A 69,765-nucleotide genomic window follows, 5' to 3' on the forward strand; every position below is an offset into this window, starting at 1 on the left:
TTCTTTATTGATTAAGGTATTACATATGTGTCCTCATCCCTCCATTACCTTCCCAATCCACCCCCCCTCATTCGTGCCCTCACCCCCCTGTTGTCTGTGTCCATTGGTTAGGCTTATAGGCATGCAAGTCCTTTGGTTGATCTCTCCCCCTTACCACCACCCTCCCCTTTCAAGTAGCTTTCATTACCCACGTTTTACCGAAGAGGAAAATGGGGCTGGAAAACTTCAGAGACTGGTGTGGGGCCACGGGGATGGGAAGCAGTGAGCGAGTCTGGCCAGCTCCAGCTCTAGAGCCCACACGCTGAGCCACCGAGCGCCAGCCCAGGTCCAGGCGTGGGCATCATGGGGGTCTCCCAACATCATGGGTCCAATCCCTTGTTTTACTAATGAGGAGGCTGAGTTTCTGGAGGGGGGGAGCAGTTTCCCTCCAAATTATGTCGAAAGTGCTGGCAGAAAATGCTGGAAACCTTGTCGTTATCCTCTTTCCCAGGACCGCAGTGGGGCTTGTACCCTGAAGGCTGGTACTGGAGGCTGCCGCCCGGGAAGACTTGCCAGGGTCTGTGGGAGTCCACTTTCACCCGTCCGAGGAGAGCCCCTTCCCTGCCGCTTTTCTCTGTGGTTCTGTGGGGTGCCCTTCTGTGGGCTGGCTCCCTCCCCAATCTGGCCTGGGGGGTGGGGACGTTTACCCTGGGGGTGCTGGGTCCCTGGGACTGTGACCCCATCTTTGCCCAGGCTCTCCCCAGAGTGGCCGCCCAGCTGGCTGTGGACCGGGCCAACCAGGACGCCTCACTGATGCTGGGCCGGCGGCTGGCTTCCGTGGTCCTCCCCACGGGCTGTGACACCCCTCGCGCCCTGGCCACGTTTCTGGCCCACCAGAACACCGGAGCTGCTTTCGTGGGCCCTGTCAACCCCGGTTACTGCCCAGCGGCAGCCCTGCTGGCCCAAGGCTGGGGCAAGACCCTCTTCTCCTGGGCATGCGAGGCCCCTCCGGGAGGAGGTGAGCTGGTGCCCACGTTGCCGTCGGCCGCCCACGTGCTGCTGTCCGTCATGAAACACTTTGGCTGGGCTCGTGTGGCCATCGTGTCCTCCCGCCAGGACGTCTGGGCGGCCACAGCCCGGCAGGTGGCCGCGACTCTCAGGGCACACGGGTTGCCCGTGGTGCTGGTGACGTCTCTGGGACCCGGGGAGCAGGAGGCCACAGAGGTGCTGAGGCAGCTGCGCGGCGTGGGCGGCCTGAAAGGTAAGTGTACGCGGTGCCTCCCTCCCGTGGGCGGCCTGGACTCCACGTGGCCGCTGACGGGGAGTTTCCTCCACATCAGACCTGGGCTGAGCGCTTGGCCCCGCGTTCAACCTCCCAGAAGCCCTGTGAGCTAGTCCTGCTGAGGCCTGCACTTTGCAGCTCAGAGGAGGGCAGTAACACGCCCCAGTCACACGGCTGGCAAGGAGTGTGGCGGAGTTTGAGTTCTAATTCAAACATCAGCGGTGGAGCGGGAGCCCAGGGCTGTCTTAGCCCTTGCCTGGTATAGAGAAGGGGATGAGAGCAAAGGAAGGGAGCCCCAGGGAGGGAGGGAGAGCCAGTCTTTGTTTCTTGGAATTAGACTCAGAACTTTCATGGATTCATTGATTAATTGATCGATCGATTGATTGATAGCTTCCTAAATTTATGAAGCCCCTGCTGTGCTGGGTGCTGAGTTGCATGGGTGCTGAACAGGCAGGTGCTTATGACAGAGAGGTCAAGGTCATCCCAAGAAGCAGAGGCCGGGAGGATCAGAGGGGGCATGGGGCTGGGCCCTGGAGGATCAGAGGAGGCTTCTTGGAGGGGGTGACACTTGACCTGTCTTTAAGGAAGTAGTTAGCCAGGGAGATGCCTGGCAGAACGGGCTATAGGGAGAGTTGTCACCTGGAAGGCAGAAGGGACCTTAGAGTTCATCTAGACTGGGGGTTTTCACACTGGGCCATTTGGGTCCATAAACTAGCTTAGTGGATCAGACCAGCATTACAACAATAAGAAAGAGAATGCAATCGAAAGCGACAGAGAAGAATGAAACAGAATGGAATAAAATAAAATGGAATAAAAGTAGTGAGGGTGAGAGTGCATTGCAGATAGCAGGATGAAGTCTCGCTCTTGGGAACCTCTCAGTTTTGTGAGTGTACTCCAGTTTTATATGCTCAGGTTAAGAGCACACAATGTAAAATGTATGTCTTACCATTGGGCACAGTTTGGAAACCACTGGGACCAACCGCCAAGTTCTAGATCTGGGGGCACTGAGGCCAGTTCCAGGGAGGAGGGGCGGGCTGGCAGCCCCGAGCTCGCGTGGCTGGGTAGTGACTTAGAGCAGAGAGGAGCAAGGGACCTGGCCCAGGTGTTTCCGGTTTTCAGCAAGTGAAAGGAGAATGAGGAAACCACCTCCAAGGAGCAGATGTATGGAAACAGTACTTTGTAAACATTCAACCAAGCGTCACTGAGCGCGGCTCTGCCCCTGCCCCTGGCTCAGAGCCCCTGACCCTGGCTCGGCTCTGGGGATGGGGGAGGAACTGACTGGGCCCCAGCGGTTTGGAGCTGGAGTCTGGCAGGAGACAGAGGTGTATTTAGACAACAGAGGAGCCCATAGGCTGGGGGAGCTGATCTACCTGGGGGTGGGCAGGGCTTCACAGAGGAGGTGACATTAGGGCAGAGCCTGAAAGTGAGAAGTTGATGGCAGGAGGGGGTGAGGGGGAAGGCATTCCAACCAGAGGGGTCAGCTAGTGCAAAGCAATGGAGGCAGTGTGCTAACGGGACTGGGAGAATGAGCAGTTCACCTCTGTGCGGCTGGAACATGGTGGCAGTCGGTGGGGGAAAACTCATCAGACTCCCTCTCCGACACTTGGCGTTCCAGCCACTGTGCTGACTTTCAGGAGCCAGGATGCAGAGTGGTTAGGGGCACATTCTCTGGGCTCAGATAGCCAGGATCCCACACTTGACCCACTTCCTACCAGCTGTGTGACCTCAGGCAAGTCACTAAACCTCTCTGTGCTGTAATTTCCTCATCAGTGGTATGAACCTGATAAAAGTCCTTACTTCATGGGTTGTGAAGAGGAGATAAAGAGAGCACTGCTCACAATCAATGTAGGCTTTTACCCATGAACCTCCCCAGTTTTGTGCATTAGCTCCCTCGTGTGGCCAACTCTGAGTAAGAGAGAGGGGAGGTTTGGTGGGAAGTGGGACGGAAGCCAGGCAGAGGAAAAGGGTTTACAAAGGAAGCCCTGGTTCTGTTTCCCTTCAGTCTTGGTGGGTCTCTCTCCGAGGACCTTTCTTACTATTCTGAGGCCACGATGGGGTGGCTCCTGCCCATGTCCCCATAGCATGGCCACCCAGGGCTCACCAGAGAGAGGCTGGGCTTCAGGCTCTGACTTCCACATGACAGGGGTCCCCAGGCCCCAGCAAGGAGGCCATCGACCTTCCTTGGTGGCTCCATACTCCTGGATTTTTTGGAGAAAGGGATTGCAACAGGAACCTGGGGCCATTCCTTAACCTTTCCGGGCCTTGGTTTCCTATCAGAAAGTAGAGATAATGATAAACATACTTCTTAGTACCGTTGTAATATCAAATGACTAAATGTTTGCAAAAGTACTTCAGGCTAACACAGAGCAAGCTGTCAGTATACATTAGCGATTGTCAGAGACAGCAGGGCACAGGGAGGGTGGGAAGTGGGTCATGATGATTGGGTGTTCAGGCTAGAAGGGAGCTATTCTCAGGTGAGATTGGGTGGTCCTGGAGTTATGGTTACAGAGGGAGCAGATAGAAGGGATCTTTCTCCTTCCCCCAGACTGATGGGGAGGGGGGGGGGACTCTTGGCAGTGGCAGCAGAGGGTGGGGGTGGACCTAAGAGCTCTGGGCCACTGACTTCTGGGCTTTAGGGAAGGCCTGCAAAAGTGAGCCTGCCACGTCTGCCTCCAGTCGTGGTGCTGTGCATGCACTCGGCGCTCCTGGGAGGCTCTGAGCAGACGGCCCTTCTGAGACAAGCGTGGGCCCAGGGCCTGGCAGATGGGCGGCTGGTCTTCCTGCCCTACGACACCATGCTCTTCGCCTTGCCCTACCGAAACCGCTCCTACCCAGCGCTCGGCCAGGGTGGGCCCCTGCGGGAGGTCTATGATGCAGTGCTCAGCGTCACCCTGGAGTCTGGCCCCGTGGACAAGGTCGTCAAAGCTGCCGGGGCCAGTGAAGAGGGAGCCGCCCACCCGGATCCAGAGCAGGTAGGTCAGTGCAGACCCTCACCAGGTTCAGAGCACGGGGCCAGGGGCAGGTGTGCACGCGCTCCTCCCCCATGCAGGCCTTCCTGGCCTTGGCCAGCTGCCCACCTGGCCTATCAGTCCCGCCTCCTCTGTGGGCACAGGACCCATCCCTTATTTGACAAAGGGTCTTTGTCTGGTCCCTGGAATACTCTCTTTCTTTCAGAGGGTGTGTGTGTGTGTGTGTGTGTGTGTGTGTGTGTGTGTGCTTTCTCATATTATTCACTCTTTTGGCCTGCTGGGTCACTTCTCCTCTTGAGTCTCTTTTGCTTCTGTTTTTTAAATCTCTGACTCTATTCCTCTATTTGTCATTTCTGGCCCAGCTGCTCTTTCTCTTGCAGACGTTCTTCCTCTCCTTTCTCTGTATCTCTCTAGCAAGTTGTGCCGGTGAGGAGGAGAGAGTGTTGGCAGTGTGGGAGAGTGGGGAGGTTTTCTGGAGTCACCACGGTGAATCTGAGGAGTATTGGGTGGGGGATGTGGCTGTGGCTCGGCTTGGGCTCATAGGACTCAGGTGGCTCTGCTTTTTGATACAAGAACACAGTGGTGTCTAGAGGTGGTGACAGAGATTCTGATGATGATGAAGGGGCATTGAACCAGTGATTCATCTGACAAAAGTGAAGTGAGTCCTTCTCATGTGCCACTGTGCCAGGTGGCAGGGACACAATGATGGACAAGACAGATCTGGCTTTCAAGCAGCTTCCATTCTGTTGGTGTGAGATGGACAATAACCGAGCAACCCGATAACAAAATGTTATAGTGATAATGTTGCCAATAAGATAAAACAGGGTAAAGTGACACAGAGTGGCTGGCATGGATAGTGGGCAACAAGAGATAGGAAGGGCAGGGAAGCCTGCTGAGAAGGTGCCACTTGAGCTGAGGGCTGAGTGATAAGGAGGCAGCCAGGTGAAGCTCTGGATGAAGAGCAGCCAGGTAGGGGAAAACAGCAAGTGCAAAGGCCCTGGGGCAGCGTGCACTTCAAAGCCAGAGGAGCAGGTAGAAGGAGTGGCTGGACTGTCCTGAGTGATGGGGAGAGGGATCCGAGATGAGCTTGGGCCTCATCATGAGGGTCATTCTAGGCCAGGGTTAAGAGCCTGAACTTAACATAAAAGAAACCATTAGTAGGCTTTAAGTAAGAAATTATTTGATTTATCTTTTTAAAAATCACTTTGGTTGCTTTATGGAAAATGGCCGGAAGAGGGCTAAAAAGCAAGGAGGCCCTTGGGAAGCTCCTGTGTGGTCCAGGTGAGCAGTGAGGGTAACACAGACCCAGGTGGCAGTCAGTTGAGTTCGGAATAAATTCTGAAATAAAGCCAAAAAGATGGGATGATGAACTGGAAGCGAGAAAGAGAGGAGTTGGGAATCAAGCTGAGGTTTGAGACACTAGGCAGGTGGCAGTTCCATTTCCTAAAACAAGTGGGGGGAGGGGCGGGGGATGGGTTTGGTGTGGTAGAACCAGGCAGGACCTTGCAGGACCGGGAGTTCTGTTTGGGGCTTATTAGGTAGATTTGAGATGCCTGTGAGACATCAGAGCTGGTGGTGTTGGTGGCCATGATGGTGGCAGTCATGGGGATTGTGAGGCTGCTGAGTGGGGACTGAGGTGATGGTGGGATCAAAGAGAGGAGTATGTTGGGGGGTGATGGTTAGGGGGTGATAATCCTAGCGATGGCTGCTGGCAGGAGGGCCAGGGCTCAGACATTTCTGGGAGCCTGTGCCAGGGGTAATGGGGTTGAGGGACCTTCTCTTCCACAGGTGTCCCCGCTCTTTGGGACCATCTATGATGCTGTGGTCCTGCTGGCCCATGCCCTGAACCGCTCTGGGAGCCATGGGGCAGGGCCCTCGGGCCACCTAGGGGCCCACACAGGGGCTCTGGATGTGGCCGGCTTTAGCCAGAGGATCCGGACGGACGAGAAGGGCAGGAGGCTGGCTCAGTACGTCATTTTGGACACAGATGGTCAGGAGAGCCAGTTGGTCCCCACCCACATCCTGGACACAGGCACGTGGCAGGTGCAGCCCCTGGGCAGGGCCATCCACTTTCCAGGAGGGGCCCCTCCGGCACGTGACTCCAGCTGCTGGTTTGACCCCAATGCACTCTGCATCAGAGGTAATTCACCCATCCATCCATCCATCCATCCATCCATCCACCCACCCATCCATCCATCCATCCATCCATCCATCCATCCATCCATCCATCCATCCATCCATCCATCCATCCATCCTTCCATCCATCCATCCATCCATCCGTCACTCATTAAGGCTCTCCATGTGGACAGTCAAGTCAGTCTCATGAGGTGCAGGAACAGGTACAAAGAAGAGACTTGGCACTCTGTTGAGAAGATTGAACCACCAGGGTCAGGTGCTATGGAACGGTGCTGGGCTTGAGGGTAAGAGGCAGGGGAGGCTCCGAGTTGTGAGTTACAGGGAAGGTTAACAAGGCCTCCCCTCCGCTCTGCTGAGCAGGGCTAAAACAGTCCCAGAGCACGTGGTCCCAGGCAGCCGCTTCTCATTCGACTCCTGACACCAAGGCTCGAGATTCGGATTCAGTGTAAGGAGGACTCTTCTGACAGTCAACGTGAATGACAATGGCGCTGACCGCCAGAACAAGTAGTGACGGCCCATTGTGAAGGGCATGTAAGGAGAAGTAGGATAACAATGGACAGGGAGACACAGTTTTAATCCAGCACCTGCCGTGTCCAGGCCCTGTGTTAGCAGCCAGGGAACGCTGAGATGACTGAGACACAGGCCCTGCTGTCCAGCTGCTCTCAGTCCAGTGAAAAGAGACCTGAATCTGGCAGACAAAAGGCCATAGTGTGATCAGGACTCTGATGGGGTCTGAGCAGGGTCCTCCTGGCCAAGGCAGGGAGCCTGAGGTGAGAACCCAGACAGCAGTACTGGAATCAATATCTGTGTGAGATGATCTGGCCAGATAGGAATTTCCTAATTGGGGGCCATTCTGAACCTCACCCCTGGGAGGGGGTGGGCAGAGGTTGGTGTCCCCATTTCCCAGAGGGGACCAAGAAGCAGGTGCAGGGCTGAGTGGGGAGCTGTACTCCTTGTGCGGTCGTTATTGTTAGGACTCACGTCTGCCCTCACCTCCCCCCAGGTACGCAGCCCCCGGGCAGCTTCCTCGCTCTGGTCCTGGCCTGTGTCGTGGTCCTAGCAGGCGGGGCCCTCACTTGCCTCATCAGGTGAGACTGTGTGCCTGAGTGGGCATGCCCCTCTGCACCCCTAGCCCCTCAGGGCCTCTCTCCTGCGGGCAGAGTCCTGGCAATCTGCAGGGGGCTTTCCCGTCGTCTGTTCCCAGGACGGTCCTGCCCTCCTGTCCATCCTAGAGCCTCTGTCAGACTCTGTGAGGCCGGGGTGTCCCCTAAGGAGGCCCGTGGGAGACTTGGGGAAGAAGCCTGGGCCTCACACGAGACCCCGTCCTCCCCGAGTTTCAGCCAAGCATCCGTGCAGTGGGCTTGGCCAGGGCGGCCTTCAGCTTTGGAAACAGTTCTTTCTGGGTCTCAAGACGCCTGTTCCCTGAGCCTCAGCCACACCCAGGAAGGGGCAGCCCTCCTCTCCCAGGCCTCACCCCAGGCTCTGGCTGCCCCTGAGGCCTCCAGGCGACATGGGAACACTGAGGCTGAGACCAGCAGGCACATCAGGCTGGGAGTCCAGCTCTGAGGCGGGCTGAGGGCCTCTGAGGTGGGCACTGCTTGGTGGGACTGCCGGGGAGGCAGGAAAGGAAATGGAGAGAGGATAGGTGAGGGCTCAGGGTCAGAGGCAGGTTAAAGGGGCCAGGGTGACGTTTGTGCCAGCCCCTCTGCCCTGCACTTTCTCTCCCCTCCAGACTGGGCGTCCGGCAGCTGCAGCTGGTGCGGGGGCCTCAGCGGATCCTGCTGACAGCCCAGGAGCTCGCCTTCATCCACCCACCACTGAGCAGTCAGGTGGGTGGGCCAGGCGTGGGCTGGGGGCGCAAGCAGGGGACCGAGGCCCCGCCTAAGCTTTTGACGGTGCCTGCCCCCTCCAGAGGCTGCATACGGATAGGGAGAGTGCGAGTGAATCAAGAAGTGCGGCAGATGGTGGGAGCCTGAGGTCGGTGGCCCAGGGGTCAGCAAGGAGCCCCCAGGAGCCTACCAACGTGGCCCTGTACCAGGTGGGAGCCTCTGCCATTGCCCCTGCCCTGGAGTCCCTGGGTCACACTTCCAGGGTTCGGGGTGTCTGAGGCCCTGCAGAGTAAAACTGACCTTGGGGCCAGGAGCTAACGCCTTGATAGCCACCATCTTGTCAGCCTTGCATGGGGGTGGGCATCAGAATTGAAACGTGAAGCTCAGGGATCGGAAGTCACCTGCCCAAGGTCACAGAACTTGAAAGTGGTGGAGTTAGGACGGGAACTTGAGTCTGTCCGCCACGCCGGGCCCCTGGCTCTTTCCCAGGGCCACAGCCCGAGTCCAACTTTTGTGTCCCCTGGCCTGGGAGCACACAGAGAGAACTCATTTATGGGGAAAAGCTGAGGCTGAGAGAGGCTGAGGGTCCGCCCGGGGTCACACAGCTGGGAACCGGCCGCAGCTGAACTCTTGTTCCTCCTTGAGCAGGGGGAGTGGGTGCGGCTGAAGACGTTGGAAGCTGGCACAGCCCCGGAGCTGCGGCCCAGCTGCCTCCGCCTCCTGAGACAGGTAGGGCTGCAGAGGGCCTGGAGGGTGGGCTGGGGCGGGGTGCCATCAGGAGGCCCTGTTGGTCTGGATTGGTCCCTACTCAATGTGGCAGCTTCTCGCCTCAGGAAGGAAGTCCTCCTATTAGCACGATCGCCACCACCTGGCCACCACGTCCATCGCAGTTACACACCCTCACTGTCACCATCACACACCAGCATCCCAAAGTCATGTCACCACCTTAATGTGATCGTCACCATGACCACCAGAGCCACATTCCCATCAGTCTCACCACCTGTGTGTATTCAGCACCATCCAAGGGCCTCATCCTGCACCTGCCGTCCCTCCACCCACCCACCCATTTATTCACTACTTACTGAGCACCCACTCTGCCAAGCTGTGTTCTGGGTTTGGAGGATACAGCCATGGAGAAGAGACAGGATCCCTTCCAGTCACTTATCACTAATCATGTAAGTCCCTTCACCCCTGAGATTGTCACCATCCTGAGAGGCTGGGGGATGGAGGAGGAGCCCAGGATCTGAGTCGGGAAGGTCCCAGGTGGAATCCTGCCCTCACAGGACACTTAGCTTTCTTGTAGAATGGAGCTAGTAAAACCACCCCAGGGGAACTCTGAGGATGGGAGAGAATATATGGAAAAACCTAGCCATATCCTGCCAAGTGGTACAGCTTTGATAAATTGTGAATTTTATTATTATTCCCAACATCTGAAATTAGGTTTGTAGAGATTAAGTGGCTGGAGGTTAGGCATTTCGGTGGGCCTCTTGTAACCAATGTGCATAGATGTTTCCTAGAAGAAAAGGCTCGGTTGTGGTCAAATGAGTTTGGAAATTGCTTGGGTTAGCGATAGGACTTCTCAGGATTTTTAACATGCTGTTCTTGCTATCTTTGCCTGGGGAACAATTTAGCCCCAAATTTACTGGTTTAAAGCAACAACTAAAATACTCCTCCAGATTATTTTATAATACCTTACAATTTTGTGGGTAGGGAATTTGGGCAGGGCTTGGCTAAACAATTTTCCTAGGGCCTCTCCATGTGGTCTCTCTTGCATGGTGTCTCTGGGTAGAGGGACTTCTTGTGGTCATTCAGGGCTCCCACAGACAGGAAATAGAAGCTGTCAGTCTTCTAAGACCCAGACCTGAAACTCTCCGGACCACTTCCACCATGTCCTATTGGTCACAGTGTCACAGAGCCCGCTCAGACTCAAGGGGAGGGCACAGAGGCCCCACCTCTTGACAGCAGGGGTGTCAAAGGATCTGAGGCCATTCTTACCTCCCCATATCTATAATAATCTATAATAATAAAAGCATAATATGCTAATTAGACTGACAATCGAACCACCTTCTGGACGAAGTCGCGGGTGCAAGTGCTGAGCCCCTTGCATGAATTTCGTGCGTCGGGCCTCTAGCATGTTAATACGCCTGTGAACCTCTAAGGGGGAGAGTGTTCAGCGCTCCGTCTCTTAGTTGACCCCTGAACTGTTTTTGTGAAGAGGGCCTTCCTAGGCAAGGGTTCCACCTTTTTTGCTTGAGCAAATGCTAGCATCGCAGGTTGGACTGTTGGGCAGCCATCAGGGAGGCTGCTTTCTGCTTGGCCCTGATCCCTTCTGCACCTCTTCTCCTCCTTTATCGGCCACTGAGTCTTGGGGTTTTCAGGATCATGGTGCCACTTAGGTTGGGAAACAGGCTTAGATCCCTGTACCATGGAACTGGTTACAGCTCATTCACTTATTCATCTATTGTGTTTTCACTCACTTACTCATCCATCCATCCATCCATCCATCCATCCCCATCCATCCACCCATCCATTTATCCTCCGCTTACCATGCATCCATCATCCATCTACCCATCCAACATGTCTGATGCCTCTCTATGCTCAGCCCTGTGCCGATGTGCTGAGAGTTGTGGATTTCACCTGGTCCAACCCCTGGGGGCCCCACGATGCTCATTGCCCTGGCAGATGCGAGAGCTGCGGCATGAGAACGTTGCCACCTGCCTGGGGCTCTTCGTGGCCCCTGGGGTGAGGGCCCTGGTGCTGGAGCACTGTGCCCGGGGCAGCCTGGAGGACCTGCTGCAGAATGAGGCTCTGCGGCTGGACTGGACCTTCCAGGCCTCCCTGCTGCTGGATTTGATTCGTGTGAGAACCTCCCCTGGGCCTGGAACTGGGGGGTTGGATGGGGTCATGGGGAGGGGAGGGAGACAAGATGCTCAGATTTCCCAGGCCCAGGCTCTCTTCACTTTGTCTGAGACAAGTCTGAATAGTGTGGCAAAGGGTGAGGGAGGCAGGAAGGGTTTCTGGGGTGCGTGGGAATTCTGAGAGGACCAGGGTCCCCTTCACTCACCGCAGGCCTAAAGGACCCCCATTATGTCCACCCCAGGGCGTGCGGTATCTGCACCATCAACATTTCCCGCACGGCCGCCTCAAGTCCCGAAACTGCGTGGTGGACGAGCGCTTTGTGCTGAAGGTCACTGACCACGGCTATGCAGGGCTCCTGGGTGCTCGGCGGGCTCCCTGCCCGTGGCCCGCCCCGGAAGGTCAGCTCAGGGGTGGGCAGTGGTTCTGAGGCCTCTGTTGAAATCGGGTGCTTGTGAGGCAGGGGAGAGGGCGAGCTCTCCAGTCCTCCAGCACTCGTGTCGGGTGACCTGGCGGCTGTCCTCCCTGAGCCTCGGGGCCCTCACGGTGAATGGGGAGGAACCAGCTCCTCCTGTGGCTGACGGGAGAAGGTGGTGACACCACGTGTGGGAAACGGCTGCCCAGCTCGGCCCAGCGTGGGTGGTTAGAGGGCGACATGGTGTGGCCTGTCCCTGTGATTGCAGACCTGCTGTGGACAGCTCCGGAGCTGCTGCGGGGGCCCGGGGGGCCCGGGCGGGGCACCCTCAAAGGAGACGTCTTCAGCCTTGGCATTATCCTGCAGGAGGTTCTGACTCGAGGCCCACCCTACGGCTCCTCGGGGCTCTCGGCGGAAGGTACAGCATCCTCCTCCCCACGTGGTCAGGGAGCTCCGTGACATCACGAAATTCGGGCCTGAAAGTAACCACACGGACACACTTGCCTGTTTGACCGCAAGCTGTTGGGTTTCTTTGGCTTAAGCCGGGCAGCCTTCAGCAACTCTGCCAAGATGGCAGCTGAGCAGTTCCAGGGCGAAAGACACTGGTTTCTGGGGAAAGCCCCAACCCTCCCAGCCTCTCCCAGGGTCATTGCCGAGTGTGCAGATGCTCAGGCGGAGCACCCCGCTGCTCAGCACACACGTTGTGTCCATGCAGACATCGGCTCTTCCCCAGCTGTGGCATGTCCTTCCTGTGTGACCTGACACAGATCACTCACCCTCTCTGAGCCTCAGCTTTCTCCCCTTTAGAACGGGAATCAAACTTAGGATGTGCCAGACATCCGGCCCATGTCCCATGTGGCCAGGCTGCTCGGTCTTGGGGGCTTGGTTCTCTGCTGGGTGGGGCTCCTTCCAGAGCATCTCTGTGCCCACACTTTGGGGTGTCCAGGAGAATCGTCACACCTTTCCCACTGCCGCCCGGTCTTAGACATTTCCTCACCTCTGACCCCAGTGCCAGGGCCCAACTTCAGAAATGTTTCCTCTCCTTCCGTGTTCTCTGTCAGGGCTTCCCGGGCTCCAGGCTGCTCTTTCCACCCCGACCCAGGGCCTGTCCCCACAGGGACCCTGGCATCTCAGCCTGACGTGCAGGGCAGTGGTGGAGCCGAGCCCACCATCCCGTCCCCTCCTTCCCCCCTCCTCCACCCCCCAGTGGATAATCTGTGACTCACAAGGAGGCCGGCCCACTTCCTTTCTCCACCAAAGCGCTGCTCAGTGAATAATGAGCATTCCAGGCCCCAAATTTATGAGGTGGAGGAGTGGGAAGGAGGGGGGTTCATCGGGCCATTTGTTCAACATTCCTCAGCTGTCCCCCCTCCCCCGCCCCATCTGCACTGATAGAGGGAAGACCAACCAGATGGGACCCCCAAGCCATGCTGCCAGTGCAGGACCCTTCAGGCCGGGGCTCTGTCTGCCGTAGGTGCAGGGACCAGGCTTGGAACCCCATGGCCACCCTTGGGTTGGGCTGTGAGACCAGGGTCTGCTACTTCCTGGGGTGCTTTTCCTGATCATAGGGAGTAAAATGTTAAGAGCACAGGCATAAAATGTTAGGGGTCACCCACCTACGCCCAGCTCCACACCAACTCTCCTCATGACTTTGAGTAAATCCCTTTCAGACTCTGAGCCTCAGTTTCCTCCTCTGTAAAATGGGACCGTCATGCCTGCCTCCCAGAGTAGTTGTGAGGATTCCGTGAAATACTTTAGACAAAGTGCCTGGCTCCCTGTGGGCTCCCGGTAAAAATCTGCCTGGGCAGTTTTAGGGCTGTGCTAATGAGGCTCTCAGGTTCTCTCCTGATTCTCCCGCTTGGACACAGTCCCTGTTAGAAATAGCATCTTTTTAAGATCCTGTCTGTGTGGGGCACTTGGGAGGTGGGTAAGTGCACTCTTTTCAGAGAGAATTAAGTGAGGCTCAGAGAGGAGGCTCCTCAGTGGAAAGCAGTGGGTCTGGGATTTGAGCAAAAGTTCCCTGACCCACGCTCAGTGCTTTTGCCCTGAAATCTCGCCGTGCCATCCACGGAGCATCTCCCCACGGAGCTGGATGTGCAGCAGGGCCCATCAGTCCTGGTGACGCATGGGGTGGGGACAGCGGGCCCGGCCTGGGCCAGTGGTTCCCAGCAGTTTCACCTAGGACAGTGATGGGCAACCTTTTGAGCTTGGTGTGTCAAACTTTGCCAAAAAACTGAGCATAAATTGGGTAGTGTGTCACTTTCAGGAAAAAACATTATTTTGCAGATGTTTCATCCTCGGCATGCGGCCGCCTCAGCGGCTGCGTGTCATCAGAAATGGCTATGCGTGTCAGTGCTGACACGCGTGTCATAGGTTCGCCATCACTGACCTAGGAGGACTCCGTTCCAAGGTCAGGAAAGGCTGGAGCCTCACATGCTCCTATTGGGCTTTTAATATCCGCCGCCCGAGAGCATACCCAAAGACAAAATCTGCTCTGAACTCGGCGACCCTTTGAACTGGATTTGTATGTTAGTCATCGCAGCACCAGCTGAGTACTTTTGAAAACGTGTTGTACGTGTGCGCGCGTGATGTATGATGGGTTCCATCTGCTCACACCCCTTTGTGAGCACATCCAGCTTCCAGACCCTTCCCTCAGCGGCCCTCGGGTCTGGGCCGCAGGCTGGGAACCTCTGGGCGGATGGAGGAAATCGCCCAGGTCCGGAGGAGATCCGGCCCAGTTCTGGAGTCTACTTTTTCACGGCCCTGTGGCTGTGGGCGACTTAGGAACCTCAGTTTCCCTGTCTGTAAAATGGGACAGTGATGCAGGCACTCCCCCCAACAAGGAGGCCAACAAAGAGATGGGAAGGGGAGTGAAATCCAGAAAGACGCTTCTCCTCCCTGGCTCCCAGGATGCCCTCCTCCCACCAGGGGAGGAGGGTCTCCTCAGAGGTGACCAGAGCTTCCTGCAAACAGCCCTAGCAGGTCTGTGCTGTTATTCTGCCCCGTTTACCAGTGAGGAAACCGAGGCTCAGAGAGGTGATGTAACTTGTAGAGAATGTAAACAGATAATGTCGAGGTTCCCTCCTGACCCGCTGAAAGCCTGACCGTCAGCCCCTCTCCCTCCCAGCGTCCTTGAATTTCTCAGCTCCCCGGGCTCCCCAGCAGCTTCCGGAGGTTCTTTCCATCCATTGTCAGGTGGAGAAACCAAGGCACAGAGTGATGCCAAGGGGCAGAGCCAGAGATAGAACACCGACCCATCTGACCTCAACTTAGTCTGGCGGCCTTATCACATGGAGGGGGGGCAGGAAGGTCCACGGCAGGGTCGTCTTGGGGAAATGATGATGATGACGGTGGTGATGATGATGAAGATACGGTTTTGCTTTGCACTTGTGGGGAGTTGGCACCGGAGAGTCTCCAGGAGGCAGGGCTGGTGAAAAGAGCCGGTGGCCATCACTGGCAACAGAGCAGCAGCACTTGATTCAGCATCTGGGGGTGGGGAGAGCCTGCTGGGTGCCCGGCACCTAACCTCTACCATCTCCTCCCTCAGCACCCCTCTCAAGAGGGCAGTTTATTACCCTCATTTCACAGATGGGGAGACGGAGGCTCAGACACGTCACTGCCCTGTCCACCATCTCACAGACAGGTGGTGGCAGACCAAGAATTTAAAGCCCCCCCTGAAGCAGGCCCTTTCTCTGAGACCCTTTCCCTCCCCACACCCGGGGCGGGCCCAGGGAAGCACGAGTCCTGGGTCCACCGACCACCAGGCCTCGGGGCCCGGAGCAGGGGCCAAGGAGCACCTTCAAGGCCCCATTCACATCCCCGCACAGGCCCACCCTGCTCTCCCGCTCAGGCCCCAGGCCCCGCCCGCAGCCCTCCTGGGGACCTCGGGGCCACCACCTCATGGTGTTTGTTGCAGAAATCATCAGAAAGGTGGCATCGCCCCCTCCCCTGTGCCGGCCACGGGTGTGCCCTGACCACGGGCCGCCCGAGTGCATCCAGCTGATGGAGCAGTGCTGGGCGGAGGCTCCGGAGGACAGACCCAGCCTGGACCAGATCTACACGCAGGTCGGTGCTCCCGGGAGGAGCCGAGTGCTCACGAGAAATGGCTGATCAATGCACCTCACTTTGCCCAGTGGGAACCCCACAGTATCCCTGGGGCCCTGAAAGGGGGGCAACAGGCCAGCACGTAACTCTGAGGGGGGCCTGAGGTACAGCCTCTGAGTGCCTTCCTGAGCCCCACGCTGTGCTCCGCTTACTTCATTTAATCCTCATTATTATCTGGGCTTTCCAGAGAGAAACTGAGGCACAGAGAGGTGAGGGGACTTGCCCAAGGTAACTGAGGGAGTGAAAGGCGGGGCTGGAGGCCAAGCCCAGGTTCTCTGTCTGCAGAACTGGCTCTGGGAACCCCGACCTATCCTGGGCCTCCTGGCACCGGGGCAGAGAGGCTGTTTGTGGCTGGGGTGGCAGCACCGGCTCCCTGCGGAGTGAGTGGGGGATGTGAGGGGCACTGGGGCCCCCAGGCCTGCCCTGGGGACTGCAGAAGGAGGGGTGAGGCAAGTCTGTAGGAGCCTGTGGGGCAGTGGCGTGTGTGGGCCTGCCTGAACCGGCTAATGGCTCCCACGGGGCCAACCCATCAAGCCTGAGGTGATATCTTCGTGCCTCCCCTTCCCGGCCCCCACGCCCCAGCCACAGCAGAACGCTGTCAAGGAGAGGCTGTGAGGTTGCTGACCGAACAGTTTGTAACCACACAGGAGACCTCAGGGAGGCACTGCTCTCTGCTCAGGGCCAGCAGTAGGCGCGTTTCTCTTGAGAAACTAGTTTAATGCCCCATTGTCTCCTGGACTCCGCGGGTCACGTCATCTGTATTTCCCTCTTTGCCTTGTTGCTAGGAAGCTCGTATCTAAACTTGGGACCAAATTCTAGCGCGCATTTTGCACACGGACCTCAATGCTAAATAGCTTAAAAAAAAAAAAAACTTCATTCTTCATTGTTCCCAGTATCCTTATATATTTATTATTTTATTTTGTGGCATGGCTTTATTTTTCTTAGTACTTAAAATTTTTTGGAGGATAGAGAGAAATCGAGAGGTAGAAACAGGTTATTATACAAATAAGCTACATATATCCTTTCTACCTATCTATCTACCCATGTATTTATCCACTTATCCATCCAAACAGCATATCTACCTATCCATCTAGTACCCATCCATCCATCCATCCATCCATCCATCCATCCGTCATCCAACTTTGAGAAGAACAAAGAGTGCCTTTTCCACAGGGTTGTTGTAAGGACCAATGCAGCAGGGCCAGGGATTGTTAACGGTAACGCTGTGCTGAGCCTGGGCTCCTTCGCAAAGTGCTTTCTGCCCACCTCACACAGAACTAAGCCAGCGCCTCCCGGCCGTCTGTGTTTTCCCTCAGCAGAGCTGCCACCCCCTGTCTATTCCATATCTGGTCCCCACCAGTCCATTTCCTCCAGGCAGGCACTATGTCTGGCTCATTCCTGTGAACCAGACTGTGAACAAGCTGCGGGCTGAGTGTGCTGACCTTCATGGATGAATTGGGAATTTTATTCCAACTTCAGTTCAAAAGCATCAACCAAGGCAAGAAGACCAGCGTTGCCGAGTCTATGCTGCGGAGGTTGGAGAAGTATTCCCAGAACCTGGAGGACCTGGTCCAGGCGCGGACTGAGGAGCTGGAGCTGGAGAGGCAGAAGACGGAACGGCTGCTCTCTCAGATGCTCCCTCCGTGAGTGGCCCCTGAGGACCTGGTTGTGCTTGTAGCCTCGGTGGCTCTGAGCATGGGACTGGAACATAGGAGGTGCTCAGTAAATCTGGGTCCCATGAATTCATTCAATTCACTCATTGTTTACCATGTATTTACCCAACATATGTTCTTAGAGCCCTTACATGAGCTAGGCACTGTGCTGGGCACCCGGGTTTGGGATTTCTGCTACCTCACTCTCTTGGGAGCCAAGGAGAGGGTATAATGTCCCCTGACTCACGTTAGAGAAAGTGGTGTCCAGAGAGGGACAGGCATTTGCTGGAGGGCAGCCAGAACATCAGCAGACCTGTCCCAGATCTCCTAACATTCAACCAGGATTTCCTCCAGAAGGGGATCCTTCTACCTTGTGATCCATCCCATCCCTCCAGGTCTGTGGCCGAAGCTCTGAAAACTGGCGCGACCGTGGAGCCGGAGTACTTTGACCACGTCACCATATACTTCAGTGACATTGTGGGTTTCACCACCATCTCGGCCCTGAGTGAGCCCATGGAGGTGGTGGGCCTGCTCAATGACCTCTACACGCTGTTCGATGCCGTTCTGGGCAGCCATGATGTGTACAAGGTGAGAGTACCAGGAGGCTGGTGTTCCATCTCTCCTTCCTTTACCACTATGTTGATGTCACACATTTGCTTCCAGCCATTTCTTCATGTGTTTTTATCAGGTTGCTAATGCTGTGTCACAACCCCCAAACCTAGGTGTGTGAAACGATAAGTATTGATTACTAGAGGCCCGATGCATGAAGATTCGTACAAGAATGAGCCTTCCTTCCCTTGGCTGCTGGCACTGCCTTCACTCTGGCCGGGGCCGCCTTTCTGCCTTCCCACACTGTCCAGAGGCCCAGAGCAGCTGGGGCGGTGCAGAACACCTGCGTCATCGCCATGGCAATGATGCAAGTGTCCTGTCCCACCCACCCCCCCAGCTGCTCGGGGCCTGCGCATGCAAATTAACCTGCCATTTTGTTGGTTGATTTGCATACTCACTCCTGATTGGCTGGTGGGTGTCATGAAGGTACGGTCAATTAGCATGTTATTCTTTTACTAGGTAGATTGCTCGCAAGCCTATAGGTGAGCTGGAAAGTTCTCTGGACTCAGCTAGACTCAGTCATACATCTGTGGTCAGCTGTGGATGAGACAGGAAGCTCTGCTGATCTTGGTTGGGCTCTCTCACATCTCTGGAGCCTTGGCTGGGCCAACTTGATTCTGGTCCCCATGGCCTCTCAGCCTCCATCAGGCTAGCTGGGCACGGGCAGACGAGGAGTGAGCTCCCGTGCCTGCCTTCAGGGAGCACTTGGTGCTGTAGGTAAACGATGAAGGCAACCCAACCCACAGGGAAAGTGATGATCGGGGAGGCAGTGAAGGCCGGGAAGGTTTCCAGCCAGCCAGGGGTAGACATGCAGAATAAAGAGCAAGAAAGGCTTCGTGGAGGAAGTGCTGTCTTCCTACCTTCGCTCACTCTGGTGTGGTGGCTCCCCGTCAGCAGTGGGGGAATGTGTACTGCAGCGTGAGGCTTGAGAGAGTGGGCCTGGTGAGCGTGAAGGACGCTGACTGGGTTGTGATGGCTGGACACGAAGGGGGTCTGTGGTGGGAGTACGTGGATGGGTGGGGGCCCTGGGGAGGGCAGCGGGGGCCTTAGCAGACCTGTCAAGACCCTTCATGATCTGTGCACCCCTTGATCCTGGCTTCACATCCCAGCCTGGCCCCCAGCTTCATGTGGCTTTGGGCAAATGGCTTCCCTTCTCTGGGCCTCTGCTCTTTATCTATAAAACAGAAATAATGACTCCAGTCCCAGAAAGGGGGGCGGGGGCAGGGGTTCCCAGATAATGGTTGGATCCTACCGCCCTGTAGAAGGGCTCTGTAAACTGGGGATAGCTTCCTGCCCCTCTGGGCCTGCTGGGGGGACTTTCCCACCCCAACCCTGCCCTTTGTTCTGATCCTGTTGCTGGGGGTCATGGATCAGCTTCAGACACGGTGGAGGAGGTGGGGAGGGAGGTCCCAGGAAAGGGCCATACTCAAGCTCCACGGGCCTTAGCCTTCGTTTGTGACTCCCCAGCCCCCTTCCAGCCGTAGCTCTCCCAGGACACAGGGCCGGGGCAGGCGGGCCTTGGGGCTGAAGCCAGAGAGGAAAGGCTGCTTGGACAGGAAGCTTCAGGGGAGAGAACTAAGTGCTTGGGGTGCCAGGCAGTCTGCTGACAGCATCATGTACAGTATCCCAGACAACAATGACCAGTAATTATTGAGTGCTCACTGTATACTGGACACTATTCTAAGTACTTTATATGTATTAATCCACTTGACCGTCATAATAATCTGTGAGGTAGGTACTGGTACCCCTATTTTACAAATGAGGAAAATGAGATGATTGAATGGCTTGTCTAGTTACCTATTCCCAGTGGGATATGATGCTGAAATTTGAGCTTGGGTATTCTAGTCCCCAAACCCCCTTTTAGTGGGGCTCCCCCCCCCTGTGAAATGGATGTTCCTGGTGGCCCACAAGGTCCTCCGGGAGCCGATCCGCCTACCTCCCCGGCTGCATCTCTGGTCACTCCACCTCCACAGCCCTCTGTATTCCTCACGCATGCTTTGCTGTCTCTAGCCACAAGGCCTTTGCACATGCTGTTCCCTCGCCCTGGAACGCTGCTCTCCCTCCTCTTTGCCTGGCTCCCTCTGGTCATCCTGGTCTCGGGTTAGCTTCCTTGTCATTCCAGACGTGGTTAGGAGCTCCTGTGTGACGCTCTCGTAACTACCCTTGTACAACAGCCATATTTCATGGTTCCAACCTAAACCCCTCTGTCCCCAGTGCCTGGCAATGTCCAGCAGGTGCTAGGCCCTCAGGAAATAGGTGTTAGCTGGATGAGTTGCTCACTGAGGCCTGGAGTAGAAGTGACTTGCCCGAGGTCACGCAGCTGGTAGGTGGCAGAGCCAGAACAGGAATCACCACCACCACCACCACCATCACCTGGCCCTGTCCACTGCGCCACACTGCCCAACCTGGATGTGGAGACCTGAGCCATGGACATTCCGAAGATGCAGCTTCCCTCCTGTTCCCTGTTCAGGACCTCACACTCACGCTCCGGCCCCAGTTGTGATGCTGAGGTGTCATCTCCTGTGCTGGCTGAATTCCCCTCTTGCCTCCAGAGCTGCCCTGGCCCACGGCCCCAGGGAAAGATTCCTCATCTCATCTCGTCTGGCCTTGCTGAGCCCTGCAGCTTTGATCTGCCCTGAGTCACCCCGGCCTGTCTCTTCCTCCCCTGCTAATCTCATCTCACACATGTGTCCCTCCCAGCTCTGAATCATGCCTTCTGATCTACTCTGAACTCTGGCCAAGAGGTCTGCATCTTTCTGGCAGAGTGAAATGACATAAAACAAGGCCCGCACACCCCTCCAGATGTGGGGGAACAGGAGGCCCATTCCTCACGATGAACGAGCCCGTCTCTCATCACTCACGCCATCTGCCTTGGTTTCCCCTCACCCCTCCCGCCCCCCAGCAGGATCTGGTTACTGCTCTTTAATCCGGTCTGGGTTGGGAGGCAGCCAGGCAATCATTTCCTGGTTCCATGGGGGTCTGTGATTCCCGCCCCGCACGCGCTGAGTGAGCACTTTTATGGACAGAACTCCAGAGCAGAGCCCACGTGGGCTGCCCCAGGGGGTGAGTCTGGCCCCAGCCATACTGCCTGCCGAGTGACCCTGGACAAATCACTTCACCACTCTGAACCTCAAGGTCCCATTTATAAACAGACGTGAAAGTGTCTATGGTTTACAATTGTTCTGAGGACTAAGTTATGTCATTCATTCACCAACACATGTAGCCTGTAGCGCTGGAGGTGCAGCCACGAGGCCTCTCCCTGAAAGCATAGCCTGGGAACAGGGGCACTGGCACTAGCTAAGCATCTACAGAGGGCTGGCCCTGCCTAGGGACTGTCACAGGGCCTCTCATTTAATCCTCGCAGTGCTCCTCGGAGGGACGGATCCTCCTCCCTACTGTACAGATGAGAACACAGGCTCAGAGAGGCAAGTGACTTGCCCAAGGTCCCTCAGCAAGCCAGGGGTGGAGTTAGCATTCACATCTGTTCGTCAGTATGGAAACTTTTGCTCTCATCTCTCCCCCGGCTGTGTTCCGCCATCTTTAAAAGGACCACAACTAGGTGCTCAGGGCCCTCCCTTGCATCCATGACCTAAGATCTAACCAAGTCTTCGCGAGATCATCTTTATGAGTCTGAGTTCCTAGAGAGCGAGCCTGTGCCTGGTCATCGTTCTGTCGCCGGGGCTGTAGGGTGATTGCTGATTACACCACACTCTCCCTTCTGGTCAGCCACAGGCAGGTGGAGGGCAGGAGGTCAGCTTTAGCAGTTTGGAGAATGTGGTCTGGATGTGTGGCCAACATGGGGCTTTCTACTGCTCCTCTTCCCCAGTCAGGGCCTTGGGTCACCCCTCTGAGGCCATGCTGGGTCCCCAGAGCAGGTGCACTGTCTCTGAATCGCAGCTGCACACCTGGAGGGCTGGTGGGGGACGGGGGGCATCAAGCAGCAGGTCTCCCGGGCTGCCTATGGGAGACAGGACTCAGCCCAGACACATGAGCTAACCAGGTGCAGGGCAGGACCAGAGGGAAATGCCACACAGCAGGCAATGCCTCACTCCTCAGAAGAATCGGTAGACTTTAAAATCCCTCCCAATTCCAAGATTCTGTGATTCTATCTTCTCCAAACTCATTAGCCAAGGAGATGATGATGATGATGATGATGATGATGATGATGGAGACCGAAGTCTCCATTATTGAGCGTCCTTGATGAGCCTGATTCTTGGAATACTTTATCGTTAATATGCATTCCACACGAGAGGACACAGGCTCACAGAGGTGAAGGGGTCTGCCCAAGGTAAATAGCAGGACCAGGGTTTGAACCCACATCTATCTGATTCCAAAATCGACATCTTCTTCAGTACATGTTGGAAGGCCGATGGGGTTTGGAAAATAGGGTAATATTCAATGTACACCTGCTCTTCTCCAGACCAAGCCCCGATCTGCCACTGTGGCACTCTGCAGAGGGGCACCCAGCTCTGCCACCGAGGGGCCCATGGCCTGGAGTCAGGGGAGATGGGACAGGCCCGGGGTCCTGCAATTCAGACAAAGGCGATCTGAAACATGCAGACCCAAGCAGTGCTAGAGTGTCTGGAAGGAGAGGCAGGCAGAGAGATGGCCCCGAGGGCCACAGACCAGAGGGGTCGTCATGGGCTCCCACGAGGCAGCCTGGTGTGGGATGTGGGCAGACCGGGGAGAGCGTGTTCTCAGGCTGGAGTGTGAAGGCTGTGATTTCTAGGTAGAGACCATCGGGGACGCCTACATGGTAGCATCGGGGCTACCCCGGCGCAACGGGAGCCGGCACGCGGCTGAGATCGCCAACATGGCCCTGGACATCCTCAGCTCTGTGGGCGGCTTCCGGATGAGGCATGCGCCCGACGTGCCCATTTGCATCAGGGCGGGCCTACACTCAGGTATGGGCTGGGGGCCGTGGGGGGATGGGCCAGACCGTCTCTCAACCCTGCCTGGGGTACTGGCTGAGGCAACAACCCCAATGAGGTGCTTCTGGAATTCAGAGATTCTAAAACTCTATAATCGAGAAATTTTACATTTCTCTTTTCCCTTCTACTATTTTAAGGTTCTAGAATGTTATAAATCACAGAATCCATGTTTAGATTCACACATCTTTTGTGTGTGTGTGTGTCTCAGCATCTGTCAAGAGCACCTAAGTCCATGCTGAGGAGCTGACAGTCTGATGGAAGAGGCAGGACAGACACCTTCTGTGGTCATGCAAACAACTAAACGTTTGCTGGGATGGGTCTGGGAGAGACCTCAGCGTCTCTGACATCTCCTTCTCATGCCCCATTCCTTCCTCCTTGGCACCTGCTGCTCCCTGCTGACTCATTCTCTCATCCCTCAAGACAGCTCGTGCACCACCTCCTCTAGGAAGTCCTCTGGCCTAGCTCAGCGTTCCCGCTCTGGGTTGGCAGTCCTGGTGCTTCCTTTTCACAGCATTGATCCCCGTTCACACATCTCCCCACACCGAGCTGGGAGCTCCCCGAGCGCAGAGTCTGGCTTCCATGTATCTGTGTCCCCCTGTCCCCACCCCAGAGCTTGGCACAGATGTCATCTCCTCTCCGGAGAGCTTCATCCTCCCCCGGCTGGAGTCCAGAATGTAGGGTGGGGAGGACAGCCGAGGGAGGGAAGGGAAAGACTGTCGGAGGGACTTCTCTGTGGCCCAGGCCCTGCTGGAGCTCACTGCGTGCATTTGGTTTCAGGGCCCTGTGTAGCGGGGGTCGTGGGTCTCACCATGCCGCGGTACTGCCTCTTTGGGGACACCGTTAACACTGCATCTCGGATGGAGTCCACGGGGCTACGTGAGTGTCCCCTATTTCTATCCTGCCAAGCAAGGACTCTGTCTCAGTGACCGCTGCAGCCGGGCTGTTGGGAACAGTGCTTAGTAACCAGATCACCACCTGGTGGCAGCGTACCCTCGATGTTTGTAAAGCCACTGGAAGGGGATGAGGCAGGTCTCTGGTTCTTTTCATTTTCCACGAGGTTTTTGTGATGACCTCATGAGAAAATTAGCAGATAAAACAACGACTGAAGAGGCAGGAAACCTAGGCCCTAGCCCTGACTGCAACGGGTTTGCTTCGGGCCCTTGAGCAAAAGGCTCTTCCTCTGGGTCTTGGTTTCCCCATTTTTACCATGAGGAGACCCCTTCTCGTTGTTAAAATGCCATTTCAGGTTCTTGCTGGCAGCAGGAGGCACCCTGCGGTTTGGTTAGAGCAGCCCTGGCCTCTGCTTCTGGCCATGCAGCCTGTGTGCTCCGTAGGACCACTCAGTGCCCATCCTGCATAACCAGACGAGGCGGCCCCACTGCGGAGTCCTGATTTTGAAAGAAAAACAAAAAAACAAAAAACAACTGCTTATATGCTCTGCCTCCGCTTCACAGACTTCCCTACCTGTGGAAATGATGTTCTTAGAGGTTCTGACTGCATCTTGGGTTCCTCTTAACACTCAATCTATGTAATGTGCTTTGCTTCGAGGCCTCTATTTTAGGGACCAATTACCCAGTAAAGAGACAAAAGAGCCAGGCGAAGGGTATCGCAGGAATCAGAATTGTGGGTGTTACTGGCTAGAACAGGCACGCAATGATTTCACCGGACACTAGGTGTGCTGCCACCAGGTGGTGACATGGATTCCTACCTTTCCTCTCAGCTTACAGAATTCATGTCAGCGGAAGCACCGTCCAGACACTGCTCAGCCTGGACGAAGGCTACAAAATTGACATCAGAGGCCAGACCGAGCTGAAGGTAAGAAACTATTTCCACGTATTGGTGAGGATCGTTCCCAACGGCCCCGTTTCTGTGGGCAGCAGGGGGCCGGGGGGTGTCTCATCTGACTGATGTGGCTGAAGGAAATGCCTGCCTGGTGCTGGGATGGGGCTGATCACCTTCACATGTTCTCTCCACTCCCCAAATTCTAAGGAAACATTTCTTCCTTGAGCCACTCCCTCATTTGTCTCCTCATGAGAAGGACTAGAGCAAAGACGTTACTTCTATAGATGATCTACCTGAAAGCATGCTGGTGCACAACATACATTTACATATTATTGCTCACAGCAGTGATGAAAGGGGGATCAATGTCCCCATTTTGTAGTTGAGGAAATTAAATTAGAGAGCCAAAGTGACTTGTCCAAAGTCTCATAGCTTGGATCCCAGGTCTGGTGGCTCAAAGCCAGTGCTTTCTCCATAGCACTGTTGGGCTCCTACTCATCCCTCAGAACCCTAACATAGACATCACCTCTCACTGAAGCCCGGCCTGATCCAGGAACGCTCTTCTTCCTTTCCCCCAGCAGGAACTATCAGGCCTTGCCTGTGCACCCACCAGTCTAAAGACCAGGCCTCTGCTGTTGTAGGTGTGATATTGAGTTGACCTTGCCCATGAGCACCTCAAAGGCAGAGACAACTCTGTAACCTCTGCATTCTTTTTTAATGTTAATGTTCATGAAATGGTACAGCATTCCTATGGGTGATTTTTCTTCCTACCCCACCTCCTCTCTTTTCCCCAATTCCTTGGCTATAGTCAGGCCTGGTGGGGTGACTAGAGCAGTCTAGGCATTTAAACCCCCGGGGCTGCAGCTAGGCCTCAGAAATGGGGTCCTCCGGGGGAGTCAGTGCATTATGCTGTGGAATGTTAGAGTAGGAGGGTGCAGCTCAGAGAGGCGCAGTGACTTGTCCATGGTCACACAGCCTGAGAGGGCTGACTATGTGGAACCCTTTGCCCTGGAAGCTGAGGTGATGGGAGAGTGAGCTGGAGTAAGTCGGGGCAGGTGTGTCCTGTTTGGCGGAATGGACACTGCATGTCCTGAGGAATAGAGGCGCTGATGATAGAAGGGGATGCTGAGAGGGAATATGGAGGGCAGCAAGCCACCCTCGGGTTCTTCAGGCTGGCCTGGGGGCTCCTAGGGGCAATATCCTTCTCTGTGCCAGGGTGGGGTATGGAACCTCTAGACCAGCTAGCCCTGACCCCAGTGCCCCTCATGTCCCCCCTCCTAACCTCTGGATAGCGGCATCCCCATCCCAGGGGAGGCCACCAGGTCCTTCAGTAGTTGGGGGAGAATCCCAGGTCATAGAAGCCTGGTATCTTAGCATTCCAGATCTGCTGGGTCATAGAATTCACGACTTACCATTTACTTTTCTGACAGATAAATATTAACTCATTCCATCCACACAGCAACTTTATGAGGTGTTAGGGCAACCGAGGCACAGAGAGGTGAAGTAAGTCGGCCAAAGTCACACAGCTAGCAAGTGAAAGAGCCAGGATTTGGACCCAGACAGTCTGCCTCCAGGCTCCAGGCTGCCCTCCACCAATCGGCTGGGAGTGGGAGCCCCTCTCCGCCTTGCTCTCCGCTGGGGGAGGTGGCTCAGCACTCTTTCCGGTCTCCTCCAGGGCAAGGGCGTGGAGGAGACCTATTGGCTGGCGGGGAAGGCAGGCTTCCCCAGACCCCTCCCCACACCGCTGGACATCAAACCTGAGTGAGTAAGAGGAATTTCCCCAGAAGTTTGTGTGCGAGATTTGGTATTTCTTACTTTTCTGATTACCAAGGTCTTACCTGCGTAGTGTGTGGAACTTGGAAAATACAGAATTCTTTAACGATTGCATAGTCGCCGTCTTCCACTCCTGCGAGACAGCGCTGCTAGCACGTTGGCACAGTCCTGCTGCCTGGACCTGAGGCGCTTGTGGCCGATGAGCTCCCGCGGCCTCGATGACTCCTCACTCGGATCTGTGCCGTCAGCTCACGCCCCCCGGTCCTCTGTGTGGTTCAGAGCGCGGTACAAACACACTCGTAGTGACAGCGGCGGGACTGCCGCACGTGGGAGCGCCACGACCAGCTCAACCTTTCTCTTGTCGCTGAGCAGGTAGAATCTTCCCGTTCTGAGCTGGGCACGGGCAATGGCAATGCGTCGGGCACTCATCGCCATTCAGATGATTTCTGCGGAGACTGGAGGGCAAGCGTCACAGGGGTTGCCAATTACTGAGAATTACAGGTTCCTGTAAATAAGAAGGTCCCCTGTGGGCCCACAGGTCATCCCGCCAGTGGGGCGGCTGAGCCTGGGGACGGGCAGGGCCTGCCAGGGTCCCCAGCATGACCTCATCACAGCTCCCCGACCAGAGTTTTTCCTTTGTCAGCACTTCCCGCTGGCGCCTCAGCTCTCCCAGGCTGCCCCCTTCCATCTCTGAGGTGAGAAATGTGTGGGACACACCTGGGCTTCCGGAAAGGACCAGCACTCGAGCAGCCCAGGCTGGGTGTCCTGCAAGCGGGCGGATGGATGTGGACGGGGTGACCGGCAGGGAGCCGGTTGCAGCGGCCATTTCCTTTCCACCCTGCCGTCAGGGCGCCCCCCGGCCTCAGGACCCCCAGGAACCAGAGGACGGGAACTGACCCCATCCAACCCCGAGCACCCTCCCCAGTGGGGTCCAGGGAGGCAGGGCGGGGGCAGCGCGTGGATGGACACACACTGACCTACGCAGAAGCTGGCAGGTGTACAGAGCATCGATGTGCCCACTTTACAAGGGCACGGCAGCCTCCTGCGAGCAGAGCCAGCTGACGTTCACAGAAAGGCCTCGCCCGGGCCGTCAGGTCTGCAGGCGGTCTCTGTGGGGACGGCTGGCTGGGGCGGCAGCGTGGTGTGAGGATGGGTCCGGGACTGCACTGTTGGTGTGGCCCTGGGTGGGTCTTTGTCCTCGCTGTGCCTTCCCATGTGCCGCAGCAGCCGTGGCTCGCCCACCCCCAGGAGCGCGGCGTGGCCCTGTGCGCCCTTTGCCCACCATCTAGGTCCTCCGTTCCCACTCACCTCTCTGCCCCTCGAAGGGCAAGCCGTCCTCTGACCTCACAGGCCTCCGTTCCCCGCCCCACTTCTCGCCTCCACTCGGAGCTGCACTTCTCAGAAGGCCTGTCTGCTGATGCCGACCTCACTTCCTCGCCTCCCACTCCCCGCCCAGCCCCCGCAGTCTGACTTCCACCCCCCGCCCGCCAGGAGCTCTGTGAAGGTCACCTCCACCGATGTCACTAGATCTGTGGGCAGTTTTAGTTCTCACTGACATTTCCCCTTTGCCCTCCCGCTTCCTAGAAATGGCTCCCGCCTCCTCCGCACTCCGCTGTGCTCCGTCCTCTGCACCTCATCCTCCCGGCCCTGCACCCCTCCCCAACCCTTCAATGCCGGGGTGCACAGGTGCTTCCCTGGGGCTGTCTGTCCCATCCAGATGATGGGGATAATAGTCCTCATGGCCTCGGGTCCCAGCACCCCTCTGAGCTCCAGGACCAGGCAGCTCACTGCCCCTTGTTGATTCCTTCCAGAGCCCTCATGGCCTCTCAGACCTCGGGGTCCACCTGGCAGCTGGGCCCTCCTCCAGAATTCTCTTCTCTGGACGGCCCTGCCATCCCCCCTCAGCAAGCCGGGCGAGGTCCCGCTGTCCGGAGTCCTCAGCAACCCACAGCTCTGCCTCCATCACACCCCCCACTGCCAGCTCCCCACTCCACGCCTCTCTTCTGGCCACTGCAGGGCTCCTCGCCATTTCCCCTCATCCACCGGCCCCTCCATCCGTCTGCCCAGAGTGATCTTTTAAAGAGAAAGCAAATACGATCGATATGAGAGTTCCCTGCTTAACCCTCTGGAGCCTCCTACGCCTCTGAGGCTCCAACCCAGGAAGCTCCACTCCCTGTGGCCTGTGTCTCCCTCCCCTTGGCCTCATCTCACTGACCACCTGCTGCTGCCAAGCCACCTGCTCGGGGTTTTCTCCCTGTTCCTTAAGCAACCCTGAGCTCTTCCCGCCCCAGGACAGCTCTCACTGTCTCCTGTCCTCGAACGCCCTGGCCTGGTCCCTTCCCATCCTGCAGGTCTCGGCTCTGACGCTGCCCCTGCCTGAGCCAGCTCTCGTCATACGGCACACAGATCCCTGCTGTCACCCTCTCCCCCATCTCCCAGCATTGCATCCCGTAGCACTCGGTACTCCCTGGTTGGTATTTCCTGTTGACACGTTTATGGAACTTTCCCCTGCATGGACCAGCCCGGATAGCCTGCCCCCATGTGCCGGCACAGCCTCCAGTGCCCGGCGCCCAGCTCTACAGCTCCGGCCTTTCCCCTGGTCCCGCAGGCTGGGCAGCCCGCTCCCAGCCCTCCCCGGCCCACCCTGACCAGGAGTGGGAACCGGCAGGTCTGGCAGCCACTTGTCATTCCGAGCTCCCCCAGCTGATGGCTTTTCCATTCCCAGACAGAAACTTTAGAAAGTGCCAGAAACGTTTCCATCTCCTTGGCTCCGGGAAGGAGGAGAGTAGAGATTCTCCCAGGCCTCCCGGCGGGCAGGGGAGAATGCCACACCAACCTGGGCCCACGGGCTCACACCCAGCACGTGGGCACACAGGAGACTGCGCACGCATGCACACACACAAGTGCACACACATGTGCACACACACAGGACACTCATTGTGGGCATCAGGCACATACACACATAGGAACACCACCGCATGCCCATCGGCCTGCTTGGAGATGAGATTGCAGACAGACGCACAGACACGGAATCTCTACAGGAAGGGCTAGGATGCCAGTTGGATGGGAACTTGTCTTAAGAGTTGCATTTAGAAGGCAGTTACCAAATTGTACTTGAACTGCGTGCTATAGCTTGATTTTTTTAAAGTCAAATTTTCTAAAGGTGCTTTTATCTTCACTTTCTGTATTTGTCATATCTGCATACGTCATTCATCCTTCTATTTGGGGGTGTTTGGGAGACTGGTGGGGATTAGCGGAAGGGGGTGGAATGCCCCTCCACGTCTTGGTGTAGCCACGCCCCAGGGCCCGCAAACTTGCCTGACGTCACGTGTCACAGAAACGGTCCGTACAGTGGCCCCTTCGCTCCCCTCCGCTCCTGCTAACCAGGCTCAAAAGCGTCCCCTGCCAGGTTGCTGTGAGTCACTCAGAGCCTTGCTCACTCTCTGTGCAAAGATAATAACCCCTCTCTACCCTCCTGTAGGCACCTGCGGGAAGTGAACGAGAAAATGAGTGTGTGTGGGGTGGGGGTCCTGTGTCCCTATCTGGACTCGCATAATACCCAGCGAGTCACAGAGCCCCTCACCCTCTGGCCTCCCAAGGTCATGTCCCTACGTAAGGGTCAGAGCTGCGGCTGGCTCCCCGTCTCCTGGGAGACCTCTGGACTGAAGCCACACGTGCAGATGAGCCAGCAGCACTGCCCCTCGCTGAGCCTTGGTCCCCTAAAGGTCCAATGGGGAGGGCACTGGTAAGCCACGGCCGGGCCAGTGCAGGGCCCAGGCGACCCCAAGGAAGGGAAAGGGGCTCCTTGGAAGCAATGTGGGCGCTTATTCCCTCACTGTTGTTCTGGGCTTTTCTTATTCGTGTTTCTCCTCTTTCCGCAGGGATCCCTGGAAGGACCTCATAAACCAAGAAATCAGGGCGGCTTTTGCCAAAGTCCGCCAGTGCTCAGCTGGACCTTCGAGCTCAGGGAAGACCTAGGCCGGGCCCCGAGGAGAGGGACAGCGTGGGACAGGGGCCTGCACCAGCCTAGACACCTCCAACCCCTCTCTTCGCTTCACTCCCCTCAAAGAATTCCCTTGCTGAGCCCCCCTAGCAGCCAACTGAGTATTCATTAGTAAGTGCCCTAGAGCGATATTAATTGATGTGTTCCAGTGTGAATCCTACGGGTAAACTTGCCTCTTGACACAAAAGCAATAAAAATAGACATATTCCCTTCCTTTCAGGCAGGGCTTTGTTCCCGACAAATGGTTTTGAGTCTGAGAGCTCGTTATTACAGAGCTCATTATCCCTCACACCAGGAACGCTGCCCCACGGGGGGCACACAGGGAGGCGGTGGTTTCCCCAGTGGCATGAGCGGAAGCAAGACAGGTGCCAGGGACTGGCGCCGGGCAGATGAGGCTCCAGGTTCAGCAGGGCCACCTACTCACATTGCATCTCCTCTCGGAGCCTCTGTTTTGTCATCTCTCAAACGAGAGTTGACAGGGCCCACACGAGCCTTGTTCCCAATGCAGGTCTCGGCCCATAGCAAATGCTCCACAAATGCTGCCTCCTTCCCTGCCGGTCTTCCCTGAGCTGGTCTAATCCTTAGGTCATCTGTGAGCACTGTGCTGGGAGGAAGGGGGGGTGATAATGCCTTGATTCTTAGGAAAGTGAGACTTCTGTCTCACAGAAAAAAACAAACAAACCCACAGCCAACTCATTAAACTGGCTTCCGACATCAAAGAGTGTTCACCAAAACCCTCAGGCAGACCAGGCACATGTGGAATTCATTTCCCCGGCCGGGGGGGGGGGGAGAGGGCAGGGGGCCAGGGGCCAGGTTCAGCCCTAAACAAACTGGTCCTTCTTCAAAAGACCCCTTGGGAGTTGTTGGGAAAATGTTCTGCCCACAGGCTGGGCTCACAGAGACCAGGCTGTGTGTGTGTGTGTGTGTGTGTGTGTGTGTGTGTGTGTGTGTGTAAGAGAACGGCAATGGGAAAGGGATGTGGATGATGTGTTTGGAGCCATGCGTGTGAAAGTGCTGGGCTTGGTTATGGGAGATGCCACTGCCCGTCCCTACCTGCAAAACTTTGCTGTTGTTAATCTTCACGAGAGAGACACATTGACCGGTTGTCTCCGGCATGCGCCTCTACCTGCGTGAAGGGGTCGGGGACGGAGCCTGCAACCCAGGCACATGCCCTTGACAGGAATCGAACCTGTGACCCTACAGTCCATGGGCCAATGCCCTAACCACTGAGCAAATTGGCTAGGGCTGGACCTAACCTTTTCATGCCTCAGTTTTCTCAAGTGCCAAACGAGGCCCGTCACCCTTAGCTTCCATGCCACCGTGAGAATTAACGCAGAGGACCACGGGAACACCCGGGGGTCTGGTCCCGAGCGAGCCTGTGGGAGCGCTGAGAAGGGAGGGTCTGCACCTGCGGGCTGCGGGACACGCACACAGCCGTGTCTGTGCGTGGGCTGCGGCCATGGGGTGGGGAACAGAAGCATGACCCCGGTTCCTCCACTGACCTCCGTGTGGCACGCTTCAGGCTTGTCGATTTTCTCTCGGACCTCGGTCTCTCCATCAGTAAAAGGAGCGGCTGCTCTGGGTGACTGTGAGGCCCCTCTGGGCGTGAGGGTCCACAGCACACTTTGGGTAATGGAGGCCCAGCCTGGTGGGCAGACACAGGAGGCCAGAATGCAAACCAAGACCCAGCTGTCCTACCATGAGCCGGTCTGTGGGCCTCTCTAAGACCTCAGCTCCTCACTGCACAAGGACCAGACCTTGCTCTGCCTGCCTCCTGTGCTGCGGTTACATTGAAGGCAGCAACAGCTGTGCATGCGTGCTTCCAACTGAGGAGTGTGCTGCAGCCGCGACTTACGGTGCATATACACTGAGTGGCCAGATTATTATGATCTCTGAACACATAATAATCTGGCCACTCAGTGTATATCCTATATAATAAAAGGCTAATATGCAAATTGTCCTCTCGACCAGGAGTTTGACCAGTAGGCAGGCAGGCCAACCGCCCATGTCCCCTCCCCCTGGCCAGGCTGGCCGGACCCCATCCATGCACGAATTCATGCACCAGGCCTCTAATATATATATACATACACACATATACATACACACACTGAGTGGCCAGATTATTATGTGTTCAGAGATCATAATAATCCAACCACTCAGTGTATATGTGACAACGTGTGTGAAGGACGTGTGGATGTCAGAGCTCAAAGTGCCCTGAGCAACATGTGACAGTGTACCTGTGCATAGCTGTGAATGTCTGTGTGCATGCTGTCCGTCTGTGTATATGTGCATTTATGTGTCTGTGTGAGTCGTGTATATGCACTTGTGCATCTATGGGCTTTGGTGTGTCTGCACGTGTGCTGCTCTAGCTGTGTGTGTGTCAGTTATGTCTGGGCACCATTCCGGGAGCAGAGGTGGGTCTCCTTATCTTGGTGTCTGTGCACACCGTGTGTGTCTGCATGTGTGGTGTGTATCCAAGTGCATGCTTTGTCTGTGTGTGGGTTATATGTCGTGTGTCTGCATCCAGCCAAGGGTCTCCTTACTCTTGTGCCCTCTGAGAAGGACGGAGGCAGCTCTGTTCTCAGATGCCCCTGCTCAGGCCCCCAGGGAAGAACTTGGGCTCGGGGAGGGAGCTCTGGCTCCAAAGCTGACACACTGAATGTGAATAGACCACCACACACCAGGGCCCTCGCCTCTCCCCAACCTTCTATCAGCTGCGAACAAGTTCTCCGGAGAGCAAGGCCCGCCTGGCTCCTGTGTTGTACCCTTGCCAGGGGCGGGGCTGGTTTCCTCTGTCCTGGGAGGCTTTCGGCTCATTGACTGGTATTCCACATTACCCCCCTGCCTGCTGTGGGACAGGCCCTGCCTGGAGCTTCCACTCATATTACCTCAACCACAGCACCCTCTGAGACAGGAGCTATTGGCCCACTTTCTAGACGAGGAAACGGAGGCTCAGAGAGGGAAGGGACTGGTCCGTGCCGGCCTCTCTCTGCCTCCTGCCCTGAGGGGGCTGCCCCGTGCTACACAGCCCAGAGAGATGGCAGCGGTCTCTGGAGGCTCCCAGAGGGTATGGCCTCAGGGGCACACAGCTTTCTCTTCTGCAAACCGGGGTGAGGACAGGTGAGGCTGAGGGGCTCTCACAGCTGGTTCGTCTCATGAGGAGCCAGCTCAGTATTTGCATGGGGCTTCCGGGCACATGCCCAGGTGGAACCCCAGAGATGGGGCCCTCATGTCATGACTTTCATGATGAGTCAGTGCCAGCTGGTCCCTATGAAGTCCCCCTGTCTTCCCCTGCCAGCCTGAGATCACCCCCCTGTCCCTTTGGGATGGTTCCCAGCAACGGAACACTCCTGGCATCTCGAGGGGACGGTGTTCTTGTAATGACAGAGCGGGCCACGGGGCTCCTGAAGGTCCTCCCCGAGCCAGGTGATCGGGACTTGCTTGATCCGTGGTTCTTCAGGCAGGCACCATTGGGGATGGACTCCTTAGGAAAGTCCAAATACTTGAACTTGGCATTCCAAGCCCTACACACACTGCCCTCACCTCACCTGCCCCCTGCACAGCCAGCTCTCTGGCCAGGACAGACTGCACACTCTTCCCCAGGCCCCTCGTGGTGCCACACCTGGCTCTTGCTGTTTTCCCTACCTAGATGACCATATCCCTTTTTCAAGATTTGGTAAACTCCTACACATCCTTCAAAGTCCACCCAAAAAGGCACCTCCTTCCGAAACCCCTTTCCAACGGCCCCATTGTATGTACTTGGTTGCCACACTTGGCTCTCCGTTGATGGCAGCGGCCTTATCTAGTTCATTGCTTCATTCCCATGCCCGTGAAGAAGTGAGCTTTGGGAGGGTGGATGGATGAATGAACAAGCTAATGAACTAGTTAGCCCAAAGGCTTTTAACGAGCCATCTCTGCCCCTGAGGTCTCCCGCCTAGTTTCTCCTCTGCTGTTCTCTGCATCTGGGCTGGCTTAATCTAATGCTTAGTTGGGATCCTGTCAGCTTGTGGCTTTCCCGGCTGCTCTTTCTCTCCCTGCTGGCGCCCTCCGGTGCTATGGACACTCTACCGCCAACCCCCAACCCCTAAACCAGCCTGGGCGCTCTTCCCCACCCCCTGTGCTTCCCACCCCTTCTGGCTAACTTCCCCTCACCCTACAGACCTCTGCTCCTTTGCTGCCTCCTCCAGGAGGCCTTCCTCGAAACCCTCCCTTCCTCTCCCAAGTGCTATGGGAGGGGCACCTCCCTGTCTGGCTCCTCAGCCTCCTGGCCACCCTGTGTAGCAGACTTGGGCTTACCTGAGGGCCGGCCTGGGTGATCCTGGTGGGAGAAGAAATAAAACCAGGCAGGGGAGGTGAAGAGGCCACTGTGGTGGCAGGTGAACCTCACTTTAAGGAAATTCACCGACACGAATGCATGAAAGCTCAGTTTTGCTCGCAGACCGTTAGAGCTACATCTTCACTCTCACGGGGAAGGGGAAGTGACACAGAGCAGGAGGAAAGGCCACGCATGTACTGAGCACGCTGCCTGTTCGTTGTCTCAGGGAGCCGTCCGCACAGCCCTAGGAAGTGGTGTCTCATCCCATGGCTACTGAGTTTCTGGGGCACATGCCCAGGTGGAACCCCAGAGATGGGGCCCTCATGTCATGACTTTCATGATGAGTCAGTGCCAGCTGGTCCCTATGAAGTCCCCCTGTCTTAGGACACCAAAGCCCCAGTTCTTTCCCAAGGGCTTGCCAAGCTGCCTCTTGTCGCTGCTCTTCCCCTGGATTTGCCTGCGCAGCACTCCTGCCCTGGGTTCCCATGAGTCTTCGAGACTCTTCAGAAGTCCACTAGGGGGCAGACAAGCTGTTCCAGAGAGAACCCGAAGCCCTTGGCAACCTTGAGATTCCTGGCCCCTCCCCAGACCTGGGGCTCCCCGTGTCCCACTAGAGAGGGAGGATGGTTCCGCAGCCCACAGAGCAGTCTTGCTTGGGAATACCCCCAATGACTGACGGACTAAGGACAGCAGGTCTCAGTGCCCTGTCCCCATCCGCAAGGCCTGGCCCAGGTCGGATGTGTCCGAGGTTTGTGCAGGCTCCAGCAATTTGCATTTCTGATTAAACAGCACTGAGGTGACACTCTGTCTTATTCAGCGCTCTCCTGGACCTTAGCTCCCATGGCCTACCACACCGCCTCCTAGGAGGCAGGTGTAACAGTCCCCGGGCACAGCCAGGAAAATGAGGCTCTTGCTGGCACTTCTCCTCCATTGCTCACTTAGACCTTCCTTCTGGGCTCCAGGCTCAGCATCTGGCTGCCTGCCAAGCACCTCCCCAGTGAGCCACTGCTTACCTGACTGAACTCTGCCCTGTCCTGGCCAGAACCAGGAGTGATCACCCTCACTTCCCTGTCCTTCCCACGACCCTCTCCCCCACCCCAATCAACCCCCATGTCCATCCCACCCACCACCACAGTCTCTGCCTTTGTCCAGGCCCCACCGCCGGGTGCTCAGTGACAGTGCGGGCCTGGCCTCCGTGCTGCTCTCCTGCCTCCATTCCCCAACTGGCTCATGCCATCCTGCCTACCTGCGGCGCAGACCTCACCACGTCACTTTTCTACCGAGCACGCTTTCAAGTGCTGGTGGCCAGGGCCCTTCGTCATGATGCTCCTGCCAACAGACCTTCCATCCCCCATATCCCTGACATCCAGCCCTTTCCCACCCCCAGGTCTAGCCCCATTTTGTCCTCTCAAATTGCTCAGACCCCCGGTATGAAAATATACCTATTAGCAGTTATAATAACCCCCTCCCGCCCCCACCCCTACCCCAAGACCTAGAACCAGTGACCTGGAGACTGTATAACCTTCCCCTGTCACCATAGGGAGCAGGTGCAGAATCTTTTCAGCTGGAGGAAAATTGTAATATCCACTTAGCTCATTTCAGGAATTGTCATTATGTTCATGGCCTGGAGGAAGCTAAGCAGTGGGGCCAGTCTTTGTTCCCCGTGTGTCCACCTTGAGCCCACAAACCAGACCCAACTTCCCAGTGGATCTATGAGACATGGAGAGTTTGCTGGAGCTTTCCTGGGAACCAGAGAAGAGAGTATAGCCAAGCTTCATGGACTCCTCCAAACCCCCCAGTCCTCCCTCACAGTCCCCTCCCTGGCAGCCCCCCTTCTCTTCCTCACCACTTGCTTACCTCCCAACTCCCTGTTTTCCCAAACCAATCAGACCCAGTCTCAGCTTCCTACTTCATTGAGAGTTACCCAAAGAGCAACTACAAGATCAAGTTAAGGCTCAGGGGCCTTTTAAAGGCCAATTCAGGCTTTCCCATGCTATTGTCTCCAAGGCTTCCCCTGCAGGCAACCCATGGAAGGGCTTTTAATACATTGAAAAGAGGGAACTGATGGATGGATGGATGGATGAATTATCTGAACTTTCATCCTCACCACACGCATATGGGGTAGACATTATTCTCTCATATTTTCAATGAAGCTACTGAGACTCAGTCCAAAGTTACCCAGCAAGCCAGTGGCAGAACTGGATCTTCACTCCCAAGCCCCTACCACGTGCCACCCTGGCTGCCTTGTGGGCCACAGCCACATACTACATGGAAATAGGTGATGCAGATGCAGCAACAGACTCAGGCACCAGACACAGGGTGGGACCAGACAAAGGAAATGGGGTGAGTTCTAGGGTGAGGTCCGGAGGAACAGGCAGGGGAGGTGGCGCCGGGGGAAAGACAAGGCCAACGGCCAGGTGTCCAGCTGGCGGATGGAGGAGCTGAATGGAGCAGACCTCAGAGTGTGTTGTGAACAGAGGTCAAGGTCATAACTTGCAGTGAAAGTAGGGCAGTGGGAGAGCAGGGAAGCCAATTAACTCCGGCCATCCAGGGCCTTTCAAAGAGCTTGATGCAAGTCTTTTAGGCACTGGACAGGATGCCTTTAAGGGTACCTCTGTAGGGAGCCCAGGAGAGGGTGGTTTTTCTCAATCTTGTGGCCACAATCTCCCCTATGGGAGTCTCATCAATTATTTCCTACAGCCCTCACCTCTAGCAACTCTAAACGAAGAGAGAGACAGAGACAAAGAGAATGAGAGAGGAGAGGGAGTTTGACAGAGATAACTGAGCACAGTTGGGAGAGAGCAGGAAGGAGAGAGGGATGATGGAGGATGTATGTGGGTGCATGATATGGAGTCTGGCCCCCCTGAGTAGTGAAATAGACAGGAAAACGGGAAATGTGACATATGCTTGGACCCCCAGGGCCATCAAAGCGTTTTAAGCAGGGGAGTGACCTAGTCGAATCTGTTTGGAGAGAGTCCATCTGGCCGCCATGTGGAAGATGAATGACTGGATGGATGAACAGGAAAGGGAGACCCTGGGGCAGGAAGTTCTCCTGGGGGAGGGGGAGGAGAGAAAGAAGCCAAAGCCAAGGGGGGAGGGAGAGCTTCTACATCAAAGATCAGGTGGAGAAAGAGGAGGAAGCGGGGGGCGGGAGGAGCACAAGGATCCAGGAGGAAATGCTGGAGAGATGGGAAGTGAACCAGGAGAGAGTATTACAGGTACCAAGAGAAGAAGACAATTCAGGAAGGAGGGAGTGAGCAGCTGTGAAGAATGCAGCCAAGTGACCAAGGCAGCTGGGGTTGGGAGAGTGTCTATCCATTGTTGTTCCAGACACACAGGCCAGGGATGAGCTGGTTGAATGATGGCGCTGGAGACAAGTGGAAGAAGAAGTGAGGAGAGTGGAGGGGAATAGAGACAGAAGAGTAGGTGACAACTTTGACAGGTCTGGCTAGGAGAAGATAAGAGGGCAGGGCAATAGCTGGCTAGGGACCTGGGAGGCCTGGAAGGAGTATGTAAAATGGGAGTGTCCATGCTGATAGGAGAGCTCGTAGGGAGAGGGGCTGCCCAGAAGCTTTCCCAAGAGGCAGCCTCTCCAGCAGGAAGCAAGCCCAACCCCAGGCCTGGTGGGCTCTGATGCAGGCAGAGGTGAAGTTGGGTTTTGGGGTCTGGTTCAGGCCTCAAACCTAGGTCTCCTGCACACAGAGGGGAAGGAAGGCAAGCAGGCAGAAGCCACCCAGTCCGGAAGAGGCCAGAGAGCAGCAGTCTGGAAGGCTGAATGCCCATTCCCAAGCTTCCAGATGTAGAGACAGGGGCTGGCTATGGGGACACAGCTGGGCACCCAATGCTCAGGAGACACGATCCAGCCCTCTGCACCCTGGGGCTCCTGCCCAGCCTCCAGGCTCCTGGGATTCTGAGCTCACAGCATCCCATCAGGATTAATCATGGGATCCCTGGGAGGCACAGTGGTCTGTCCAACCCTTCCCCCTTCTCCCCTTTCACACCCCAGGAAATCAGCCCTAGTGAAAGTCTCCCGACTCATGTGTATGGTCTGCTTCTGAGAAAGTTAAAGTCACGAGCAATGCAAGATCACAGCCTAGCTCCCATGGGCAAGCGCACGTGTGCATGTGTGTCTGTGCATGTACACGTCCACACACACAGCACACGGGTCTGTGCACTATGTCTGATGTGTGTGTGCTGGGTTTGGGAGCCTGAACTTTTAAGTTGTTGCTGTATATATACGATATGATGTGTTTGTCATGTGTGTGGAGTGTTTGTGACTATGGTGTTTGGTGGGATATAAAAATCGACCAAATGGCAGATCGACCAGTTGCTATGATGCGCACTGACCACCAGGGGGCATACACTCAACACAGGAGCTGCCCCCTGGTGATCAGCGCACTCCCACAGGGGGAGTGCTACTCAGCCAGAAGCCGAAGCCAGGCTCATGGCTGGAGAGCGCAGCAGCGGTGGTGGGAGTCTCTCCTGCCTCCACAGCAGCGCTAAGGATGTCCGACTGCAGGGAGGGCCTAAGCCGGCAGTCAGACATCCCCCAAGGGCTCCCGGACTGTAAGAGGGTGCAGGCTGGACTGAGGGGACCCCCCTCAAGTGCATGAATTACGTGCACCGGGCCTCTAGGGTGTGTGTGTATAATGTGTGTGTGTGTATACACACACACACACACACACACACACACACACACACACACATATATATATATATATATATATATATATATATATATGTACCTTATGGTGCCCAAATAAAATGTATACACACTTTAACAGCTGATAGCTCAATTGGAACTGGAATTAATAATTATTCAAAGTGTGTATACATTTTTTGGGACATCACATATATATATTCTGTGTGCACGTGTATGTTCAATGTGCATGCTGTGTTCTGTGCTGCATATATGAGAGTTGAATTTGTGAGGGCATGTGCATCTGTGTGTGGCCACTTTGAGGGTGTCTCTGAGATGTTTGAAATGCTTGTGGATAGCATGTGTGCCTGTGTGAAATTTTTGTGTGAGGTTGATGCATGCTTGTTTTCATGAACTGTGCCCCTGTGTGGCCTGTGCTGTCTGAGGATATATATGAAGGGTGTGTGCATGTGTGTGTGTCTCCGGGGGAGCACACTGTTGCAGGTGTATTGTGTCCATGGGGGAAGCGCCTGTGTGTAGGGACATCACGGGGGAGGCATGACAGCCTAACACAGCAGAGAGGGGCAGAGTTGCAGCTCCCACTTGGACATTTGGCTGTGTGACCTGAGCTAGCTCCTGCCCCACTTAATTCCCCCAAAGGCCAGTATCTGACATTTTCTAGGAAGGCCCCAGGCCAGGAGGAGGAAGGCAATATGAGTGGGACATTGGGTCACAGTGGCCAGTGCTAAAGAGGATGGTCCCAGTTAAGCTGGGTGTGCCTGGGCCTCTGCCCCCTCATCTATCCTCTGGGGGCCCCACCTGTCCCCCTGCAGAATGGGAATGCTGCCCACTCTCACTGCCCTTGAAAGGCAGTCACAGCAGGTCCCCTCCCCACATCCCCTGAGCACAGCCAGGGGGAGCTTCACAAACCACCTTCCCCCCTCCCTGAACTAAATCAGTACGAAGAAGATAGAGCTGCTGCCAAAAATGCAAACAATAACCCCGCCAGGAATCACAAACCCTGCCACCCGACTGGGTGAATGCCATGTGCGGGCGGGCGGGCGGGCAGGCACTTGACACAGAAGCTCACTCTTCAAGCAGCCCTAATCGTCCATCATTGCGCCACTTGACAGAGACAGAATGGGTTCGGAGAGGCCAGGCCACCAACTCAAAGCCACACAGCAGTGGGCAGTACAGAGAGGATGGGAGCCCGGGTAGGTCCCTCTCTGAAACCTGGGCTGCTTGTCTCCATTGACTCTGCCCTCCTCAGCCCACTCAACAAGGACGAAAATACAACTCCCAGCAGGCAGTCTGTTTCAACGCCCTTGGGGTTCTGATACTCTCCAAAGCTGGAGAGGACCTGAGCTAGAACCCGAAGGAGCTTGCTGTGTGAGGCAAGTGAGAGAAAGTAGGGGGAGGGGATCCTCTGACACTTTAAGGGGTGACCATTGTCTGTGGGGATCACCTGGGCACACATGGGTCTGTTCCTGGAAGCTCTGCCAGCCCTCGGGGCTTTGACCACCCAGATGAAGGCAGGAGCCCATGGCTGGCTAGGAGCGCCGCACAGCAAAGAACCCGAAGTTTGGAAAGGTTAGGAAGTTGGGAATGGACCTCCAGGGAACCTCCGGAGGCAAGGTAACCCCACCATGGGATGGCCTATCGGGACCACAACCGTTCCCCGCAAGGACCCCAGGACCCACCTCTGCTCTGGGACCACTGAGCCTGCAGTGACAGAGTCCCTCCAACTCAGCCCCCTCTCAGTCATTGTCTCCCATCCCTGAGTGCTCCTTCTGTCCCTGCAGTCAAGCCACCTTCCACGTGAGGACGACGCTATCAATACTCATACTGACCCAACCCCTATCCATTCAGGTCTCCAGTGTCATCATCTCAAAACCCCCTTGAAGTGGCAAAATGACTGCCCAGTTTTACAGATGAGAAACCGAGCCTGCCAGCCTGAGGAAAATGACTGGTGCAAGGCCACCAGCTCCCTTCCTCTAATGAGTGCTGACTTCAACCAGGGGCACGCACACGTCTGCTGCTACCACGCCCTGGGCTTGTCTCTGTAGCTGTTGTGAACACGAAGATGACACTTTATGACATCATGGGCCTAACCAAAGCCCATCCCAACAACTCTGAACCATCAAGAAAAGGGTACGTCGGGTTTAACCTTCAAATGGTTAAAACGGAGGACTCACAGAGACAAACCCTCAGGTTCCCAGCAGCTGGGCGCTGCAGAGAGCTGTGGTTTCACGGTGCATGACACGGCATACTTAAAGTGTGGAGACGCTTCTGATCCTGCCTGCCTGCTTCCCCCAGTCTCGGGTTTTCTCACCTAACATCCCCTCTCTCCCCTGGGGCCTCTGGGAGCCTCCAGGCCCTCGGCCTCCGTTCTCACTGACCAGACTCAGAGCCGAAAGCCTCTGATGTGGCCGCTGGGGCGCATGGGGCCTCACCAGCACCTGCTTCCCCTGCACTGGTCGCCCCGAGTGCCACAGGGAGGGGGTGACCTGTACCCCCAGTGAGAACAGAGCACCAGCCAAGCCAGTTGCTGGCCATGCCTGAGGGCCTTGGAGCCTGAGGACTTGGGTGGGCATGGCTGCTGCGTCCTGTCCTTCCCCATCTGGTAGCTGAGTGACTGTGCACAAGTCACCGTCCCTCCGAGCCTCAGCCCCTCTTCTATAAAAGACAGGCCCTCAGAGTCCCCTCTCTGTGGATGGCCGCAAGAAGGAGATAATTCAAGTAAAGTACCTGGCACCAGGCCCGGTCCTGGAAAGCCCTCATTAATCCCATTTAACACTCCAGCTATTCTTCAGAGCAAGGGACGCACCACCTGCCCCCTTATGTTTGTTTCCCAAGCGCCCAATGTTGGCTTTTGGCCCACAAACTCCCCACAGCTGATGCCCAGCATCTTTTTCTCTCCTTTCCTATGGTCCCTCCAGGAGGTGGCCCATCGCTGGTATGGCCTGAGCCCAGTTTCCCTAGGGAGCAAGGGCGGGTGGGCAGAAGAACTGGGGAACCCAGGGTTTTTGCCCCAAAAGGCAGGGCCGCAATAGGGGCTGATGAGGGAACTTCCTGACTCCTGGGGGCCCACAGAGGTGCTGGCAGGGGCAAGGCGCGAGGACAGCCACATCCTTGCACTGAGATCTGGACTGGGAGTCTGGAGACTTGGGTTCAATTCCTGGTTCCAAAGCTGGGTGGCTTGGACCAGTTACCTAGCTTCTCTGAGCCTCCGTTTCTTAATAATTGAGAATAAAGGCACCTAACTGGAATGCTGTCTCTGGCTGTCTTTACCCTGCTTTCCCGCAGGAGATGAAGGACTGGCCCACGATGGGTATTCAGCAGCGAGTACTGGAAACTAAATTGGGGCCTGGGGTGCCACCATCCTTCTCACTCCAGTTCTACAGTTAGCACCGTGTCCAAGGCCACACAGGATACGCACGTCATTGCCTGCCCGGCCACCCGATCCCACCTGGGACCCTTCTGTTTCATTCTGACCTGAGGTGAAACCCTCCCAGGAGGCTTTGCACCTGACTTGGTGCCTGAAGGGGTTTTCTCTCCTCGGGATGGTACTCCTAAGGACACAGGGAAAGATGTGTCTCCTATTTGCACCGATAGATGCATATGGGCCTGGGAACATATCTACAAAAATACCAACACGGTGAAGGCTGAGCTGCCCACTGGTGGGCAGTCCAGCAGAACTCCCTGTTCTGGAGGCGTGTGAGTAGGAGCTAAGTAGGCAACATTGGACGGAAGGCTGGCCTTGGTGGCGTTTAAAGAAAGCTACCTTTCTCACGGCTGCCAGGCAAATCCCGTCTGCTCAGTTCCAACTTCTCTTCCTTCAGATCAAGCTCCGACTCCCACACTTGGCCTTCGAGGCCTCCATCATCCTATGTCCTCCTCTGCCTCCCATCTGGACGGGGCGCTCCACAGGGTAAGTCCACCAGCTCCCTGGGACAAGCCCGAGGAAGGACCATGGGCCAGGCCCTCAGTGAACCACTTTACACACGTTGTTGCGTTTGATCTTCACAGCAAGCCAGGACGCCGGGTGCTAATATTAGTGTCACTTTGCAGAGCAGCGAACGGAGGTCAGAAAGAGCAGGCAACCTGCCAAAAATCACACAGCAACATGACTGTGGAAAGTGAAGAGGCGAAGGAAGGGGTGCTGAGCACGTGGGGTTCCCAGCCTTTAGCTCCCCCTGGTCCCAAGGGGCATCTGCAGCAGGTGGGCACACTTGGTTGCCCATCTGTGTCTAACTCTTGGGGAGCCCCATCTGGACACTGAGTGAGGTAGAAACCGGTGAACTAACCACAACCGCAGCCTTTGGGGGGGGGTGTGGGGAGGCAGGCTGCTCTCCCCAGCCGGCCATGGCTCCAGCCCTGCCCTACGCCGGCCCCATCAGAGTTTGTGCCAGCCCAGCATCTGCTGCTTGGCAGCAGCTCAGGAAAGGGTGCGGCAGTGCTCGGCTGGCCTGGGGTCGGGGGGGTGGGGAGTGGGGTTCAGGCCAGGTGGAAGAGCCAGGAACTGCCTGAATCCAACTCAGCCATGTTCTGCCCACATTGGAGAACTGCTAGCAATCACTTCCTGGGCATTGGCTGGCCTCTCGGATAAGGACCTGGAAAAGGAAGCCTGCAGGGTATAGCAGAGATATCACCAATCACCACCAAGACAGTGAGAAGTTACCCAACGCCCACCCCAGGCTGGGTCCACCACACTTAGTGCTGGCACCAACCCAGAGGGGTAGCTACTGTCTTCCCCGCTTTACAGACAGGGAAACGGAGCTTCCATTTGACCAGGTGAGCACTAGAACCCAGAGAAAGAGTTGGGATCACCGGCTGGGACCTCCATGAGCAAAAATCTGAGGCCTCAGGTGGCTGGGAGGGAAGGTGGAGGTCTGGACACCCTGCCCACAGCCTGCAACCTTCCCTACCCATGTCTTCATTGCAGCTCAGTTCCCGCCTTCGGAAACGTTCCCCATCTCCTCCTCGGAGGCTAGGGTAGGCCCTGGGCCACCAGCTGTCATTGTCATAGCTCGTCTCCTCTGGGCTGTCCCCCTTCTGCCCAGGCCCATCCCCACAGTGAGCCAGGTGGGAGAACGGGAAGGCAGCAGCCATCCAGCATGCAGGGAACCCAGCTCCAAGCCCAGCGTTACCCTGATTTCCCACAAACGATGGGTGGCCGCTTTTCCCATCTGTAAAATGGGCACCCTGTGCCACTCTATCAGGAAAGAGAAACAGCCAGGGGTCCTCAAACTTTTAACACAGGGGGCCAGTTCACTGTCCCTCAGAGAGAAGGAGGGGAGTCGGAGAGTACGGCGCACATTCCACACATGCGCACTGCGGGCCTAGGATGAGTCGGCTGCTAAGCAGGACAGGCAGCGGCAGCAAAAACACCCCGCGGGCCGGATAAATGTCCTCAGCGGGCCGCATGTGGCCCACGGGCCGTAGTTTGAGGACCCCCTGGAAACAGCGGAAGAGGAATTCCCTTCTACCCTGGGAAACCAGACTCTAAGGAAAGCCCTGACCCTCCTCCCTCAACACCCTCATCCCGGAGTCCACCCCCAGCCGGGCACCACCATCCCTCTGACTTGGTAGGGTCAAGGCATCTAGAAGAGGGGTGGCTCAGGGGAAGGTTTGCCTCAGTCTCTGATGTAAAGGTCAGTGATACCACCATGCTACTTTGCACAGCATTTTAACCTGAGCAAAACGGTGCCTGCCTGCGGAGGGGCACTCAGCTCGGCCCGGCTTTACCTTTGTGGACACAGCGGGCTCACACCCCTGCCTCTTGTAGGCTGCAGGATTTTGGATGTGCCATTTAACCTTTCTGAGACTCCGTTTCCCCAAATATAAATGGGCTCTTAGCAAACGCAGACCACTGGTTCTTATTTATATTCGCTGTCCCCATCCCTAACCTCAGTCTCACAATCTGAAAGCTGGACACTTGGATGGGACCGGTTCCCAGGGCTGCTGAAGGGTCGGTGACAGGTCTGGATACCAGACCACATCCAGAGGGGGAAGTGACTTGCCTGGACTGTCCAGAGGAGATAGCCGCGGTGGGGGAATCCCCTCGGTGGCCGCCCCAGGGCCAGCGAAGGGTCATTTCCTTCCGCGTTCAAACCCGCGGTCACTTCTCCTGTTCGCCCCCTGCCCCCCCCCCGCCCCCCCCCCATCCCGCCCCATCCTAAGTGCCGCGGCGCCGGCAGCGGGGAACTCGGGACCAGGCAGGATTTCCTCTGCGGACCTGCGGCTCCCAGAGCCGCCCGCCCCTCCAGACCCCACGGGGCCACGAACTGCACGCGCGGCGGCCCAGGGCTGGCCTCGCTGGCCCTGGGCTTCCTCGGCGACCCCTCTCCCTCCGGCCCCTGTCATCCCGCCCCTACAGCCCGCCGCTTCCAGGTTGGGGTGTCAGCATCCAGAAGATGCTTCACTCCCTCTTGGGAACACCGGCCGGCGCTAGGACCCCGCGGCTGGCCCGAAAGGAGGCGTGGTGGGGCGGGAGGGGTATTTAAATTGGAGCCCGAGCCGCCCCCTCGCGGGTTCGGCTCCCGTGGGGCAGTGGATCTGCCGGGCGCCTCCTCGGGCCGTGACCCCGGGGTCTGGCGCGGGGTGGGACCGGGGAGCTGGTTTGCGCAAAATGCGCCGGGGCTGCGCGGGAGAGGAGCGGCGGCCGCGCTGAGCCAGGTAGGAGCCTCCGGGCGAGCGGGGCCGGCCCGCCCTCTGGGGAGCCGCCTGTCCCGCGCCCCTCGAGAGCCGAGGACCTGGAGCTGGGCTGGGTCCTCCTCCCCGACCGCCGTCCTCCACCTCACACGTGGAGCCAGGGTTGACCCTCCTGGGGGTCTCCCAGGCTGCTAACCCGACAGATCTTTCCCGCAAAAGAGTGAGACCTGTTCCCATTTGACAGATGGGAAGACAAGGGCAGAAAGGCCAGCACGTGGCGGGAACGTACAGTTAGTTAAGGGCAGACTAGGATTTGAATCCAGATCTCCTGCCACCCTCTGCTCTGGGCTGGGCGGCTGGGCGTGGGGCTTCCCACCCCACCCCACCAGATAGCCTGCCTACCTGAGGTGAGGGGAGAAGGGGGACACTCCCCTCTCTTCAAGGGTCTCTGACGCAGCCTTCTTCATGGGTGGTAAGATGTGAGGGACCCCTACCCCCACCCTGAGCTGAGCTGCCTGGAATTCCGTCATCACAGCCACATTCCTTTGGGTTAAGGTCTAATTCCTCCGTGGGATGCACATGTCTGCCCTTAATGATTCACTGCTGGGCAGGGGCTCCCACAGCAGCTCCCTCAGGACCCCACTCTGCCTGTGATCCCTGATGAGCAGAGAAGGGGGAGTCGCCGGGACCAGCACTGTGACCCTGTCACCTTGTGGATGTTGGGGGGAAGCTGTCATTAGAGGGGGACAGAGAGGGAGATCTTGGCCTGGTGCAGTGGACCATTAGCTTTGGAAGCAGACAGACTGGATTCTCATCCTGACTCTATTAACTGACTGTGTGACTTTGGGTAAGTCACCTCTCTGAGCCGCGTTTTCCTCATAGGCAAATTGAGGACAGTTATAAAGGGGCCAGGCAGTTCAGCACCTGCTGGGAAAAAAAACAACACAGCATTCGGGTCATGTAGACCTGGGATAAATCCCAAAATACTGATGAGCTGGGTAACTATTGGGTAAATCATTTCATATTTCTGAGCCTCAGTTTTCTCATCTGTAAAATGGAAATTATAGTAACTACTGGTTTGTTGTGAGAATTAAGTGAGATAATATAGGTCAGGTACTTAGAAGAATGTCTAACATCCTTAAATGGTATGGATAAGCTTATTTATGATAATAGGCATTGTCCCACCTCATTCCCCCCACCCTCTCTCTTTCTCCACACACACACACACACACACACACACACACACACACACACACACACACTCTTTAACATTTCCCCTCCTGGTCAGAATCCTAAGATATCTCTTGCCTCCTCTTGCCTAGGCCTCTAAGTCTGCAAGCTTGAGGTCTCCATTCTCAGCATACCTCGCCTAGGCTGTTGAGCTCTGCCGCTCATTGTCCCAGCTGAAAAGACAAGCTGTCCAGGACATTATCACAGGCGTTATCAGCTTGCTCATCACGTTAGTTGGAGCGGCCAGCGGTAGAATAGGAACCAGGCTACTGGCCCTACTGATGGGACACGGAGGCACTGAAGGGTTAAGGGACTTGCCCCAGAACAGGCTGGGGAGCAGTCGTCTAGAGGTCAGCCTGGGTCTAAGTGACCCCAGCCTTCCCTCTTGAGAGTGAGTTGCCCTCAAATTCTACACACTTCGTTCTGGGCACTGCTGAGGGACGCCCACTGCTGAGGGGCCCCCCTTCTGTCAGGTGCCAGGCCCGAGTTCCGCTGGTACAGGATTGTCCCTGCTGGATGCTCTGATGCCCACCTTGGGGGCAGGGTGAGATTTGGCAGGCAGAGGAGGGGAAAATGAGGGCCCCTTTGGGCATCAGTGCCTTCCAGTTCTGTACTGAGCCAGGCCCTTCCTGGTCCTCACCTCACACTTACCCCTCAGCCCATTTCCGTAGAGCTTCCACCCCTCCCTCTGCCATTTGTTCAATAGATGGTTGGTTAGCACCACTTGATAGACTCCTGTCCTCATAGAATAAAACATTAATGATCAGGAAATGATCAATGTGATGAAAGCAATAAGCCATGGGAGGGTCTGGGGAAGAGCCTTCCAGGTGGAGGGAGCAGCAGGGCAAAGGCCCTGGGGTAGGAATGCACTTGCGGTATTTGAGGAATGGTGAGAAGAATGGCGAACACTAGGATTTGGTGACAGAAGGGCAAATGGTAGATGGAGTCAGAGAGGAGAGGTATAAAGCCTGGATGATACTGCAGGTTTTTAGGCAGCGAGATTCATGATCTGATCTATGACTTAACGACACCTCTCTGGCCGCTATGTGTAGGACAGACTGAAAGGGGTCAGGGTGTTGCTGTGGTGGAGGTCCAGGGTCATGGTGGTGACTCTGTTTGTGGCAATGATGGAGGAGGGAGGTGGGCAGGTCTGGGGGTTTCCTCAGAGAACAGACAGAACCCACTGACAGGGAGAAGGCGTGTGGCAGGGAGGTGAAGGGAGAGTCAAGGAGAGCAACTGCTCTCACCAGTGTCCCATTGTCGCCATGTCACAGAGACTCCTCCTGCCAGTTCTCAGTGCCTTCCCTGGCCTGGCCTGTGAGCCCCCTCTGCCCCAGGGGCACTTCCCTTAGGAATGTGTGGGAGGGGGTAGTCCTAGAGGGCCCGGTGCTGTGCTCACTGGAAGCTCAGGGGCTGTGGGAACCCGGAGGAAGAGCCGAACACATAGCCCAGACTTGGGAAACCAGAGAAGGCTCCTTGGAGGAGGTGACATCTAAGCTGAGAACCAAAGGATGAGGAGGTATTCAGCACAAGAGAGGAGGGAGTGAAGGTTTGGAGCAGTGAAAGGGGCTCTGAGACCTGAAGGAAATAGGAGGCTTCCAGAACCCAGAGTGGAAGAGGGGACGGTGAGAAATGAGGTTGGAGGGAAGAGCTGGCCACAAGGCATACTCCCCGAGGGCCTCAAAGGCCCCCTGAGGGGTTTCCACTCAATTCTGCGCATACCAGCTTTCGGATGGGTGGTGATGTTCTGCTTTTTAAACAGCAGAACAAAATTTCCTGTAAAAGCCTGACCCATAATGCAGGTGAGAAGAGCGAGCATTTGTGGGGGCAGAGGCCCATGGCCTAGGGGAACCCAGGGAACAGGTTTTAAAAGACCACATTTGAACAATAAAGGAACTCAGGGCAGCCACCTTCATTTAAAATTCATTGTAAGAACGCTAATTGGGTCTAATAGTAAAGACCCAGCCCTCAAAGGTCCTATAAATGCATCTTCTCCTAAAGCACCCTCAGAGTCTACAACTCAGCACCCACTTATTGAGGCCTTTTTGGAGACCATATAGTGTAGAGGTTAAGAGCACAGACCTAGGAGCCAGACTTGTTATCTGTGAGACCTTGAATATGTTACTTAATCTCTCTGGGCCTCAGTTTTCCTGTCTGTAAAATGGGACTGCTAATCATGGAGCCAAGTCATTTAGTTATGGTGAGGATTAAATGAGTTAATACATGTGAAGTGTGGAGAAGCGTGCCTGGTACATAATAAGGGCTCCCTAAGTAGAATATATATCATTCGATCTTTAAGAAAACTTGGTGAAGTCAGCATTAACCCCAGGAAAGGAAACTGAGACTCAGAGAGGTGAAATGATTTGCACAAGGTCACACAGCAGGTTAGTGGAGGAATCAGAGGGAACAGTTGGATATGGGTGACTCTGAGTCCAGTGCTCTTGGAGGACTTTATGCATCCCTCCTTCTTAATGCTCTGTATGTATTATGGCCACTTCTGTGCGTTTATTTGTGTTCCCAGTTCCCAGCACAGAGCTAGATGTGAGGAGGCATTCAATAAAAGTGTGAATGAATGAATGAATGAATGAATGAATGAATGAAATTGAGAGATTGAGCTGTGTACTCCTAGCCCCTGACCCAGGTTTCAGTGAGTGAGCTCCTAGAAGCACTGAGATTCCACCCTGCTGAGGGCACCCTGGCTGCTCATAAAGGGAGGGGCAGGTCCAACAGGCCTGCGTGTCCCCCTGCCCTGGCACGGGTGGTGGCTTCAGTGAAAGTAAAGGGCCTGGCAGGCCGCTCCTGGGGAAGTTCACAGCCACAATGCCGGGGCCAGGGCAAGCCTCCGGTGGGGCTTCCTGTCAAGGCTCCAGGCCCAGCCATCAAACAATGGCAGGGGCTCAAGAATCAGAAAATCAAAAGAAAAAGAGCAAAATGAAGGTCCGTGTGTGTGTGTGTGTGTGTGTGTGTGTGTGATTCCATTTGGGGTCTGAGGAGCTACGAAGGGGTGACCTGCTTGTGGCTTGGGTAGAAAGGGAGTCAGAGGCCCAGCTCCCCACCTCACCTCACCCCAGCCCTGAGGTTGGCCCAGGACAGCCCCTAGGGTCCCTCTGCCTCCTGCTCACCTCTCCAGATTGTCTTCCACCAGGTGGAGTCTTTTGAAACCCAAATCCGACCATGTCGCCCACTGTTTAAAAACTTTTTCTGGGAGCATGGCCTAGCTCCTTGGCGTAGCATTGGGCTAGGCTACAGAGGGCTACACCTTAATGTCAGATACAGCTGTGGTCTGGGGTTCCCTGAGGGCAGGGTGGGAGGGTGTGGGCCGGCCGTGGGAAGGAGCCTGGGTTTTACAATGTCCCCTTTCCTCCCTGCCCTATGCAGAGCCATGAGCCACCAGATCCTGCTGCTCCTGGCCGTGCTGACCCTGGGCCTGGCTACCTCCCAACAGGGCGACAAGGTACCCTGTAAGAAGGTAAGAAGCCCTGCAAAGGAATTCACTTTGTTCCGTTTTCCTGCCCCTTGCCAGGAGACTAGGCCCTGAAGTTATTGTCACCCTGTGTGGTGTAGGGAAAAGAGATCACCCAGGTCCGCTTGTAAAGCTGGGCAGTCACTGAGCTCAAGGCAGGAGCTTGCCCTGGGGAAGGGAGAGGCCCTGTGGCACCCCCACTGGGACCTGGGACCGGAAGCTTATGACACCGAATGGCCACCTGCTCCTGGAGGCCGCAGGTGCTGGCAGCCAGGCCCGGCAGCCCTTCCCTGGGTTGCAGCGTCCTGCTGCGGTCGCCTTACTTCTTGCTCTTTAGAGCCCTTCTGAGGTTCCCAGAACCCAGAGTCATAGGCAGAGAAGGCCTCAGATGTCACCAAACGCAGCCCCACATTCTGCCTGGGGAGACAGGCTCAGAGAAGGGAAGGCCCTGGCCACCCAGCAGGAAGCGGAACTGGGTGAGCTTTGGATTGGGGAGAGATGACATAATAGGCAGAAAGGTGCTTTCTGGACTACCATAGGAGGAGTCATGATGATTTTTAAGATAATAAAAATTTTTTTTTTAAATTTTCACATGCCGAGGGCTCGCAAGGTGCCTGCTGCATACTGAGGACCCTCTCTCCCTTTCTCCGGCCCAGATTCCTCTTTCAGCAGAGAAAACCGAGGCCGAGAGAAGAGCTGTGACTGCCAGGGTTATGCAGATAGGAACTAGTAGAGCAGTATTCGAACCCAGCTCCCAGCGCTTATGCTGCCCACTGCGAGTGACTCTTGCTGCCCTGCTGCCCTGCTCTGTGCAGGTGGTAACATGGAGTTGGGTGGCAAGTCCTCTTCCCTCCTAAAACAAAACAAAACAAAACAAAACAAAACAAAACAAAACAAAACAAAACAAAACAAAAACTTGGGCAGTGGCATCCTGGCATCCCGGAGAGAGTGGGTAGAGTGTTGTCAAGGGCAGCTCCGAATGTGGCTAAGGGCTGACTCCTCCAAGACCCTTTCCCAAGTAGGTCGGTGGTGCTGGGGGCTCAGAGCTCAGGCAGTGGGGAGCGCCCTGAAGTGGAGTGCTGAGAGCGGCACTGGCCTTCCAGCTCCTTCCGACTGAACTGCAGAGCCGGGCGGTGGTGCAGCACTGCCTGCGGCCGCCGCCTCTGGGCCTCCGGCAGGGGTCCTGAGCACCCGGGCAGAAAGCAAGCCTTAGGCTCTGGGCTTGGCCAGCCTGTGTCCTGACTCAACTCCAGGGGCTGGTGGCCCAGGGAGCCTTTGAGAATTCAGGGGTGGAATGGCGTGTGGGCTTGCCCGTAGGATAACATGTGGTGCCTAGGACAGTGCCCCCACGTGGTAAATGCTCAGGAAGTGGTAACTGGTGTTCCTAGTGTTTACTCTGCTGAAGGACTCAACCTGGGTACTCACTCAGCTGAGGGCGCAGTGGCCAAACTTGGCTGGCAGTAGGAAAAGGAACTCCCAATGGTAGTTTTGAGCCTCTGACTATATGATTTGGGGGAGCCACCTCCCTCCTCCGAGCCTCAGTTTCCTTAGAGGGTACAATGAGGTAAATATGCCTTAACAGCGGTTCTCAACCTGTGGGTCGCGACCCCTTTGGGGGTCGAACGACCCTTTCACAGGGGTCGCCTAAGACATCCTGCATATCACATATTTACATAACGATTCATAACAGTAGCAAAATTACAGTGATGAAGTAGCAATGAAAATAATTTTATGGTTGGGGGTCACCACAACATGAACTGTATTAAAGGGCCGCGGCATTAGGAAGGTTGAGAACCACTGCCTTAGAAGATGGAACGAGGCAAGGGATCTGTGCATCCAGTGCAAGCCTGGCACACAGCTGGCGCTCCATGGTTAGTGGCAGTCATTGTGTTAATGTTCCTTTTGCTGTGACTTCTTTAATAAGGGTGGTCCGGGAGCTGAGGACAGGATGAGGGGCCATGCCTGGTGGCCCCAGCTGGCCGAGAGGTTGGAAGGGAGGAAGGGGCAAGGAGCCAGGCAAGACTGGCCAGGTGGCCAGGATGGTTTCTGGTTCATCCCTGGGCCGCTGTGCAGGCTGGTGACTGTGCTGCATAGAGTAGGAAGAGGCACACAGGTGCCTGTTGGAGGGCAGTCCATTCCTCCCCCTCCTCACCTTGGGGATCTTGAGAGGAAGCTGACAGCTGGGCCAGGCAGGCTTAGCTACTGACTCACCGTGACCTCGTGCAGGTCACTGCCTTCTTCAAGCTCAGTCTCCCCATCTTGGAATTGGTGGGCTGGACCCTTGATGCTCTCACAGTCTTTGACTTTAGTCTGAATATATGGCTCATCCCTTTACTTTCTTTTTAGAAAGGCGATTGGCTCAATCCCTCAGACCTTTACTAAACCAATGATGTCTATGACTCTTTCATTCATTAAAAAAATTTAGTGAGCACCTTCTGTGGGCCAGGTCCAAGGCATCCACGTCAATCAGAACGGGCCCTGTTTGCTCCGAGCTCACTGTCTAGCAGGTCCCCACACCGATAGCCACAGTTCAGGGGCCAAAGCTATGACAGGAAGCACAGAGGCTGTAAGAAAACCTAGAGGTGGCCCCAACCTGGCCAGGAATCAGGGAAGACTTCCTGGCAGAAAGGAAGAGATCCTGGACTCAGCATGCAGAGTTCCCCGTGCAGGTTTTGTTGGGAAGGACATAATCAGCACAGGGAACAGGAAGGAGGCGGCCAGAGCTGGGGCTTGGAGGGCACAATGGTCAGTGGTCAGATATGGTCACTGTGGACTGGGCTGGAGTGGGTTGGGAGGAGAGGGGACAGTTCCTCAGGGGCCACAAACAGCTTTGAACCTGCTGAGAGTCCTGGAGTTTGCCCTCGAGGGGTTTACTGTAAACAGAAGGCAACACTGTCTGAGTGGAATTTGAGAGCAATTGCCAGGCATCTGGTTGGTGGGTGGATCAGAAGGGTCCGTGAAGGCAGAAGCTGGGGCAAGAGTGGGCCTGAGCTGGGAGGTGGTAGAAGTCAGACCAGCTGAGAAAGGCTGGGGTTCCTGGTATGCTAGAAAAGACGAGAGGAAGACAGCATTTACATGGAAAGAATTCTGGCCTCAGAAAGCACGTGAGATAGAAGGACAAAAGTGGGGCCTTTAGTTGTTAAAATATCTGGGTTTAAACCCAGCAGCTGAGTGATCCTGAAACCTCCCTTACCCTCTCTGGGCTTGGTTTTCTTAAACAGGGGTGATCCTATTGACGGGACAGGCTATTGCGAAGACCCAGTGAGACCAGGGGTCTGAAAATGGCAAAAAAATCTAAGATGCTGAGTGGGTGCTAGGGAAGGATGAGTTACTTTCTGGATAAGAAACCAGAGTGGTCATGTGACTTGATAGGGCACACACCACAAAATCATAGTGTTGTCATCAAAGAACGTGGGTGGGACCCTGGACATCTTTCCCCGTGCCGCTTACCCTCACCCCATCTCCAGGACCAGATCAGGACCGGGCCATGGGAAGCAAAGCCCCTGACAGGGGTGGGGGTGGGTAGCAGCAGCAGAAAGGGCACTCCTGGGGAGTGTCCCCGAGGAAGCAGGCTCTGGGACCCAGAGCTGTGCCCCACAGGATGAGGACTTGAATGAGATCTGAGGGCAGGAAGCTAAAAACGGATGACAGGAGGACAAACTGCATTTTTTCCTTTTGGAAACAACTCCCCCAAAGTGGGTTAATCTAGTCTAACACCAACTGGGTTAACCTAACCACCCGGGCCCATAGAAGAAGCCAGGGTGTGGAACCAGGAGGCCTGGATCCCAGCTTGGCTCTGCTCCTCGTGGCCCTGGATCACTCTAGATCAAGCATGGGGGTGCTTACTTAAACAAGGCATGCAGCCTGCCAGCCGCGAGTTCGACATGCTTGCTCTAGATCAGTGGTCGGCAAACTCATTAGTCAGCAGAGCCAGATATCAACAGTACAACGATTGAAATTTCTTTTGAGAGCCAAATTTTTTAAACTTAAACTTCTTCTAACGCCACTTCTTCAAAATAGACTCGCCCAGGCCGTGGTATTTTGTGGAAGAGCCACACTCAAGGGGCCAAAGAGCTGCATGTGGCTCGCGAGCCGCAGTTTGCCAATCACGGGAGGAGAGGGGACAGTTGATCTGTGGCTCAGTTTCCTGTAAAATGGGTGAATGATTAGTACAGGGCTTTTTGTCTGGTCATTTGTCCTTCTAACTTTCTATCACCTCTCTGTCCCCCCATCAAAGCTTCCTTGAGTCCCTCCCTGATGCCAGTGCTGTCCTGGGTGCCAGAGACAGGGGCAAGGAGGAGGATGGGGGTCATCCAGACATGGGGTGATTAGGCTGGGATGGAGGGAGGTCGAGCATCCTGGGAGGCCAAGGGAGAAGCACAGCCAAGCCTGGTGGGAGCTCAAGTCATCCTTCCTAGAGGCACGTGTCTGATTCCAGCTCCTACTGCACCCATTAATGCCTGCTCCTCTCTCTGCCTCCCCCTCCCCAGGTGAACAAGGAGGCCTTCTGCCAGTACCTTGGCCTGGTGCAGGTCCCCTCGGCGCTCCCGCGGGACGTGGAGGCCCTTGACCTGTCCGGAAACCAGCTTCAGAGCGTCCTGGCCTCGCCCCTCGGCCTCTACACGGCACTTCGTCACCTGGACCTGAGCTCCAACGAGATCAGCTTCCTCCAGCCAGGTGTCTTCCAGGCCCTGTTCCATCTGGAGCACCTCAACCTGGCCCACAACCGCCTGGCGCTGAGCACGGGGGGCCTGGGTCCCCTGCTGCACGTGAAGTCTCTGGACCTGTCTGGGAACAGCCTGTACAGCGGCCTTGTGGAGCAGCTGCTGGGGGAGGCGCCCGCCCTGCGCACCCTCGCCCTGGCGGAGAACAGCCTGACCCGCCTTGCCCGCCAGACCTTCTGGGGCGCACCTGCACTTGAGCGGCTGGACCTACACAGCAACGTGCTGATGGACATTGAGGACGGCGCCTTCCAGGCCCTGCCCCACCTGACCCACCTTAACCTCTCCAGGAACTCCCTCACCTGCATCTCCGACTTCAGCCTCCAGCAGCTGCGGGTGCTGGACCTGAGCTGCAACAGCATCGAGGCCTTTCAGATGGCTCCTGAGCCCCAGGCCGGGTACCAGCTCACCTGGCTCGACCTGCGGGAAAACAAACTGCTCCACTTCCCCGACCTGGCCGCGCTCCCGAGACTCATCTACCTGAACGTGTCCAACAACCTCATCAGTCTCCCTGCGGGGCCACCCCAGCGTGGCAAGGCCATCCATGCACCTTCTGAGGGCTGGTCCGCCTCGCCCCTCTCGAACCCCAGCCGGAATGCCAGCACCCGCCCCCTCTCCCAGCTCTTGAATCTGGATTTGAGCTACAATGAGATTGAGCTTGTCCCCGAGGGCTTTCTCGAGCACCTGACCTCCCTGCGTTTCCTGAACCTCAGCCGAAACTGCTTGCAGGCCTTTGAGGCTCAGAGTGCGGGCTCCCTGCCCTGCCTGGTGCTCCTGGACGTCAGCCACAATGCGCTGGAGACACTGGAGCTGGGCACCAGAGCCCTGGGATCTCTGCGGACGCTGCTCCTGCAGCACAATGGCCTGCGGGACCTGCCCCCATACACCTTTGCTGGCCTGGCTAGCTTGCAGAGGCTCAACCTGCAGGGGAACCGGGTCATTCCATGTGGCGGGCCAGGTGGGCCTGGACCCTCCGGCTGCGTGGACTTCTCTGGCATCTCCTCCCTCCGCAGCCTAAACTTGGTGGACAACGAGTTGGAGACGCTCTGGGCAGGTGCCTTCCTCCACACACCACTAACCGAGCTGGACCTCTCTTCCAACCCCGGCCTGGATGTGGCCACGGGGGCCTTGGCGGGCCTGGAGGCCTCCTTGGAGGTCCTGGCCCTGCAGGGCAATGGGCTGGAGGTCCTGCAGGTAGACTTGCCCTGCTTCAGCTGCCTCAAGCAGCTCAATCTCGCCGAGAACCGCCTGAGCCGCCTGCCGGCCTGGACGCAGGCCGTGTCTCTGGAGGTGCTGGACCTGAGGAACAACAGCTTCAGCCTGCTGCCCAGCAGTGCCATGGGCGGCCTGGAGACCAGCCTGCGGCGCCTCTACCTGCAGGGGAATCCGCTCAGCTGCTGCGGCAACGGCTGGCTGGCGGCCCAGCTGCACCAGGGCCGCGTGGACGTGGATGCCACCCAGGACCTGATCTGCCGCTTCGACTCCCAGGAGGAGGTGTTCCTTAGCCACGTGCGTCCTGAGGACTGTGAGAAGGGGGGGCTCAAGAATGTCAACCTCATCATCATCCTCACCTTCACACTTGTCTCTGCCGTTGTCCTCACCATGCTGGCCACCTGTTGCTGTGTCCGCCAGCAGAAGTTCAACCAGCAGTACAAAGCCTAGAGCAGCCAGGCTGCAGGAGAGCTCAGCCGGGAGCCCCTTCCAGGACAGCGGGGGGAGCCCGAGGCACAGAGGAGGGTGAGGTCTAACCCAAGGGCCACACAGTGAGCCAGGGTCCCAGAACCCTGGTCTCTAAACCCCAGCCCGGGCTTCCTCTCCCTGCATCCTGCTGCCATCGGTAGGTGACGCACTTCCCAGGCCTCACATGTGGTCCAGCTGCGGAAGCTGGACGCCGAGCTGTATTGGGAGTGACAAAGAATGAGGATGACCCATCAGATCCACAAATCTTCCCCCGACATCTGTTTTGTGCCACACCCTGCGCTGGGCACTGAGGACACTGGCGAAGGAGACACGGCAAGCATCTCCCAGTCGGGGTGGGGATGGCATCACAGCGCTGTGCAGCGACCACACAGTGTGGAGCCCAGGGCTGAGTGCCTGGAGGGGAAGGGGGTTGGCCGGGGGAGGGGGGGAGCCCTGCCCCGCCAGGCCAGGGCCAGGGAAGGGAAAGACCAGGAGGATTTGTCTGAGACCTTTCCAAGCAGACTGTTGGTCACGTCTTCTGAGAATGACTTTCAGCTTCTCCGGAACATGACGAACGTGTAACTGGAAGAGAACCGGAGCCACATGCGTGTGCCTTGGGTCCAGCGCTCTAGGCAGGCTGTGGCGGCTGCAGCAGGTCCGGTTCCCAGGCTGTTGCCCTGGGCTCCGGCCAGCACTGGGCCGTCATTTCCTGCTCTGGGCGGACTTTTTGCCCACCTGGCTCTCTGGCGTTGCACACCGGCCCCCATACCGCCGTGGCCTCCACTCCCCGCTCCCTCCCAGGAGGGAAGGCCTGAGGTCTCCGGTTCTGTTTTGCCCCAGGCTTGGCAGCTGTAACAAACCCCAGCCTGCGCCTGCCTCTTGATGACAACCTTCTGAGGCTGGTGTTTAATCCCAGTTTATAAAAGAGGCTCCAGGCCTCCCCGCAGGGTGACCCGGCTACAAAATGCCGCACTGAGATTCAGAATCACACCGTCCTGACTCCGGGGACTGAGCTTTGCCGCTGCGGGGCTGCCGGCTGTCAGGGGAACGGAAGGGGCCCCCATTGCTGGCGCAGGGCCTGGGAGCATCCTGCACTGTACATCCCACCGGCTCCTCTCCCTCCACTCTCCCGGGCAGGCAGAGAGAAGACAGGCGGCCACAGGCCCTCTCCTCCTCGGCCTCAGTTTCCCCTCATTCCCTCCTTGGCAGACGGGTGTGGGTTCTTTTTCTCTTTTTTGCTCTTGCATTCCCATTTTCCAATGAGCACAGCCTAGAATGTGAGACCATTGAGTCCCACCTCCCCCTTACACAGATAGGGAAACTGAGGCTTAGGAAGAGAAAAGGACGTGCTCAGAGATGCACACGTCAGTGGCAGAGCCTGTGGAAAAAAAGGTGGATTCAGACCTCATTACGGGTGTCAGGGGGTGGGTTGGGGGGTGGGGGTTGGACCTGAGTGGTTTTCTTCTCTCTCAGGTGTCACATCACAAGATAATGCTCCAACCGCTCTTTTGGGTCCTCCTCATACAGGGATCCTCCCCTCTTAGAAAAGTGGGTTAAAAAGAATCCAGATCTAGCCCCTTGTCCCTCATACCCATGGAACCATGGGCTGTCCTGGGACCAGCCCAGGACCCTGTGCTATTGTCTTCACCTCCCACCTGTGCTTGGCCGTGGTCTGGCTCAGGATGATGCTGGGTAAAGTGTGAGACAATGGAAACTCCACTCTCTGCCCCATCTTACAGATGAAAAAACTGAGGCCCAGAGAGGGATCAAGGACTCAGGAAGTCAATGGCAAAGCCAGGGCTGGAACTTGATGTCCTGGCCCCATCTGGGGCCCTGGGGGCCTGAGGGGCAGCCCAGGGGCCCAGTCCTGTTTGGAATTGTGACTACAGGTGCTCACTGCACACACACTCTTTCTCAGGCTTGGGGCAGGTGTGGGCCCCTCCACGCCTGATCTTTGAAAACACTACACAATGCTGCTCTCACCTCCCAGGAGCCAGGCCACAGCCCAGGCCCTGGGACTAGCTCTTTGTATAACCCACATGAATGTATTAAAAAATAATTTTGGAGACACAGTGCGGCCTGCCAGCCTCCTCCTTGCTTCAGGTCAATCGGCAGCATTGCATCCGCTCCAACCCTGCCCTCCTCTGCTCCCAGGATGGTCTTGGGACCCTCATGGCGAACCCCTGGGAGATGGGACCTGTACGTGGAAGACTGAGGCTCTGGTCATCACCACCCAGGACCTCGGGGCCTCAGCCGCATCAGGTCCCTTCACTGTCAACAAACCCTGCTCCCCCGCCTCCTGCCCCCGAGGAGATGGTGGCTTTCAGCAGTTGCACTCTCTCAGGCTCTTTCTCTGAGCTCATCCCCTCTGCCCCTCCTTGGGGTCCTCATCCCTCCTCTCTCATTTGCTCCCTCACTTTTCTCTCTCCTCAGCCCTTCCTCTCTAGTTGCTTCTTCCTCTCAGACCAGCTAAGCTCAAGTGGTGCTCATTTTAAAAACAGTGAAAAGAGCCCAGGCCAGTTGCTCAGTGGTTAGCGTCGGGCTGTGGACCGAAGTGCACCGGGTTCGATTTACAGTCAAGGGCACCTACCTTGGTTGCAGGCTCCCCAGCCCCAGTAGGGGCGCATGTGGGAGGCAACCGATCGATGTGTCTGTCTCATGTCGATGTCTCCCTCTCTATCCACTCCCCTCCTCCCTCCTTTCCCTTCTCTCTAGAAACCAATGGGGAAAATATCCTTGGGTGAGGATTAAAAAAATAAAAATAGTGAAAAGATCCTTAAACCACTTTCCCCTTTCTTCTCCTACTTCATGGGTAAACTTCTTGGTAAAGTAGCTTCTCTCTCCTCTCCCCCCCTCCCCCCCCCCCTTTTCAACTCACCCAGGCTGCCTTCAGCTCCTCAGAGCCCCACACTGCCCTGGTCACCAAGAGTTTGCCAAACTCAGTGCACTTTTCAGTCCGTACCCCCTTGACCTCTCCGCTGCAGGGGCTCCCACCCCTATCCTCCCCATCACCCATGCCCGCCCTTGGCACACTCCCAGCATCTAGGATACTAGCACTTACCCGGTTCTCACCTTCCTCTCAGGCCACGTGTTTTCAGGCTCATCTGCCTGGAGCCATCTGAAGGACAACTACTAGCACTCCTGTCCCAGGCCTTCTTCCCTCGGGCATGTCATCGCCCTCATTGCCAGAGCCATCCCAGAGCTCTGACCATGCCACGTCTCTGTCTCAGCCCAGCCCCTTCTGAGCATGCAGCCCTGATACCCTGACACCCAGACGCCTCCCAGCTAGAGAACTGAAGGTCGCCCCACGGCTGGAGAACGAGAGTGAGCCGCCGGGCTGCAGTTCACGGCTGGCCTTGGAAGAAGACCCAGGAGGGTCCCGAAGAAGAAAGAAGAGCTCTCCTGGGCTCTGGAAGGGGGTTGGAGGGTCAGGGTGGGGGCTGGGAGGGCTGGGAGAGGAGGCCAGAGCACCTTACATGGTCAGGGGCCGGCAAAGGGCTCTGAGGCAGTCTAGAAAGGATGGAGTGGCTCCCACACACACACCCTTCAGCCCCCTGTGCTTGTCCTCCTGTGGCCCCTACTTCCCCTGACACCCAGAGGCTGCCTCTTTGCAGGTGCCTGCCTCCCCTCCCCCAAGTTCCAGCTTAATGATGCTCTAACCTCCCCGCACCACACACACACACACACACACACACACACACACACACACACCCAAACATCCTGGAGATTTCTCCAACCCAGCTTCTTCTCTGGTCTGTGACCTCTTACCTCCCAACTCCACTCCCAGTACCTACTCTCCAAAGGAAAAGTTTACATGCCTATTTCATGGATGGGGCTGGGCAGTGAGAGAGCATGTGAATCAACACCCTGGCACACAGTAGGTGATCAATGAAGGCCTAAGGGAAGGCAGTAGCAGGGGCTGAGCTCAGCCCAAGGCTTTACGGGCCTCCCATCCAGCCAGGAGCCCATCAGGCCCCTGACCCCCTTTTCCTGGCAAACAGGGGTGTTTGCTCACCTGGTCAAGACCCCCCAGTGAGGCAGAAATTCCTGTTTTCAGCCAAACGTGGACATGGCTGCCAACTAGGTCATCAGAGCATCCGGCAAGGGCCAGGGAGAGGGGAGGTCCTCGCCCGCCCAGCCACAGACAGGCTGTGGAGCCAGGCCACCAGGCTCACTTAGCTCAGTGAGCTGCTACGGCATTCCAGCAGGAGCCAGGCCTGTAAGCCAGGTGGGAGGGGAGGTGGGCGGCACCCATGGCCCAAAGCTGTCTTACCAGCTCAGTCCTCTGTCCTGGCACACCCCCAGGACCGGGGATCCACTGTCTGAGTTCTGTGCCCCTGCCCTTTAGGCAGCTCCCAGGCCAGCTCCCTGAGGCCCTCCAGCCCCATCTCTGTCCGGCCACCTCCTGCCTGTGTTCAGAGCTGACACTTACTGAGCACTTCCGGGCGAGCGCTGCTCTGAGCACTCGATGGACATTGTCGTATGTTTTTCTAGCAATATTCGAAGAGATTGCTATTCTTATTATCCTCACTTTGGAGAAACAGAGACTCAAGTTCCCACAGCTGAGAAGTGCCCACACTGAAACGTAAACCCAGGTGGCCCCACTCCGGAGCCAGCACTCTCAACCTTGGGCAGGTCCTCGCCAAACACCACACTCTCTCCCACTTCCTCCACCCGAACTGTCTCAGCCATCCTGACCCCACCTGCCGAACTCCGCCTTTTTCAAACACTGCCGAGTCACCTCCTCTGGAGAGACTCCCCTGATCGCCCTCCTCCCACTGCTCAAAGCCACAGCACTGGGAAGGCTGCCAGAAAGGCCGCCAGGCCGGGCGCTGCTGGAGGGAGGTCCTACCGGCGGAGTCCCTCTCGTGTCCCTGGAGGTGAGTTCAGAAAAGGTTTCCTGAATGGATGGCCCCTGCTCTCCAAGACTTAAGATCAGCCCTCAGACAGAGAATGGGGGGACAGGCTTCTCAGACAGACCCAGGGGACACAGGGGCCTCAGAGGGGGGTGCAGAGTGTGGGCTGCCCAGAAGCAGCGGTGGCCCGTGGTGTGGCAAAGAAACAACCCTCCCTCCTCCCTCCACTCCCCTCCACTTTCTTCTTGCCTCTAGGACCTTGTCTTATCTTCTCCTTCCCCTCCCCCCTCTGGCCTCTTCTCTTCCTCCCTTGGTCATCTCTCTCCCCTCCCCCATCTTACTGGAAGCAGTTGGGGCTGTGGTGGCTGAGAACGGGGTTAGTGGAGGGGAGGGAGGCCCGAGCTGTTTATAGGAACTGGAGCAGCTCCATCCATCAGCTCTGTTTGGAGCTGGAGACCAAGCATAATAAATACCTTGGCTCCTCCCCAGCTGTGCTTTCCCTGAACTTGGCCATTTGAACTCCAAAGCTCTCTGGCCTGCTGGTTCTCAGGACCCAGCTCCCAGTCCACCCTCCCTGCTCCCAGCTCCCACCTCCCACCAAGCTGCCCTGGAAAGAGCCCTGCCTCTGGGATCAGAAACACAGGCCTGAATCTAGGCCCTGCTACAGCGTTGCTTTGGGGACAAAGGCAAGTCAAGCCACTTGTCCGTGCCTCCAGTTCCCTATCCATAAAATGGGATCATAACCACTGCCACTCACACGCACAGCAGGCCAGAATGGCTTGAGCATCCACACTGTGCTGGGTTCTGGTGGGATCCCTGGGAACAGTCAGACAGAGCCTCTGCCTGGGGGCGAGGGGGGCGGGGGGACCACACCACGGCACAGGCCGGAAGTGGTCAGCCCCATGAGGGAGGTCCAGATTTTGTGTTCGGGGATTTGTTTGCAGCAGGGAGTGGCCCTTCCAGCTGGAGGAGTGAGATGGACTTCTGGGCTGGCCCAGCTGGAAGGGTAGGATTTCAGCTTATGAAGATGGGAGAGGCGGCTCCAGACAGAGCAAACGCCTTGAGCAAGTTGGACCGTGGGATGATTCCATCCAGGGTGGGGCAGAGAAGAGTCTGCCTAGGCCCAGCCTTCATCCCATCACTCTCAACTTTGATCCTATAGCACCTTTTGCTTTGACCTTCCAGCTACCATGGATCTTCCCTTCTTTTCTGGACAACTTCCTACTCGCCCAGCTCTCCCAACTTGTGGATGCATTCCTGGAATTCTGCAGTCATGTCCCTACTCCCACCTTCCCCCAAAAAGCCACCCTAGGAAATTGAAGACTCATATCCGGAGAAAAGTCATTAGCCAATTGCACATGTTTCTGGAATGGATAAGGGAATAAATGAATAAAGGAATGAATAAAACAGTGAGTCAATAAAAAAGAGAATACGTGAATTACTGAATTCAACTGAAATTTCTTAAGCCCCTGCTACCAACCATGCTAGATGCTGTACTCACAAGATCCCTCTGCTCCTGGCTCACTGCTTGTGGGGGAAATAGACATTAAACATGCACACACACACACACACACACACACACACACTCAAATAAAGACAAAATGGCAAATTATGATGAGAACCATGAGAGGAAATAGCAGGGAGACATAATTGAGAAGGGTGGGCTCAGAGACGTCCTCTCTGAGGACGTGATCTGTAAGCTAAGACTGCTGGAGGGCTTACGGTGAGTGAGTGCGTGAGTTAATATTCCTTCTAACCTCTTCCCCTTGCTCCCAAGAATTTGCCAAAATGCCCAGGGAGAGAAAGAGCAACACTCTAGACCCTGAGGTTCATCTCCATGCACTGAAAACAGCCCCTACACTGGGACCTTCCTGGCCTTCCTCCTCTTCAGTGCCTTGCCTACCCATTCTAGGATCAGGGAGAAAAATATGAAAGGCCACATACATGGTGGTGGGAGGAATGGCCAAAGAAGTGCTCTCAGCAGTCAGTCGTTGTAAGGGTCCAGTTCCAAAGGCCCCTGCTTTAAAAATCTTAGGGTAGGTGGGTGGGCTTGGCACCCTCCTCCAGTCTTGCACCACCCACGTCAGCTTGCACCAACCCTCCCCTTTTACCCTAAGTAACTCGCTAACATTCTCATATCTAACCTTCTGTGTTTTCTCTATAATCAAGTAATCATTGACAGGTATTTAAATTATATGCAAATACACATATGCATGTCTCAGTGTTTTGTAGAAATGAGATTATGTTATATACATTTTCCTGCCTCTTGCTTTTTTGATTCAACAATACTTCAAAAAATCCCCCAAACTGACATAGCTCCAATTCATTTTTGACAGTACATAATATTCCATAGTATGTATAGTCCATAATTTACTCAGCCATCCATCAATTGGTGAACATTCAGTTTGTTATATTTTCTTGAAACTATAAACATGCTGCAAAAATACCCTCGTTCATATGCCTGTAGTCTCTGGGACTTGTGTTTCTGTCAGATGAGCACTGATAAGTGGGATTCTAGGTCAATGGATAGATATTATATATAATACTAGAGGCCCAGTGCGCAAAATTCGTGCATGGGGTGGTGGGTCCCCTCAGCCTAGCCTGCACCCTCTCCAATCCAGAACCCCTCGGGGGATGTCCGATTGCCGGTTTAGGCCCAGTCCTTGTGGGATCGGGCCTAAACCAGCAGCTGGACATCCCTCTTACAATCCAGAACTGCTAGTTCCTAACCGCTCACCTGCCTGCCTGCCTGAGCATCCTTAACTGCGCCCCCTGCTGGCCTGGTGACCCCTAACCCCCCCCCCCCCCCCCCCCCGGCTGGCCTGGTTGCCCCATGCAGCCAGTTCAGTTGTGCGTTCAGTCGTTTTGGTTGTGACGGTCACTTAGGCTTTTATATAGATAGATGTGTACTTTTAATAAAGATCACCTTTCCAAAAGACACTAATGTTTTACATTTCCACAAGCAACTTGTGAGTGTCTTTTTTGTTTTTACATTTTTATTGTCAAACTAGAGAAAAGTGATTGGCTTTTGTATAATTTATCTTGTATCCAATAACTTATCAATTTTTCTTAATTCAAATTGTTTTTTTTTAATTCTTTTTTGTTTTTGCACTTATTTTTTTATTTTTGTTTCTCTGCTAGGGGCTCTGAGGTTTTCTAGGTATATAATCTCTTAATGGCCTCATTGTTGCCTCAGCTCCTTTGATGCCCTCATCACAGTAGCCTCTGCTTCCATCCAGGCCTGTCCTTGCCCAGCCTGCAGCTAGGTTGCAGGGATCCTCACTGCCCCCCTAAAAAGCTCCTTCTCCCATGTCCTCTCTTCCCAAGACCAAAGCTCCAATCCTGTCTCCTTGGTTTTCAGGAACCGAGCGGAGGTGGGGGTGGGGAACTCAGAACCCCTGCTGCTCTGTTCCACAGAGGGAACTTGTTCCACCCTCACTGGAATTCTGTTCTCCTAGAGCAAAGGTTGAAAACGGGTGGCCTATGGGCCAGATTTAGCCTTCAGGCATGCTTTGTTTGGCCCACACAGTAGTTTATATAAATCTGGATTAGTTGCCAACATTTAAAAATTGGTAGAATTGTTTTATCTGGGAACATATAAAATCTGGATTTCTGATTTTTCTTAAAATTCTGGAAAATCTAAAAACCTGGGCCCCCAGCCCACAGGACAACGAGTGGCAGGAGATATGAAATTGCATCTCCCACCGAGGCTGTGAGCTTCTCAAGGAGAGAGGGGCATTCTGTCTCCTGTACCCCAGCACCTGACACCGGGCCTGGCTCAGGCAGGGGTCATGACAGTTTAATTCCTTTCCTTCTATATCATGCACAAGTTTCAAAAACGTGTGAATGAAGAGTCCCATACATACAGGGTTCTGACCTTTATTGTGCCATGGACCTGTGGGCAGCCCGAAGAAGCCTAGGGGCCCCTTCTCAGAATGAGGTTTTCAAACTTATAAAACAAACAATACACATGGTTACAAAGGAAGACAGTTATATTGACAGCAATTATAAAAAACATTTTAAAACATAATTGTGACTTGGTAATACATGTTTTTTATTAACACATTAAATAATGAGACCTAGGGGCAGGTCTAGTAATTATTGTAATTTTGAAGCACTGATGATCATGAACAATATTTTGAGAGATCTGCAACAGCTGTAACAAGGCATGAAAAACACCTGAGATTCCTGTCAGCGATGGGGCTGCTAATGTCACAGGGACGGGTAACACCACAGGAATTTGTGGCCTACATTCATGACAGGAAGAGCTATTACATTTTTTAAAAAATATATTTTATTGATTTTTTTACAGAGAGGAAGAGAGAGGGATAGAGAGTCAGAAACATCGATGAGAGAGAAACATCGATCAGCTGCCTCCTGCACAGCCCCTACCGGGGATGTGCCCGCAACCAAGGTACATGCCCTTGACCGGAATCGAACCTGGGACCCTTGAGTCCGCAGGCTGACGCTCTATCCACTGAGCCAAACCGGTTTCGGCAAAGCTATTACATTTCAATTGCAGGCTAATGATGAAGATAAATATGTTATTTTTTTCCCATCCAAGTTCACAGACCCCAAGAATCCTACCCAGGGGTCCCATGGATTTCAGGTCAAGACCCCTGTTATTAGGAGGAGGTGCTAATGGCAGCTACAACGGAACCACAATAACAGAGAAACACAATCCCATAGAAACCGCCCCAGTCTTGGGTGTTCTCAGTTGGGGCAGGATGGATGTGCAAATTAGATCACTGTTTTCTGGAGGGCTCTTGGGCCGTGTGTTCCAAGAATCTTAAAAATGCGCATTTGCTTTAACCCAGCAATTCTGTTTCTAGGAAATAAAGATGTAGCCATAGGAAAATTGAGTGTGAGGCTGTTTATCACAGCCAGGGGCACAGCCAGCTTTTGTGGGTCCTGAAGCTTACACAGTTGAGAGGCCCCAATGACAAAAAGAAGACAAGATCGTGAATATAAAATTGCTAGACCCTTCCTGGGCATTTGGAAGGCTCCTGAGGACGTGAAGGACTCCGCAGCCAAAGCGTCACCCGCGTCACTTGACTCAGCCCAATTATAGCATGACTAGTACTATGAGTAATCTAAAATTAGAAACAACTGAAAACGGTATCAGGGTTGGATAGTAAATCATGGCACATCCACACAAAGGAGTATGACCAGTCGTTTAAAAGAACATGAATGTAGAGATGTACTTAGTGACAAGATGCCCCAAACATAATAGGAAGTGAAAAGGTAGGTTATAAAATATGTGGAAGATCCCAGTTGTGTTGCAATTACGTTAGTTATGTGGAATAGGATGTTAGAGGGGACTTTTCCTGTCTCGGGATTGCTACTCTCCCCCAGAGCCTCAAAAGCAGCTCCAGAGGCAACGCGGCAGGACGCCCGCAGCCCTTGTGACATCCTCACCCCGTCACCTGCCTCCAGCCTCAAGCAGGCACTGACCTGGCCAAGGACAATGGGTGCTGAGGGTTTCCGCGGGGAGAGATGCCCAAGCGCTGCGCGCCACCCTACGCGGCTCACGCCCAGGGACCTGGAGCTTAGAGGACACAGAGCCTGAGCCCACCTCTCCCATGGAAAGACCTGAAAATGCGAGGATGGCGGGAGCTGCCCTGGTGAGAGCCGAGGTGGGGTGGGGTGGCTGTGGGAGCGTCCTGTGCTTCCAGAGCGAGCTTGGCAGCAAAAGGAAAGAATGTTTGCAAACGAGGACCAGTTGGCCACAGTGCCAGGTCGCTGGGCGGGAGCCATCCCAAACGACCCCTGTCCAAGACGCCTGCCTTTTGCCTACGGAAGCACTTCTCAGTTGGAGTGGAGGGGGCAGGCACAGGTGGTGAGCCGGGGGTGTGTCCCCTGAGCCCAGGAACCAGCAGGATGAGACCAGCAAAGAAGGCTCCACAACCCCAAAAATGTTTGCCTCATGAGAGCAAGGGCCGGAGTTTGGACATCTGCCAACCAGAGGTGTCTGATGCCAGTGTACGATGATTCCGCTCCAAACAGACCTGTCACATTCCTTTACCTGCCCCGAGCCCCACTGAACCCTGAGCCTGCATCGAAGACGTGGACGCAGACCCAAGGAGAGACAAGCAGCCCTTGCTGTCCCTGCCACAGGCTTCGGCACTGCGTCTGGCTGAGAGCCGTAGGGGAAGAGAAGCTCTGAGAAAAACTCGGTTTGTTTGTGTAACTGAGATGTAATTTCCACTTGGTAAAGTCCCCCCTCATGTGCAGTTCTGTGTTTTGATAAACACATTCAGCCGTGTACCCACCGCCACAGTCAAGATGTAAAACGTTCCCATCACCTGAAAAGCTCTCTGGTGCAACCTCTATTGTCAACTCCGCTGTCTGTCCGCAGTCCTTAGCACTCTGTTTTTCTGCTATACGTTCTCTGTTCGCAGAATGCCATGTGAATGAAATCCCACAGCAGGTAGACTTTTCAGTCTGGGCTCTTTCCCTTAGTGTAATGCACTTGCCAGTATTGATTCCTTCCTATTACTGAGTAGTAGTCCATGGAGTGGATGTACCACCGCTTGTTAAACATTCACCTACTGAAAAAACAGCTGAGTTGTTTTTTGGCTGGAATTCTAAATAAAACTGCTAAAACGTTCACATATAAGTTTTGGCGTTGACATAAGTCTTGGGTCAATACCTGGGAACGGGAGTGTTGGGTCTTGTGGCAGGTGTACGTTTAACTTCCAAAGACACTGCCAAACTGTTGTCCAAAGCGATTGCTCCATTTTTTAATTCCCATCAGCAAAGTACAAGGGTTCTAGTTGCTCCTCGTCCTCACCAACACTTGGTATTGATATTGTTGTTTTTCCATCCATTTCATAGGAGTATGGTAGGAGACTAAAGGTTTTGTTGTTGTTGTTAATCCTCACCTGAGGATACTTTTCCCATTGATTTATTTTATCATTATTATTATTATTTTTAGAGAGAGTAAGAAGAAGATAGGGAGGGAGGGAGGGAGGAGGAGAGAGAAACATCAATGTGAGAGCAGTCCTTTATCAGATATGTCTTTTGCAAATATACTTTCCAGAGACTGAAGTTTTCTTTGAATTCAGCTGGATTTTTTTTTTTTAAACTTCTAGTTTTGAAATAATTTCAAACTGTCAGAAGAATTGTTAAAATAGTACAATAACTCCCATATATCCTTCACCCAGACTCACCAACTGTTAGCGATTGTTAACATTTTGTGTTGTCACCTTCTGTCTCTAGATACACACACTTTTCCCCAAAACCACTTGAGAATATGTTGCATCATTACCCAACTATTTCAACATGTGTTTCCTAAGGGGGAAAAAAGACATTCTCTCACACACCACAGTAGAGTTATCAGTTCAGGAAATAACATTGTTATTATCTAGTCCTCAGGCCAGATCCAAATTTCATTGTTGAAATGCTTCACCAGTGTCCTTTACAGCAATTTCCCCTCTGATCCAGGATCCACTCCAGGATCATGTCTCCAGTCTTCTTTTGTTGGGGACGGTGCCTAATCTCTCCTTGTCTTGTATGACATTGACACTTTAGATGAGTCTAGGCCAGTTTGGTAAACTGGTTTTCAACCTGAGTTTGTCTGATAGTTCCTCTGCCAGGTTCTGCCTTTTTTGACAGAAATACCACAGAAGTGGAGTCTTTCTCAGATCACCACATCAGGAGTGCTTCATACTCCACCGAGAATAGCTTTTAACATGCATTTGGTGGTGGTGGGGCGGGGGGGATACACTGGAAGGAGGATATTCACCTAAAAATAGAGTTGGGAGGATGTCAGGGGATTTTACTTTCTCCTTTGACTTATGCATAGAGTGGCCTTTACCCAGCAAGCATTTAATCCAGTCACCCACCACCTCCAAACTCTGCCCTCTTACCCACTTAAACTAGACCCTG

At 55.4% G+C, this 69,765-nt stretch overlaps 2 protein-coding genes across 2 annotated transcripts; both read left to right on the plus strand.

Annotated features, from left to right (window-relative positions):
- The first annotated feature begins 209 nt into the window (after nucleotides 1-209).
- LOC103293685 (guanylate cyclase D-like) lies at nucleotides 210-30,292 on the plus strand. The gene is made up of 19 exons (XM_028158384.2): nucleotides 210-261; nucleotides 491-1,240; nucleotides 3,938-4,233; nucleotides 6,019-6,370; nucleotides 7,370-7,454; nucleotides 8,099-8,195; nucleotides 8,279-8,404; nucleotides 8,844-8,924; nucleotides 10,878-11,054; nucleotides 11,296-11,452; nucleotides 11,735-11,884; nucleotides 15,383-15,531; nucleotides 17,050-17,213; nucleotides 17,618-17,810; nucleotides 22,561-22,735; nucleotides 23,540-23,638; nucleotides 24,483-24,577; nucleotides 26,217-26,302; nucleotides 30,196-30,292. The coding sequence occupies exons 1-19, from the start codon at nucleotides 210-212 to the stop codon at nucleotides 30,290-30,292; spliced, it is 3,381 nt and encodes a 1,126-aa protein (XP_028014185.2).
- Nucleotides 30,293-45,806: 15,514 nt separating this feature from the next.
- Nucleotides 45,807-59,085, plus strand: LRRC32 (leucine rich repeat containing 32). The gene is made up of 3 exons (XM_008149997.3): nucleotides 45,807-45,949; nucleotides 50,534-50,624; nucleotides 55,109-59,085. Exons 2-3 carry the CDS (start codon nucleotides 50,538-50,540, stop codon nucleotides 56,999-57,001), a joined length of 1,980 nt encoding a protein of 659 aa, XP_008148219.2. The 5' UTR covers nucleotides 45,807-45,949; nucleotides 50,534-50,537; the 3' UTR covers nucleotides 57,002-59,085.
- Nucleotides 59,086-69,765: the final 10,680 nt, after the last annotated feature.

Source organism: Eptesicus fuscus, chromosome 13 (assembly GCF_027574615.1).
Source record: "Eptesicus fuscus isolate TK198812 chromosome 13, DD_ASM_mEF_20220401, whole genome shotgun sequence".
NCBI classification, from domain to species: Eukaryota; Metazoa; Chordata; class Mammalia; order Chiroptera; family Vespertilionidae; genus Eptesicus; species Eptesicus fuscus.

Bases quoted from the DNA above. Each gene is read 5' to 3' on its own strand.
- LRRC32 (XM_008149997.3), top strand. From the start codon at position 50,538: ATGAGCCACCAGATCCTGCTGCTCCTGGCCGTGCTGACCCTGGGCCTG. The intron at 50,625-55,108 runs GTAAGAAGCCCT...CCCCCTCCCCAG, and splicing joins ACAAGGTACCCTGTAAGAAG to GTGAACAAGGAGGCCTTCTG.
- LOC103293685 (XM_028158384.2), top strand. From the start codon at position 210: ATGGGGCTGGAAAACTTCAGAGACTGGTGTGGGGCCACGGGGATGGGA. The intron at 11,885-15,382 runs GTACAGCATCCT...TGTTTGTTGCAG, and splicing joins CTCGGGGCTCTCGGCGGAAG to AAATCATCAGAAAGGTGGCA. The intron at 15,532-17,049 runs GTCGGTGCTCCC...TTCCAACTTCAG, and splicing joins TGGACCAGATCTACACGCAG to TTCAAAAGCATCAACCAAGG.